The sequence below is a fragment of the Neofelis nebulosa genome, chromosome 6 (assembly GCF_028018385.1).
Source record: "Neofelis nebulosa isolate mNeoNeb1 chromosome 6, mNeoNeb1.pri, whole genome shotgun sequence".
Taxonomy (NCBI): domain Eukaryota; kingdom Metazoa; phylum Chordata; class Mammalia; order Carnivora; family Felidae; genus Neofelis; species Neofelis nebulosa.
The window spans coordinates 3,555,970-3,624,879 of NC_080787.1; the positions used below are offsets into that span (position 1 = coordinate 3,555,970).

At 48.1% G+C, this 68,910-nt stretch overlaps 1 protein-coding gene and 1 long non-coding RNA gene across 5 annotated transcripts; one reads left to right on the forward strand and one right to left on the reverse strand.

Annotated features, from left to right (window-relative positions):
• Positions 1–15,530: 15,530 nt before the first annotated feature.
• On the reverse strand, positions 15,531–33,600 carry LOC131513551 (uncharacterized). Of its 3 annotated transcripts, XR_009262644.1 has the most exons (6): positions 31,830–33,600; positions 31,744–31,779; positions 31,516–31,659; positions 30,047–30,449; positions 17,346–18,263; positions 15,531–15,683 (listed from the first exon to the last, which is right to left on the reverse strand). It is a non-coding gene; the product is annotated as an uncharacterized LOC131513551 (long non-coding RNA). The 3 variants fall into 3 exon arrangements; XR_009262642.1 differs by lacking the exons at positions 15,531–15,683; positions 17,346–18,263 and having other exon boundaries at positions 30,000–30,449; XR_009262643.1 differs by lacking the exons at positions 15,531–15,683; positions 17,346–18,263 and having other exon boundaries at positions 30,000–30,449; positions 31,516–31,662.
• A 179-nt stretch (positions 33,601–33,779) lies between these two features.
• LOC131513552 (tripartite motif-containing protein 26) lies at positions 33,780–60,389 on the forward strand. Of its 2 annotated transcripts, XR_009262645.1 has the most exons (9): positions 33,780–33,914; positions 44,163–44,630; positions 44,780–44,875; positions 46,462–46,692; positions 51,924–51,946; positions 52,347–52,462; positions 54,452–54,484; positions 54,846–59,307; positions 59,354–60,389. XR_009262645.1 is itself a non-coding variant. In XM_058732642.1 (8 exons), the coding sequence occupies exons 2-8, from the start codon at positions 44,193–44,195 to the stop codon at positions 55,526–55,528; spliced, it is 1,620 nt and encodes a 539-aa protein (XP_058588625.1). In that variant the 5' UTR covers positions 33,780–33,914; positions 44,163–44,192; the 3' UTR covers positions 55,529–60,389. The 2 variants fall into 2 exon arrangements, 1 of the variants encoding a protein (XP_058588625.1); XM_058732642.1 differs by having other exon boundaries at positions 54,846–60,389.
• Positions 60,390–68,910: the final 8,521 nt, after the last annotated feature.

Consider the following 68,910-nt stretch of genomic DNA (forward strand, 5'->3'; position numbering starts at 1 on the left):
AGGAAATGGCTGAGATCTAATGTTGGAGAAGGATGAGGGACCAGCAGTGACTGTGGTAGAGGAGTGAGGGTCAGACCCATGACCAGGATGCCAGGTGTCCACAGACAGCACCACGTGTAGGAGGACTCTGAGGAGCAGAGATTTCTTGATCAGACCCATGGACTACATAGTCATCCTGCAGTTTCCTCACTGAGCCATGGCCAGAGCAGAAGGACAGCAGCTGGAGGACACCCTGATCATGGCTGGAGTGGAGCAGTGGGCCTGGGGGATTGAGTCAGGGAAAGGGACAGGCAGAAGGCAGCAACAGGGAGTTTGAGAGACAAAGGAAAGAGAAGAGAAGGGACCCTTCTCTGCTGACTTCACCTACATTTCTGTGTGACCAAAATGAGACGCTTGTCTCCCAGGGAAGGGAAGAGGGCTGGCAAAAAGACAGAATGACATACTCAGCTCAAGTGCCCAGGGTATCTGCCTTGCTCTTGAGTACCTAAAACAGGAAGCACGTGCTTTCTGTCATGATTGGAACTGCAGCTCGTACCATTTAGTGAAAATCAATCCAATTATGCATCCCTCAGCATTAAAGTACTCCAACAAAATTAAGTGAACAGACTGAAAGATACAACACAGGATAAAGTCCAAAGGTAGAATGACTGCAATACTTTCGGGAATACAGTCTATCAGAAAAGGAGGTAGGTACCATAGTGCAGGCCTTCAGACACCTGGGCAATATCTGAAAATGTAAAAAAAAAAAAAAGTCCTTACTCCAAAAGCAACATTAACTCTAGACACAAAGGGATCATGATTTAAGGTTTAGAGAGAAAGCATGTGACTTCATGGTGCTGTATCCATGAGATCAATTCTCATCAAATTATACCCTTTAATTTGAGGCTCTTTGTTATATGTAAATTATACCTCATTAAAGAGAGTTTCAAAGCACAAAATACTAGAAGCAAATGTGGGAACGTTCATTTCAAATCCTGAAGTGCATGGGTGAGATGAGTCTGTCTGCCCATGTCTCAAAAATCCAAAATAATAAGACACTTAAAAAATTAATAGCAGACTAAGCAGACCCTGAGCTCACACTGTCCCATGTTTTCAACTGCATAACATCCACATCCAAGTCCATGAACCAGAGAACGATCCAAAGACTGGCAGAACAAACTCCACACCTAAAGAGAAGCTGCATCAGAAAGGTGGAGTCTGGCTGCCTGCAGAAGGGGCAGAAAAAGTGAGCCATCACACCAGGGAAGACTAATCTCCATAACACTGGGCATTAAAACCCAGGGGGGCTGAATTCCCTTGAGTTTAGATCCTGGGCTTTGGAGGTCATCTGACCCAGCACTGGGTGATCCAGGAGGATGAGTGATAGCCAGGTCCCTGCCTGTGTAGAGAGGCAATGTAAACATGGCATTTCACACAATGCTTAGGCCACAGGAGACACATGTATTCATGCTGATTCTTGATTCTTGACTCAGCTGGCCTGCCTGGGTCCCACTGACACCACTGACAGCAAGCACAGCCCACAACAGGCACGCATTCAGTGCAGACCTCCGCACTGAAAGGAAAAGTAACCCAGACACAACAGCAGGGAGTGAGCAATACCCATACGATATCCTCCTGAAGGTCCAGGTTCTATAAACGGAGATGTGCACTGCTGAGGACTCCAGGACCTCTTCTTCATAACGGCATTAATTTCAAGATCAGAAGGCACAGCTGACTTTCCTAACACAGAGAAATAGAGCCAGAGAGACAGACAAAATGGACACACAGAGATGTTTATCCACAGTGAAAGACCTAGTCAAAGCCACAGCCAGAGATCTAAGCCAAAGACATATAAGTAACATACCTGATACAGAATTTAAAGCAATGATCATAAGGATACTCACTGGGGTTGTGGAATGGGTAGAAGAGTGAGACCCCTGACAGAGGTAAGATATAACATAGTTACACACTGAGGACACAATAAAGGAGAAACATGCTTGTGGAATGAACAGAGGGATGGAAGAAGCAGCCGAACAAACTAGTGACCTCGAAGACTGAGTGATGGAAATTAATCACACTGAACCAAAGAGAGAGAACAGAATTCTGCAACGTGAGACGAGACTAAGGGAACTCAGTAACTACAGGAAAGATAATAGTATTCATACTGTAGGAGTCCCAGAAGGAAGAGAAAATGGGGAAGAAAATTTATTTGAGGAAACAATAGCTGAAAACTTCCCTAATTGGGGGAGGAAAACAAACATCCACATCCAGGAGACTAGAGAACTCCCATCAAAATCAGGCCAACACACAAACCTATTGTAAGGAAACTTACAAATTAGGGTGAGAGTAAAGAAAAACTCATAAAAGCAGCAAAACAGTCCTTAACTTAGAAGGGAAGACCCATGAGGCTAGCTACATATTTCTGAAAAGAAACTTGGCAAGCCAGAGTGACATCACATATTCAAAGTGCTGAATGGAAAAATCAGCAGCCAAGAATACTCTATTCACCAAGGCTATCTTTCAGGATGAAGGAGACACAGACTTTCACAAAGAAAAACTAAAGGAGTTTGTACCACTAAACCAGTCCTCCAAGAAATATTAACAGGGATTCTTTGAGTGGAAATGAGAGACCAACAGTGACAGTATAGAGGTAGAAGACAAGTTCAAGTAAAAAATGAACATTTCTGGAAAAAAATCAGTTAAAATACTCAGAGAAATGGATATGAAATATAATAACATCTGCCAAAAACCTAGGGAGGAGAAAGTAATGGGTTCAAAGGTAAATGACCATCAACTTAATACAAACTGCTAAATGCAGAAGAGGTTATATAAACACCTAACAGTAGCCATATCCTAAAACCAGTCATAAATAGGCTAAGAATAAAGAAATCAAAATATATCACTAAAGAAAATAAGCAATACATGAAACAAAGGCAAGAAAGGATCAGAGAAAATCATTAGAAACCACAACAAAACAGGCAATAAAATGGCAATACATATATACATAGCAATCAATTTTGAAGGGAAATGGAGTGAATGCTCCAGTCTATAGAGGTAGGGTCTAAGAATGGATGACAAAACAAAACAGATTCTGATGCCTACAAGTGACCCACTTTACACCTCAAGAATGATAGGATAGAGAAACATCACACAAATGAATGTCAAAAGAAAGCTGGGGTGGCAATATTTGTATCAGAAAAAATACACTCAAAAAAGTACATAACAAGAGACAGAGGAGGACAGTATAGAACAGTAAATGGTACAATCCCAAAAGAAGATATAACAACTGTAAATATATCCCACAATTAAATGGGATTTATTCCCAAGCTACAAAGGTGGTTCAATATTCGCAAATCAATCAATATGATACAATACATCAACAGGAGAAAGGATAAGAACCAGATGATCAGGAAATCCGGGTGGCTGATCCTTTAACAGTCTGAAATCAGCTCAGGTCATGACTTCATGATTCCTGAGTTCAAGTCCTGTGTCAGACTCTGTGCTGAAAGCTCAGATCCAAGAGCCTCCTTCGAATTCTATGTCTCCCTCTCTCTCTGCCCCTCCCTGCTCACGCTCTCTCTCAAAATTAGTAAACGTTAAAAGAAAAGCAGCATACAGTCATTTCAATACATGCAGAAAGGAACATTTGACAAAGTACAACATCCGTTCATGCATGTAACCCCCTAAAGTAGGTTTACAGGAAACATACATTAACATCATAAAGGTTATCTATGAAAACCCTGCAGTTATAATCAACCTTAATGGGGAAAATCTGAGAGCTTTTCCTGTAAGGTCAGGAAGAAGACAGGGATGTTTACTCATACCACTTTTAGTAAACAAATTACTGGAAGTCCTAGCCACAGCCAGCAGACAAACAAAATGAAACTATTTGCAGATTACATGACACTATATATAGAAAACCCTAAAGAGTCCACCCAATAACTGCTAGAACTGATAAATGAATTCAGCAATGTCACAGGATGCAAAATCATTGTACAGAAATCTGTTGCATTTGTAGACCATACAGAAGCAGTAGAAAGAGACATTAAGAAAACAGTCCCATTTACAGTCATACAACAAAAATAAGATGTCTATAAATCTAACCAAAGTGGTGAGCGACCTATACTCAGAAAAGTATAAAACAGTGATGAAAGAAATTCAAGATGACACAAAGAAATGGAAGGACATTCCATACTCACGGATCAGAAGTACAACTATAGTGAAAATGTCTATGCTTCCCAAAGCAATTGACAGAATTAGTGCAATTTCCATCAAATTACCGACAGCAGTTTTCACAGAACGACAACAGTCCTAAAATTTGTATGGAACCAAAAAAGACCCCAATCTTCAGAGTAAACAATCTTTATGTGAAGTGATAATTATGGATGGCACTATGCCTCTGGATCTTCTGCTCCAAAACACAATAACTCTGGCTTAAGCATTTGAACAAACGTTAGACATATCCCAACCAAGGATCACTCTACAAAATACATTCTACAAACGTACCCTCAAAACTTTGCACCTTATGAAAAATATGGAAAAATCTAAAAATTGTCATGGCCAAGTGGAGCCTAAGGAGACAGGATGACTGTAATGTGCCAGCTGGGATGAGTCTGGGCTAGGAGAGGTTAAAACTGAAGCAATCTGAATACAAATATAAACTTTACTTCATACTACCATATCTCTTTGATACATTGATTGTGATCATGTACCAACCATTATGACATCAATAGTGAGAAAACAGTCTGATGTATGTGGATACTCAGTATTATGCTCCCAATTTTTTTTTGGTAACTAGAAACCCATCATGAAAGAATAGATTATTACTAATCATGGTTTTTCTACACGTAAGATTACATAACCAGTTCCAGTATTAGTTACTAGTGATGTACATGTACCTATTCTTGTTCTTACTATTGTTTAATTTAAATAATAGCATTCATGGTACAGAAAACTGAATGCATGATAAACACTTCATAGAAACATCTAGTTTACATATTTTAAGATAATAACGTATGTATATACCACTCTATTATGTGGTATGTAAATGTTTTTCTGATCTTGAACGAGCATGTCATTGAATGGCTTTCCATAAAGGTGGTTATGCTAGATAATGAATGATACTCAGATTTTACAGGATGTACGTCACATCATGCCTGAACATTGTCAAAAATAAAAACATACACGCGGCCAGATGAAGCATTGTGACTGGCTCACTTATTGTAAAGAACCCTTGCTTTAATATTTTCACGTATATTTTTAGCAGGAATACAAGAGAATCAAATATTTCCAAATCGAAGAGATATTCAAAGACTGGAAGAATGATAGGGAGTTCAAAGGGTTTCAGAAGGATAAGATGTGACCATGAAGGGGGAGTCACAGGCAAGCAGCTTTCTCTGGTCCACACTGACATGTTTGCATGAGGATATGTGACTTGCCAAAGGGTAAGTCCCAGAAGTACAAGAGGGAAAGACAACGCTTTAGGGCGGGGTGACTTGGAAAGGGTGCTTCTGTGCCTAAGTGATGGGTCAGCAACCTGGCTAGGGGTCCCTGCGTCAAAGACCTCAAAAGGTCAGCAGTAACCTATACTCACAAAGATCTTAGTAACATAGATCAAAGTAACTTAGAGCCACAAAGATCTTAGAACCACAGAGTCGATCTTTACCTATGATTAGGAGATGGTCACAGTTTCACAGGATATGATCTTTGGGCCGGCAGTAGATGCCTAAAATATTATTTAGGGCTACACATTTAATGAAAAAAATGTATGTGTAAAAATTTGGGTTTGGAATGTTAAGAAAAATCACAGGCCCATCATGGAGTTACTTACGTTAAGGCCACATGTCACTAAACCTAATTTCATTCCTGCAGGAATGTAACCTTTAACCAGTCAGCAAAGAATTTCCTAGTCAGTGCTGGAAATTTAACTGATAGATCCCTGCCATTCCCCTCAGAGAGGCAGTCTTGCCTAAATAAGGCATTCCATGCCACTATTTTTTTTTTAAGTTTATTCAAGTTAGAGACAGGGAGCACATGCAAAAGAGGGGCAAGACAACAGGGAAAGAGAGAATCCCACAACCAAGAGGTCATGATCTGAGCCAGGATCAAGAGTCAGACACTTAACCAAGCCATCCAGGCACCCTGAGAATGTGGAGTTTCAAAGGTTAGCAGTCTTGGCTGGGATACAGCCATGAGGGCACTGGCCTACTCCTGAATAGAAAGTGCAAACAACCTGCAGGCAGATGGCATTGAAACAGTGATCTGTACAACACCTGTTGCACACACTGGGGGAGATTATACACTCATCGTGGAGAGCATCCCTGTGAAGCAGTGTTCACAATGAGGGGACAAAGAGCTAGGACAGAGGAGCTTCGTGGCGCCATTACCCTGCTCTGCACACCCCCCCAGCAAAAAAAACACAGAGCCATCTGCTGGAACCAAGGCAATCCCCACACTGGGTGCCTAAGCTGCTTACGACAACCCCAACTTCCTGTGTTCTGCCGAGACTGGCCTTCAAGGTCATTCAGTCTTGCTTCAGTCCCAATGGAGCTGGCCCCTTCCCAGAAGACCAGGGGAAGCCCATGACCATACCACCTCTCTTGACCAGACAGTTATGCAGGGCTTCACTTCTAGTGGCAATCATTTCAAGTCTCACTTAACAAGCAGATCGGAGCAGACCTAGATAAGTCTCACAACATTCTGGCCAAGGACCATACATTGCTCATACAACTGGCTTGAAGGATAGTGCAGCCAGAACACAAAACAGTGCATGCAACACACACCACAGACAATCCGTGATGTGCCAGGCCCTGGACACTGGATGATCTCCTCTTCATAAAGCCATTCATCCCAGAGGCAGGTAACATAATGAGCTTTGGTAACAGAGAAGGTAAATACTCAACCAAAATGCCAAGATAAGAGGAATGCATCCCAAATGAAAGAACAAGATAAGCTCATGGCCAGAGACATGGAAGGAACATTTCCAAACTCATTCTATGAGGCCGGCATGGCCTTGAGTCCAAACTGGACAAAGACCCCACCAGAAAGGAAAACTACAGACCAATTTCCCTGATGAACCTGGATGCGAAAATTCTCAACAAAAAGTAGCAAACCGGATCCAACAATACATAAAAAGGATTATTCAGGACAATGAGGTGGATTTTATTCCTGGAATGCACGATAGATTCAATATCTGCAAATCAACTGATGTGATACATCACATTGATAAAAGAAAGGATAACAACCACATGATCCTCTCAATAGATGCAGAATAAATGTTTGACAAAATGCAGCAGCATCCTTTTTTGGTGAAAAAAAAAAAACCTCATGAAAGGAGGGATAGAAGTATCATTCCTCAACATGAGAATATCCAGATATGAAAGTCCCACAGCTAATATCATCTTCAGTGGTGAAAAACTGAGCTTTCCCCTTAAGGTCAGGAACACGACGGGGATGTCCACTCTCAGCACTGTTATTCACCATACTGTTGGAAGTCTTAGCCTCAGCAATTAGACATCAAAAAGAATACAAGGTGTCCAAGTTGGCTAGGAGGAATCAATCTTTCCCTGCTCACAGACACGATACTCTCCGTGGAAAATCTGAACGACTCCACCAAAAAACTTCTAGGATTGATACAGGAATTCAGGAAAGTATCAGAATATAAAATCAATATGCAGAAGTTGATTGCATTTCTATAAACCAGTAATGAATCAACAGAGAAATCAAGGAATTGATGTCATTTACAACTGCACTGAAAACCATAAAATACCCAGGGATAAACCCAACCAAAGAGGGAAAAGATCAGTACAGTTAAAACAATAGAGGGTCTCCTGGGTGGCTCAGTCGGTTAAGTGCCGTCTTCGGTTCTGGGCATGATCCTGCATTTGTGGGATTGAGTCCCTTGACGGGCTCTGTGCTGACAGCTCAGAGTCTGGAGCCTGCCTCAGAGTCTGTGTCTCCCTCTCTCTCTCTGCCCTCCCCCCCCCCCCCGCTCATGCGCTCTCACTTGCTCGCTCACTCTCTCAAATATAAACATTAAAAAATTAAAAGAACAAACCATACAGCGTCTATAAAAGAAGTTGAAGAAGGCACAAAGAAATGAAAAAAAAAATCCCATGTACATGAATTAGAAGAACAAATATTGTTAAAATGTCAATACTATCCAAAGCAATCGACAAATTCAATGTAATTCCTATCAAAATAACACCAGCATTTTTCACAGAGCTAGAGACAACAATCCTAAAATTGTATGGAACCAGAAAAGATCCCAAAGAGCCAAAGTAATGTTGAAAAAGAAAAACAAAGATGGAGACATTACAACTCTGGACTTTATGGTGCATTAGAAAGCCGCAATCATCAAGACAGTATGGTAGGGCACAAGAACAGACACATAGATCAAAGGACCAGAATATGGAACCCAGAAATGGAGCCTCAAACATATGGCTGAATAATCTTTCACAAAGCAGGAAAGAATATCCAAAGGAAAAAGAAGAGTCTCTTCAGCAAATGGTACTGGGAAACCTGGACAGTGACAAGTATGAACCTGGACTATGTTCTTAAACTTCTCTCTCGCTCTCTCTCTCTCTCTCTCTCTCTCTCACACACACACACACACACACACACACACACACACACACACACACACCTAAAAATGGATGAAACATCTAAATGTAAGACAGGAAACCATCAAAATCCTAGAGGAGAAAACAGGCAACCTACCTCTTTGATCCTGACCGCAACAACTTCTTGCTTGTCATTTCTCCAGAAGCAAGGGCAATAAAACCAAAATAAACTATTGGGACCTCAAGATAAAAAGCTTCTGCACAGCAGAGGAAACAATCAGGAAAACTAAAAGGAAACTTAATGGAATGGGAGAAGATATTTACAGGTGACATATCAGATAAAGGGTTAGTATCCAAAATCAAGAACTTATCACACTCAACACCCAAAAACCAAATAATCCAGAGAAGAAATGGGCAAAAGACATGAAGAGACACTTTAACAGGACATCCAGATTGGTCACACGTGAAAAGATGCTCAACCTCATTCCTCATAAGTGAAATACACATCAAAACCACAATGAGATATCCCCTCACGCCGATCAGAATAGCTAAAATTAACATCTCAGGAAACGACAGATGTTGGCAAGGATGCAAAGGGAAAGCTTTTGCAATGCTGGTGGGAATGCAAAATGGTGTAGCCACTCTGGAAAATAGTATGGAGATTCGCTACAAAAACCAAAAATAGAACTGCACTAGGACCCAGCAATTGCACTACTAGGTTTTTACACAAAGGATACATTAATGCTGACTCCAAGCGGCACATGCACTCTAATGTTTATAGCAGCATTATCAACAATAGCTACATTAGGCAAAGAGGCCAAATGACCATTGACAGATGAATGGATAAAGAAGATGTATATTCATACAATGGAATATTACACGGTGATCAAAAGGAGTGAAATCTTGCTATTTTCAACAACGTTTAGTGAACTGGACTTTATTATGATAAGCAAAATATGTCAGAGAAAGACACACATCATATTAAATTCCACAGATGAGAGAATTCATAACACTGAAGAACGTAGTGAAAGGAAAGCAAAAATAAGATACAAACAGAGATGGAGTCAAACGATAAGACACCGTTAAATAGAGGGAAGAAGCTCAGGGTTCCTGGAGGGTTGCTGAATAGGGGTATGGGCTAAATGGGTGATGGGCATTAGAGACAGCACTTAGGATGAGTACTGGATATATTTTGTCATTGACGGATCACTAAATTCTAATCCTGAAACTGTATTCTACTATAAGGTAACTAACTTGGGCTTAAATTTTAAAAAAGAAAAAAAATATTAAAAATAAGTAAAGAAATATACTACCAGTCAAAAGTAAAGAATATATAAATCGGGCTCTTTTAGTGGAAATGAAAGACCAAAATTGTTACAGACAAGAAAGGATCAGAGAAAACATCAAGATACAATGGTAAAACAACTAGTAGGGCACTAAATATATACCTATCAATAATTACTCTAATGTAAATCGATAAATGCTCCAATCACAAGACATTGGATAGGGAGACAGAATGGACACAAAAAAAAAGAAAAGAAAAGAAACAAACAAACAAAAAAAAAAAAAAACCAAGGCCTATCTAGGTGCTGCCTACAAAGCCTTATTTGGACTTAAGTCACCTGCAGATTTAAATTGAGGGAATGAAAAAACATTTATCATGCCAATAATATCAAAAGAAACCCAGTACCAATACTTATATCGGGCAAAAAACTTTAAAATTGAGACTGTAGTTTGGTACCCTTTAGGTCAATACCTAGTAGTAAAATTGCATGCACCCAATATTTATAGCAGCTTTATCAACAGTAGTTAAATTATGGAGAAAGCCCAAGTATCCAACAAGTGATGAAGGTATAAAGAAGTTGTGGGGTCTGTGTATGTGTGTGTCTGTGTATTCATGTATACGCACGTGTGTGTGTGTGTGTGTATGTGTATATATTCATACATACATACATACATACATACATACATACGTATATACAATCAAATATGTCTCGGCTTCGAAAAGAATGAAATCCTGTCATTTGCAACGATGTGGATGGATCTAGAATGTGTTATGCTAAGTGAAATATGTCAATCAGAGAAAGACAAATATATCATTTCACTCATGTGTAACTGAAGAAACAAAACAGATGAAAACATGGGAAGGGGGCAGGAAAAGAGAAGAGTGGGAACAAACCACATGTGTCTCTTAATGATAGAGAAAAAAAAGTGAAGATTCATGGAGGGAGATGGGTCAGCTCTGGGCTAGATGGGGGACCTGTATTAAGAAGAGCACTTGCTGTGATGAGCACTGGGTGTTGTATGTAAGGGATGAATCACTGAATTCTACTCACGAATCCGAGAATGCACTGTATGTCAACTAAGACTTAAATTTAAAAAATAAATAAAGCTGTAACAAGAGATGAAGACGAACACTATCTCATACTAAAGGGGACAACCAAACAAGAAGATCCAATGATTGTAAATTTTGATGCCCCCAACATGCAACCACCAAGTATATAAAACATTTAACAACAATAAAAGAACTCATTTATAATAATATAAAGATATTAGAGGACTTTAACACATAACTCACATCGATGGACAGAACCTGTAAACAGAAAACCAACAAGGAAAAAATGGCTTTGAATGACACACTGGACCAGATGGGTTTAACAGATATATTCAGAACACTCCATACTAAAATGACAGAGTACACATTCTTTTCAAGTGCACATGGGGCATTCTCCATAATTGATCACATTCTAGGTCACAAATCAGGCCTCAACAGGTACCCAAAGACAGAGATCAGACCAAGCATTTTTTCTGACCACAAAGCTAAGAAACTTGAAGTTAACCACGTGTGCGCACACACACACACACACACACACACACACACACACACACACACTAAGGGGGAAAGGCCACAATTAAAGGGAGGTTAAATCACATGCTACCAAATGAATGGGTCAAACAGGAAATCAATGAGAAAATACACCGAAACTAATGAAAATGAAAATACACTGGTAAAAGTATTTGGAATGCGGCAGAATCAGTCTATGATGGAAGTATATAGCAGTACAAGCCTACCTTAAAGAGCAAGAAAAATCCCAAACAATCCTAACTTATAACTAAAGGAATGAGAAGAACAGCCGAAGGAAGGAAATAATAGAGATTAAGGCAGAAATAAGGAATATAGAAACCAAAAAGACACTAGAGCAAATCAATGAAACCAGGGGCTGGTTCCTTGAAAACAGTAATCAACATGAAAACCTCCTAGGCATACTTTTCACAAAGAAGAAGGAAAGGACTCAAATAAAATCACAGTCAACACCACAGGAGAAATAACAGTCAACACCACAAAAATACAGTTAGAAGATAATATTATGAAAATCTATATGCAACAAATTGGACACTCTGAGAAAAATGGAACAATTCCTAGAAACACACAAACTACCAAAACTGAAACGGAAAGATACATAAAATCTGAAAACAGAAAGAAATCAAATCAGTAATAAAAAATTTCCCCCCAACACAAGAGTTCAGGGCCAGATGGCTTCACTAATGAATTCTACCATCCATTTAAGGAAGAGATAATATACATTCTTCTCGAATTATTACAAAAAAATAAAAAAAGAAGGAAAACTTACAAATTCATCTTATGAGGCCATCATTACCTTGATACCAAAACCAGTTAAAGCCTCCACTAAAAATGAAAACTGCCGGGGCTCCTGTGTGGCTCGGTGGGTTTGGTGTCCAAATCTTTTTTTTTTTCAACTTTTTTTTTTTTTTTTTTTTTTTTTTATTTTTGGGACAGAGAGAGACAGAGCATGAACGGGGGAGGGGCAGAGAGAGAGGGAGACACAGAATCGGAAACAGGCTCCAGGCTCCGAGCCATCAGCCCAGAGCCTGACGCGGGGCTCGAACTCACAGACCGCGAGATCGTGACCTGGCTGAAGTCGGACGCTTAACCGACTGCGCCACCCAGGCGCCCCTTGGTGTCCAAATCTTAATTTTGGATTAGGACATTATCTTGCAGCGCATGGATTCGAGTCTCACGTTGGACCCTGTGCTGACAGTGTGGAGCATGGCCAGGATTCTCCCTCTCCCTGTCTCTCTGCCCCTCCCTCACTTTTATGTACCCTATGTCTCTAAGTAAATAAATACTTTAAATATGTTTTAAAAATTTTAAATAAAACTACAGACCAATATCCTGATGAATATGTATGCATAAATTCACATCAAGATACCTTCAAATTAAAGTCAATAATACATTAATAGAATCATTTACCATAATCAAGTGGGATATATTCCCGGACTGCAAGGGTGGTTCCACATTCACAGATCAATCAACATGATGCATCACAGTAATAGAAGAAAGGATAAGAACAATATGATGCTTTCAAGACATGCAGGAAAACGATTTGACAAAATGTCACACCCTAGCAAGTATATTGGTACTCAACCTACCTGCACATAATAAAGGTCATCTATGAAACACCCACAGCTCATCTCATCCTCAATGTGGAAAAAATTGAAAGTTTTTCTTCCAAGGTCAGGGACAAGACAGAGATGATCCCTCTCACCACTGTTATTCTACATAGTACTGGAAGTTTTAGCCACAGCAATCAGACAACAAAAAGAAAAAGAGGCATCCAAATTGGCAAGGAAGAAATAGAACTTTCACTATTTGGAAATGACATGATGCTCTCTATAGAAAACATGAAAGACTCCCCCCAAAATTGTTAGAATTGATACATGAATTCGACAAATCAAAATATACAGAAATCAATGTACATAAATCTATTGCATTTCTGTAGACAAATAATGAATTAACAGAAAGAGAAAGTAAGGGATCAATCCCATTGACAGGTGCACCAAATACCCCAAGATACCTAGAGTAAACCTAACCAAAGAGGTAAAAGATCTGTACTCTAAAGGCTGTGAAACACTGATGAAAGAAATGGAAAAGGACGCAAAGAAAAGGAAATACATTTCATGTTCACGGATAGGAAGAACAAAATACTGTTAAAAGGTCTACATTCCACAAAACAATCTACACATGTAAGGAAATCCCTATCACACAAACAAAACATTTGTCACAGAACTAGAACAAATAGTCCCAAAATATGTATGGAGTGACAAAGACCCCAAACAGCCAAAAGAAATTGAAGACCAAAACTAAAGCTGGAGACATCACGCTTCTACACTTTAGGTTATATTACAAAGCTGTACTGAACAGAACAGTATGGTACTGGCAGCCAACAACAACAACAAAAACACAGACGCAGAGACCAATAGAATGGAAACCCAGGCATGAACTCATACATATATGGTCAATTAATTCTCAACAAAGCAGGAAAGGATATCCAATGGGGAAAAAAAGATACTCTTGGGACACATGTGTGGCTCCACAGCGTGTGACTGTGGATTCAGGTCCAATCATGATCTCAGGGCAGTGCAGAGCATGCGTGGGATTCTCTCTCTCCATTTCTCTCTGCCCCTTTTCTGCATGTTCTCTCTCTCTCTCTCTCTCTCTCTCTCTCTCTCTCTCTCTCTCTCCTCCCTCTCTCTCTCTCTCTCTCTCTCTCTCTCTCAAAAATAAATACATAAACTTAAAAAAAGTCTCCTCAACATGTGGTTTTGGAAAAACTAGACAGCAACCTGAAAAACAAAACAAAAACACAAACGGACCACTTTCTTACAACATACACAAAAATAAATCCAACATGAATAAAGAACTATGTGTGAAACCTGAAACCATAAAAATCCCAGAGGATACCTAACACAGGCAGTATCTTATTTGACATTGGCTGTACAAACATCTTTGTAGATATATCTCCTGAGGTAAGGGAAACACAAGCAAAAATAATGGGACTTCATAAAAATAAAAAGCTTCTGTCACAAAGGAAAAATCAACAAAACTAAAACACCTACAGAATAATATTTGTAAACGACATCTGATAAAGGGTTACTGTCCAAAATATATAAAGTTATACAGCACCCCAAAAATAAGAAATCCAATTAAAAATGGGCAGATGACATAAATGGACATTTTCCCAAGGTGACATAAACATAGCCAAGAGACACATGAAAAGATGCTCAGCATTATTCATCTTCAGGGAAATACAATTCAAAAGTACAATGAGATAACACGTCACATCTGTGAGAATGACTAAAATCAATGAATGATGAAACAGCAGGTGTTGGCAAGGACGTGGGAAAAGAGAAACCCTCTTGCATTGTGGGAAGGAATGCAAACTGGTGCAGCCACTCTGGAAAACAACATGGAGATTCGTAAAAAAAAAAAAAAAAATGCAAATAGAACTATGTCACGATCCAGCAATTTCACTACGAGGTATTTACAGAAAGAATACAAAAATAATTCTTCAAAGGGATACATGCACCATGAGTTTACAGCAGCATTTTCTACAAAAGCCAAATTACGGAAACTGACCAAGCATCCATCAACTGATGAATGAACTGAGATGTAGTATATGGAATGTAATATTTATTCAGCCATAAAAACATGAAATCTTGTCATTTTCCATGAGGTGGATGGAGTGAGAGAATGTTATGCTGGGTGAAATAAGCCTGTCAGAGAAACACAAATACCAGATGATTTCACTAACACATGGAAATGAAACAAAACAAAGGGGGGGGGGGGGGGAGGAGACAGTGACAAACACTCTTAACTAGAAAACAAACTGAGGGGTTCCACAGTGAGGTGGGGGAATGGATGAAACAGCTGCTGGGGATTAAGAAGTGCACCTGGGATGAGCACCAGGTGACGCATGGATGTGTTGCTCTTTATTGTACACCTGAAGCTAATATTACACTGTAGGTTTACTAAGTGCAATTTAAAGTAATAGATAACATAAAGTTAAGACACCTATCTAACAGGTTTTCTGTAGTTTTCAATCACTTCATTAGGTTGGAAAAATAACCATAATTTTTTTTTAAAAAAAAGCATGTTTGATGTGGGGGACAGTTTGTGCCCTTACCTCGGTCTCTGGTTCCAGCAGGACTCGGAAAGTGGGTCCCAGCTCATTCTTCTACAAGGTCCTGAGACAAACATTTCGTGTATTCAAGTCCTAATGGAATGCAGCTCCCGTTCTTCTGAATTTCTGTCAGGGTTTCTTCCCGGAAACAAGCCTGAATCTGGAACAAACCATCGACTGTATCTATGAGGTGATGTCTTGGAACCCCGCAATCCACGAATCCTTTAGTAAAATACGACTTGTTCAAATACTGTCCAGGAAGTTGAGGAATGAAACACGGGAACAACCGAGAAAATGCAAGGGCCTGTGCTGTTTAGCAACCATCAAGCCCAGGGAAGCCACCCAGCGCCCCCTCCTCAGCAGTCAGTACAAGGTAGCTTCTCTCTGGCGACTCAGGAGATGCCAAGGTGCTGCAAAGCTCCCAAGGTCTCCCCTGGGGCCGGAGGCAGAAGCCGCTGGAAACACAGCTCTGCTCTCTGTCCTGAGACAGCGGTAGAGGCCCTGTGTCCTCTGGGAGCAACAGCAGCCCTTCCTGCTCTGAAGTGCCCTGGGTCAGAAAAGCCGATGGTGCGCCCTCTGCTGGCCATCACTGCCTAGGCAGAGGAGCCCGCCCCTCCGGGTCTCTGGTGCTTGAGCTCTCTCTGCTGGCTACCATGGGAATTCCTGCAATGTTGAAGGCCCTGGTCGCTCAGCTGAGGGACTGAAGGTGCTCTGGGCAACTCAGCCTGTTCTCCACAATGGGAAGGGTCTTAGTGACAGGACCTGGGACACAAAGAAATCTTTTCCTTCTCCTTTTTTTTGAGTGAAGAATGAAACCGAATTTATTAACATAATGACATCATTTGTAATGTTTTAAGCAATGTCCACAGAAAAATAGACGGCCAATTTACACATGCTGAGCAAGTAATTGTGTTTACCACCAGAGTATTTAGGTTAGATAAAGAATTGACACCTTTGAGAGAGAGACAACTGCTTCCAGCTATGGAACGAATGAGTCCTAGGGATACAAGAGACAGCCAATGGAACAGAGTCAATTCTGTAATAATATTGTTGCATGCTTTCACAGGATAGCTACACTTGTGCTGAAGTAAAACATAATTTATAGACATATGGAATGACTACAAAGTATGCCTAAAACTAATACAACAAATGTGTGAAGAATATTTCAATGAAAAGTTGACATCCTCTACGCTATCTTTAATTTATCTTTTTTTTGCCAATAAACTATCATTCCTGGGGCGCTTGGGTTGCTTAGTCAGTTAAGCGTCCGACTTCCCATCAGGTCATGATCTTGCAGCCCATGAGATTGAGCCCTGCGTCAGGTTCTGTCCTGACAGCTCAGAGCCTGGAGCTTGCCCCAGATTCGGTGTCTCCTGCTCTCTCCCCCATCCCTCCCTCAGGCTCTCTCCAAAAAAGAAAAACAGAAACATTATAAATTTTAAAAAAATCATTCCTAATTTAGAATCTGTGAAATTCCATTTATACTAGATTCTCTAACATCACCATCTTGATGTTGAGAGCTTATCTGAATAGTCACTAATATCTTTGATGACACATATGTGACAGGGTCAGAATGCAACTTACAGGGAGCTACACATCTGTTATGAATTTACTGTATGTATCCTTGGCTAATATTTCCAATGAAATGTGCTTTAGGGATGCACATTTCATACATCTGCATCCCTGAATGTGTGTAATGAACATCCATTCTGTGTTGCAGTTAACTTTAAAGTCATAACAATGAGTCTTATAGGACTGACAGCAAGATGTCAGTAGAGCTGCTTCCTTCCAGAGATTCTGAGGGGAGCATCCATTTCTTTACCTTTTTCAGAGTCCAAGGGCTACCTGTGTCCCTCAGCTTATGGCTCCTCCCATGCTCACACCACTCAAGTCTTCTCTTCCTCAGTCAAATTTCATTCTTCGTACAATGATGCTTGTGGTTGCATCCAGGGCCCACCTGGACAATCCAGGCCATTCTCCTCATCTTCAGATCATTGACTTAGTCACATCCACAAAGTCCTTTTTGTCATCAAAGAGAACAGTCATGGGTTCTGGGGATTAGGACATTGATACCTTTGAAGCCCATTATTCGACCTACCACACTCTACCCTCTGGCTCCCCAAAATTTATGTCCACTCCATATGCAAAATATATTCACCCCATCTTAACATTCCTAAAAGTCTCAAGCCCTTACATCATCAACTCAAGTTCAAAATCTCATCTCTATATCATCAGTTCCAAAGACCCAACTGTCATAATCTAAATCATGAAAGCTGGTATGAGTGGTCTCTGGATATGACCACCCTGGATCACAAGTCCACTCTGGGGAGCTTGGGAAGATGGCAGGGTAGGAGGACCCTGAGGTAACCCCATCCCACGTTTACAGCCAGGTATCATGCACACCCAAGTCAATAAATCAGAGCACAATGCAAACACTGAGAGAACAAAGTCCACAACTAAATTAGAGAAGAAGCTGCACCTGAAGGTTTTGGAAGGTTGGAGATGGAGGCAGATGGAGGGCCTTGTGCACACGAGGAGGGCAGAGAAACTGGTCCTTGCAGGAGGAAGCTCATATGGGGAAAACTAGTCCCCATAATGTTTGGCTTTAAAAACCAGACAGGCTGAGTTTTTAAAGCCAGTGGGACTTGGATCCTGGAGCTTTAAAAGTCAGCTGACTCATCACCAGGCAAGCCTGGAGGGTGAGTGATAGCTGGGTTATCGCCCTAGAAGAGACAGCAGCCTGCACAGAGAGACAATATGCAAAGAGCAGTTTACACAATGTCAGGGGCAAACAAGAGACATATCTGCTAGTACTGATTTCTCTAAAATCAAGGAAGCTGGCAGGTGCCATTTTCCTCTCCCTTCCCACCGCCCCCCCCCCCTGAATTAACACAGGACTACCTGGGGGAGGCAGGGATGCACAGACACTATTCACCTTTGTCCAGGGCTATGGGAAAATGTTGCTAAAGCAGTGCATGCAGCCCACCCAGCCCCAGAGCCACATTCAGTCATGCATCCCCAGGCACCATCAAGTGTAAGGCCCAGATGTCAGAAACACAGCTGAGTGGAGGGCCACTCTCAGCCACCACACTGTGCCCAGCTGCCTGCCCCCAGCCACCCTGGTGTGCAGCCTCCAGCCACCCAGCACTTCAGGGGATTCAGCATAGGATACGTGGCCCAATATAAGATCTCTAGTGAACACATCCCCTCAGGGCTGGCCTGCCTGGGTCCCGCTCACACCACAGACAGGAAGCACAGCCCACAATAGGCAGAAAGGAAAAGTGTGTTACTCTTGGGGTAACAGCGGGGCAGGAGCAACACCATGGGATAGAGACCAAGGCTCTCCAGGTCATGGTGAACAGAGACACTGCACTGCAGACACTCCAGGACCTCTTCCTCACTGAGTCACTACTTCCAAAAGCAGGAGACACAGCTTAGTGAGTTCATACACATGAACAGACAGAGAGAGGCAAACCACACAGGGTGAGGGAGAAATTTACCCCAAATGAAGGAAAGGAACAAGCCACAGCCAGAGATCTAGGCAAAACAGATCTAAGAAACCTGCTTGATAGAAAATGTAAAGCAATGATCATAAGGATACTCACTGGGCTTGAGAAAAGAGTGAAGAATATGAGTGAGTCCCTTAACACAGAGATAAGGACCAACATAGCAGAGATAAAGGGCTCAATAAACAAAATGAGAAACACACCTGATGGAATGAACAGCAGCAAAGAAGAAGAAAAGGAATGACTTAATGACCTAGGAGACAGAGTAATGAAAAGTAATCAAGCTGAGGAAAAGAGAGGAAAAAAATAATTATGCAAAACGTGAATAGATTTAGGGACCTCAGTGACTCAATCCAACATAATAACATTCATACCATAGGAGTCCCAGAAGAAGAAGAGAGAGAAGGGGGGATGGGCAGAATATTTATTTCAGGAAATAATAGCTAAAAACTTCTTTAATCTGGAGAAGGAAACAGACATCAGATCCAGGAGGCACATCGAATGTCCATCAAAACCAACAAAAGCAGACACACAGCAAAACATATTTTGCTTAAACTGGCAAAATATAGTGATAAAAAAGTCCTAAAAGCAGCAAGACAAAAGAAGTCCCTAACTTACAAAAGAAAACATCAGGTTAGCAGCAGATCTCTACACAGAAACTTGGCAGGCCAGAAGGGAATAGCAGGATGTATTCAACGTGCTGAATGGGAAAAAACTGTAACCAAGAATCTTTTGTCCAACAAGTCTGTCATTCAGAATGGGAGAGATCAAGAGTTTACCAAACAAAAACCACTAATTTAGTGACCACTAAACCAATATGCAAGAAATTTGAAGATGGACTCTTTGAGTGGAAAAACCAAAAGTCATAACACAACAGTAGGAAACACAAAAGCAGTAAAATGAATATTTCTATTTAAAAAATCAGCCAAGAAACTCACAAAATAAGAGAATGTAAAGTATGACACCACATACCTAAAACCTGGGGAGGAGAGGAATAAAGAATGGATTCGAACTTAAACAATCATCAATGTAATATAGACTGCTATATGCAGATGTTATATACAAACCTAATGGTAACTACAAATCAAAAACCACTAATAAACATGCAAAAAATGAAGAGAAAGAAATCCAAATACATCACTAAAGAAAGCAAAACATAAAAGAAAGAAAGAATCAGAGAAAAATTCAGAAGCAAAAACAAAAGTAATAATAAAATGGCAATAAATACATATCTATCAATAATTGCTTTGAATGTAAATGGACTAAACACTCCAATAAAAAAACAGAGGTGAAGTGTATTAAGGAGGACACGTGTTATGATAAGGGTATTAAGGAGGACACGGATGTTGTATTTAGGTGATGAATCACTAAATTGTACACGTAAAACTAATATTACATTGCATATTAACTAACTGGAATTTAAATTTAAATTTAAAAAAAGACATAGGTGACAGAGTGGATAAAAAATTAAGATCCATCTATATGCTGCCTACAACAGACTCAGTTTAGACCTAAAGACACCTGCAGACTGAAAGTGAGAAGATGGAGAAATACGTCATGCAAATTAAGTCAAAAGAAAGCTGGAGTAGCAATACTTATATCACACAAAATGAATTTTAAAACAAATACCAGAAATGGAAAAACATTCCATGCTCATGGATTGGAAGAATAAATATTGTTAAAATGTCAATACTACCCAAAACTATCTACACATTCAATGCAATCCCAATCAAAACTGTACTAGCATTCTTCTTGAAGCTAGAATAAGCAATCCTAAAATTTGTATGGAACCACAAAAGGCCCCGAGTAGCCAAAGTAATTTTGAAGAAGACCAAAGCAGGAGGCATCACAATCCCAGACTTTAGCCTCGACTACAAAGCTGTCATCATCAAGACAGCATGGTATTGGCACAAAAACAGACACATAGACCAATTGGAATAGAATAGAAACCCCAGAACTAGACCCACAAAAGTATGGCCAACTAATCTTTGACAAAGCAGGAAAGAATATCCAATGGAAAAAAGACAGTCTCTTTAACAAATGGTACTGGGAGAACTGGACAGCAACATGCAGAAGAATGAAGCTAGATCATTTTCTTACACCATTCACAAAAATAAACTCAAAATGGATAAAGGACCTGAATGTGAGACAGGAAACCATCAAAACCCTAGAGGAGAAAGCGGAAAAAACCTCTCTGACCTCAGCTGCAGCAATTTCTTACTTGACACATCTCCAAAGGCAAGGGAATTAAAAGCAAAAATGAACCATTGGGACCTCATGAAGATAAAAAGTTTCTGCACTGCAAAGGAAACAATCAACAAAACTAAAAGGCAACCAATGGAATGGGAAAAGATATTTGCAAATGACATATCAGACAAAGGGCTAGTATCCAAAATCTATAAAGAACTCACCAAACTCCACACCCAAAAACAAATAATCCAGTGAAGAAATGGGCAGAAAACATGAATACTTTTCCAAAGAAGACATTCAGATGGCCAACAGGCACATGAAACAATGCTCAATGTCACTCCTCATCAGGGAAATACTAATCAAATCTACACTGAGCTACCATCTCATGCCAGAGTGGCTAAAATGAACAAATCAGGAGAATATAGATGCTGGAGAGGATGTGGAGAAACGGGAACCCTCTTGCACTGTTGGTGGGAATGCAAACTGGTGCAGCCACTCTGGAAAACAGTGTGGAAGTCATCAAAAAATTAAAAATAGATCTACCCTATGACCCAGCAATAGCACTGCTAGGAATTTACCCAAGGGATACAGGAGTGTTGATGCATAGGGGCACCTGTACCCCAATGTTTATAGCAGCACTTTCAACAAAAGCCAAATTGTGGAAAGAGCCTAAATGTCCATCAACTGATGAATGGATAAAGAAATTGTGGTTTATATACACAATGGAATACTACATGGCAATGAGAAAGTATGAAATATGGCCTTTTGTAGCAACGTGAATGGAACTGGAGAGTGTTATGCTAAGTGAAATAAGTCACAGAGAAAAAGACAGATACCATATGTTTTCACTCTTATGTGGATCCTGAGAAACTTAACAGAAGACCACAGGGGAGGGGAAGGGGAAAAAAAGTTAGAGAGGGAGAGAGACAAACCATAAGAGACTCTTAAAAACTGAGAATAAACTGAGGGTTGATGAGGGGTGGGAGGGGGGGAAAGTGGGTGATGGGCATTGAGGAGGGCACCTGTTGGGATAAGCACTGGGTGTTGTATTGAAACCAATTTGACAATAAATTTCATATTAAAAAATAAAAATAAAACAAATACCATAAAAAGAGACAAAGAAGTATCCTTCCCAAGAAGGACACTATACAATCATAAAAGGATCTATCCATCAAGAAGATCTAACAATTGTAAATATTTATGCCCCCAACTTGGAAAAATCCATATATATATATATATATATATATATATATATATATATATATATATATATATAACAATATACAATATACAATGTACAATAATACTAGGAGACCTTAACACCCCACTGACAGCAGTGGGCAGATCATCTAAAAGGAAAATCAATAAGGAAACAATGGTTTTGAGTGACACATGGGACCAAATGGACTTAATAGATATATGCAGAACATTTCATCCTAAAGCAGCAAAATATACATTCTTCTCGAGTGCACATGGGACATTCTCCAGAATAGATCACATACTGGGACACAAAACAGCCCTCAACAAGTAAAAAAGATTGAGGTCATACCATGCATATTTTCTGACTACAGTGCTGTGAAACTTGAAATCAACCACAAGAAATAATCTGGAAAGACCACAAATATATGTAGGTTAAAGAACATCCTACTAAATAATGAATAGGTTAACCAGGAAATTAAGAAATTTAAAAATGCATGGATGTAAATTAAAATGAAAACACAAAAGCCCAAAACCTTTGGGATGCAGCAAAGGCCGTCTCAGAGGAAAGTACATTGCAATTCAGGCCTATCTTAAGCAGTAAGAAAGGTCCCAAATACACAACCTAACCTTACACCTAAAGTAGCTAGAAAAAGAAAAAACAACACCTAAAGTCAGCAGAAGGGGGATAATAAAGATTTGAGAAGAAATAAACAATATAGAAACAAAAACAACAGTAGAATAGGTCAATGAAACCAGGAGCTGTTTTTTTTTTTTTGAAAGAATTAATGCAATTGATACACCCCTAACCAGACTTATCAAAAAGAAAAGAGAAAGGACCCAAATAAGTAAAATCACAAGTGAGAGAGGAGAGATCACAACCAACACCACAGACATACAAACAATTATAAGAGAATATTATGAAAAACTATATGCCAACAAATTGGGCAAGCTGGAAGAAACGGATAAATTCATAGAAACATATAAACTACCAAAAGTGAAACAGGAAGAAACAGAAAACTTGAACAGACCAATAACCAGCAAAGAAATTTAATCAGTCATCAAGTATCTCCCAACAAAGTCCAGGACCACATAGCTTCACAGGGGAATTCGACCAAACACTTAAAGAAGAGTTAATACCTATTCTTCTCAAATTGTTCCATAATATAGAAAAAGAAGGAAAACTTCCAATTTCATTCTCTGAGGTCAGCATTATCCTGATACCAAAACCAGACAGAGTCTCCACTAAAAAAGATAACTATAAGCCAATATCCCTGATGAACATGGATGCAAAGATTCTCAATAAAATACTAACATACTGAATCCAACAGTACATTAAAAACATCATTCACCATGATCAAGTGGGATTTATCCCTGAGCTGCAAGAGTGATTCAATATTCACAATCAATCAACGTGATACACTACATTAATAAAAGAAAGTATAAGAACTACATGATCCTTTCAATAGATGCAGAAGAAGCATTTGACAAAGTACACCATCTATTCGTAATAAAAACCTTTGAGGATTGGAGGGAACATGCCTCAACATCATAAAAGCCATATACAAAAACCCCACAGCTAATATCATCCTCAATGGGGAAAAACTGAGAGCTTTCCCCCTAAGGTCAGGAACACAACAGGGATGTCCACTCTCACTACTGTTGTTCAACATAGTGTTGGAAGTCTAGCCTCAGCAATCAGACAACAAAAACAAATAAAAGGCATCCAAACCAGCAAGGAAGAAGTTAAACATTCACTATTTGCAGATGACATGATACTCTATGTAGAAAACCCAAAAGACTCCATCAAAAAATTGCTAGAATTGATACATGAATTCAGTAAAGTCACAGGATACAAAATCAACATACAGAAATCTGTTGCATTTTTATACACCAATAATGAAGCAGCAGAAAGAGAAATCAAGGAACCCATCCATTTACAATTGCACCAAAAACCATAATATACCTAGGAATAAACCTAACCAAAGATGTAAAGGACCTGTACTCTCAAAACTACAAAGCATTTATGAAAGAAATTGAAGAAAACAGAAAGAAATTAAAAAGCATTCCAGACTCATGGATTGGAAGAACAAATACTGTTAAAATATCTATACTACCCAAAGCAATCTACATATTCAATGCAATTCCTATCAAGATAAAACCAGCATTCTTCACAGAACTAAAACAAACAATCCTAAAATTTGTATGGAACCAGAAAAGACCTCGAATAGCCAAAGCAATCTTGAAAAAGAAAACCATAGCTGGAAGCATCACAATTCCAGACTTCAAGATGTATTACAAAGGTGTATTCATCAAGATAGTATGGTACTGGCACAAAAACAGGCACTTAGATCAAGAATATCCAATGGAATAAAGACAGTCTCTTCAGCAATTGGTGTTGGGAAAGCTGGACAGCAGAAGAATGAACCTGGACCACTTTCTTACACCATACACAAAAATAAACTCAAAATGGATGAAAGACCTAAACATAAGACAGGAAGCCATCAAAATCCTAGAAGAGAGAGCAAGCAAAAATCTCTTTGACCTTGGCCGCAGCAATTCTAACTAGACATGTCTCCAGAGACAAGGGAAACAAAAGCGAAAATGAACTATCGAGATAAAAACTTCTGCACAGAGAAGGAAACAATCAGCAAAACTAAAAGACAAATGACAGATGGGAGAAGATATTTGCACATGACATATCAGATAAAAGGTTAGTATCCAAAATTTATAAAGAACTTATTAAACTTAATAACCAAAAAAAAAACAAACCAACAAATAATCCAGTTAAGAAATGGGCAAAAGACTTTAACAGACACTTTTCCAAAGAAGACATTCAGATGGCAATCAGACACATAAAAAGATGCTCAACATCACTCATCATCAGGGAAATAAAAATCAAAACCACAATGAGATACCACCACACCTGTCAGAATGGCTAAAATTCACAACTCAGGAAACAACGGATGTTGGTGAAGATGCAGAGAAAGGGGAACCTCTTGCACTGTTGGGAATGCAAACTGGTGCGGCTGCTCTGGAAAACAGTATGGAGTTTTGTCGGAAAACTAAAAATAGAACTACCCCACAACCCAGCAGTTGCACTACTAGATATTTGTCCAAGGGATGCAAATATCCTGCTTCGAAGGGGCACATGCACCCCAATGTTTATAGCAGCACTACCAACAATAGTCATGTTATGAATAGAGCCCAAATGTCCATTGACTAATGAATCAACTGAAGAAGGTATGTGTGTATGTGTGTGTGCGCACACACACACACACACACACACACACTGGAATCATATATACTCAGCCATAAAAAAGAATGAAATCTTGCCATTTGCAGTGACATGGATGGAGCTAGAGTGTATTATGCTAAGTGAAATAAGTCAGGCATAGAAAGACAAATACCATGTGATTTTACTATGTGGAATTTAAGAAACCAAATTGATGAACATAGGGGAAGGGTGGGGAAGGAGAGGGAAAGATACCATAAGAGATTCTTAAAGATGGAAAACAAACTGAGGGACGATGGAGGGAGGTGGGTGGGGGATGGGCTAGATGGATGATGGACATTAAGGAGGGCACTTACTGGGAGGAGCACCAGGTGTTATATGTAAGTGATGAACCCCTGGGCTCTACTCTTGAAACTAATACTATACTATAAGTTAACTAACTAGAATTTAAAGAAAAACTTAAACAAAGAAACTGATTTGTGAACCCAAAGGTGAAAAGGGAATTCTCCTTTTCATTCAATTAGAGTGGATGAGATACTATACAACCCAGCCCCCACGCCATCTGGCCAGGGAAAGCAGACTGAGAAGCTCACACAAGCAGAGGACAACTTTATTCCTGCAGATCCTCATATCATTGCTGTGGGTGCTGCCTTTCTGACACTTGGGATGCAACCTTGGACGTTCCTAACACCTGCTTTTCTACAGACTACTCATCAGGGTTAGCGCTCCTTTAGCTACTAGTCATGCAATGTCCTCTTGCCCTACTTCCTCAGGGTTTCAAAGTAGTCTGTAATATGCCAAGAGTGGATTAAATAAACCTCAGCACAATGTGAGCTACTGGTACGATCATGAAGTAGCCCCCGTGAAGAACCCACTAAGATCACATTGCATACCTGTTTAAAGCTGGGTAGTCCTTGAGGGAGGATAATATCCAGGGCCCTGTGTCCTTCTTAGGAACCATGCAGATAGAGCCCACAGAGATGTTGCACAATGTAGACAGGCTAGACAGTTAGTCTTATAGCCTCCAATCAGAAAGAAAAAGTGCCCCCACCCTCCTGATTAACCTGACTAACCTCTTTGGATATTAGAGGTAAAACATCCCATGAATCTGCACCAAATTCCTAGCAAGCAACATTTGAACAGGACCCTGGTGACAAAAAGCTTTGGAGGTGCCCAAGCTGCTGTAAAACAAGGCTGCCATTGGGGTCCCTGTATCCTTCAGGAGATTTAAAAAAAAATTTTTTTTTAATGTTTATTTATTCTTGAGAGAGAGACAGAGAGAGACAGAGCGTGAGTGGGGGAGGGTCAGAGAGAGAAGGAGACACAGAATCTGAAGTAGGCTCCAGGCTCTGAGCTGTTAGCACAGAGCCTGACGCGGGGCTCAAACTCACAAACTGTGAGATCGTGACCTGAGCTGAAGTCGGACGCCTAACCGACTGAGTCACCCAGGTGCCCCCACTTCAGGAGATTTTATTAAAATTTGTCTTAAAAAATTTTAGTAGCAAGGTAGTCACATGATTCTACAAACAGTAAAAAGTTTTACAGATACTTCTGCCCTAATGTTATATATGTATCCCTGGGGGAAAGAAATTCACAAGTTGCAAAACGTCCCCAGAAATAATAGGGTTTATAGTGGAAAATAGTGTTTTGGCAGCCAACTCAAAATCTACACACCTCTGTGACCACAATACCAACAAAATGATAACAATTCCCAGCACAGTTTGGGAAAGACGTGTTAAACTCCTAATAGATAAAGATTATAACATGAAATAAAGGGCTTTACTGATATAAAAGGCAAAACTAAAGATCTCTTGAGAGTATGAGGGAAGAAGGAAGCTGCTGGTTCATGGAGACAGGCAGAGGGACATCACCACTTGTGTTTCAGGACAGGGGCATCTGGGTGGTTCAATGGGTTAAGTGACTCTTGCCTCAGCTCAGGTGTTATCTTAGGGTGATGAGGTGGGCTCTGAGCCAGGCTCTGTCCCCAGTGTGAGGCCTCCTTTTAAAACACAGCTCTTTGGGGGACCTGGGTGGCTCCGTCGGTTGAGCGGCCGACTTCGGCTCAGGTCACGATCTCGCGGTCTGTGAGTTCAAGCCCCGCGTCGGGCTCTGTGCTGACTGCTCAGAGCCTGGAGCCTGTTTCGGATTCTGTGTCTCCCTCTCTCTCTGACCCTCCCCCGTTCATGCTCTGTCTCTGTCTCAAAAATAAATAAAACGTTAAAAAATTTAAAAAAAAAAACAGCTCTGGGATAAGCAGTTGAGGTTTTGCCAGTGATGGTAGGCTCTGGCTCACCACCTTGTGCTTGTTTCTGTTTGGCTTAAAAAAGACATCTGGGTTCATTTTGCTGTCCTGCTACCTTCTTTCCTTAAGAAGCAGCTTAGAGAGCTCCAAACACAACCTTACCCCAGAAGTGCAGTCTGCCCAGCAGCGGTCACTTCTTCCAGTGGACACACGTCCTGTGCACATTTCCCGTGGAAGACAGCAGGCAGAGCTCCTGGGGGGCAGCCTAATGAAGACTTCCTGCTGCACTTTTGAGGGCCCGCACAGAGTGAGTTGTGGCTGCTCTCATGCAGGAAGGGTCTGCAGCAGCATATTAATACTCTCATTCCCAAAAAAGGTGCATGATGATTAGGGGGGGGGGGGACGTAGTAAGCATTTCAAAATGGAGGATGTATCAGGGCTCCTGGGTGGCTCAGTCGGCTAAGCGTCTGACTTCAGCTCGGGTCATGATCTCACACTTCATGAGTTGGAGCCCCACGTCAGGCTCTGTGCTGACAGCTCAGAGCCTGGAGCCTGCTTCAGATTCTGTCTCCTTTCTCCCTGCCCCTCCTCTGCTCATGCTCTGTGCCTGTCTCTCTCTCTCTCAAAACTAAATAAACATTTAAAAACTTTTAAACAGGGACTGTGTCCAAAAAGAGTGAGGAGGATGGAGGAGGGGTGAACAGCATCACACACAGCCCTGTTCTTCCGTGGCCGGCTCTGTTCAGCTGTGTTTGGTACTTTGCTGAGCTGGGACGCTTGCGTGTGGCACAGTGCGGCTTCCATACTCTGCTGACACTTCCCTACTTATTCATTTGCTGTAAGGAACACTCACTGCCTCAGTAGGGACAGGAAAGTGTCCTGCCCCTGCTCCTGTCCACCATTTGTGCAGTTCACTTCTCGTCCTCAGACACATAGCATCTTTCTTTAGTTTCTTGCGTATCTTCTAGTTTATGAGAATATCAATAGAGTCTTTGTTCCATCCTCTTTTTTAATACAAAGGTAGCCTATCATACACTGTTCCTCATCTTGCTGCTTTCACTTAGGAATGTACTTGGAGATCTTACCAAAAGTACACAGAGAACTGCGCTGAGATTAGTTTTTCATTGAATAGGATTCCATTGTGTGAATACATGAATGGGGGAGAGGTCCAAAACTGATGGACACATGGGTACATGTGCCAGGATACATGTGGGATAATGTTTATAGCAGTGTTGACCATAATAGCAAAAAGATGGGGACAGACCAAATTCCAGGAACAGTAGAATGAAGAAGAAAAAATGCAAATTGTTCATATCTGAAATACTACACAGCAATGAAAATTAAGGCATCAAACCTAAATGCATCAAGATGGTGAATCTCAAAAACAAAGACAAGTCACAGAAGAACACGTGCAGGGGGATTTCCAGGTACAGAAACTTCAAAAACAGGCAAAACCAGACAAGGTACTATTTAGAGTTACAAACATGTATAAAAAAGAAGCATAAAGAAAAACCAAGGAATGATGATCACACAAGTGCAGATTGATCCTTATGTCTGGGGGAGACCACGAGTGAAATACTGCTTAGGGACACACAGTGAAAGGTATTGGGAATGTCTGATTTCTTAAATGAGAGATGAATGCCAGAGCCTACTTTATTACCTTACCATTAACGCTTTAAAACATATAACGTATTGGGCGCCTGGGTGGCGCAGTCGGTTAAGCGTCCGACTTCAGCCAGGTCACGATCTCGCGGTCCGTGAGTTCGAGCCCCGCGTCAGGCTCTGGGCTGATGGCTCAGAGCCTGGAGCCTGTTTCCGATTCTGTGTCTCCCTCTCTCTCTGCCCCTCCCCCGTTCATGCTCTGTCTCTCTCTGTCCCAAAAATAAATAAAAAACGTTGAAAAAAAATTTAAAAAAATAAAAAATAAAAAAAAATAAAACATATAACGTATTATATATACTCTTGAACACATGGTATATTTCACAGTTTTTAACAGACTGAGAGGAAAGGAAATGCAGAGAGCAGGTACAGACAAGATTTTCAAGTTATAAGGAACAGACATGAGAGAAGGGCTGGCTGAGGAAAAATGATTGAAAAACTTGGATATCAAGGAATGTTTCTCTTAACAGGAGATATTATATGTTTATGCTCACGAGTTAGTGAAAAGGTAGAAAATGCTGGAGCAGGAGATGGGATATTTGTGGATGCAGAATCTCAGAAAACAGAGGGGATGGGATCCAGCCTTGTCTGTGGTGGTGTCTCCCAAGATGGCTCCAGGCTTGTCTGTGTGGTGTTTCCCAGGATGGCACAATAGTCACAGAGGTTCTGCTGCAGGAGAAGTTGCTGGAACTTCCCAGAAATCCACCGTCTTGGGCGCAGGAGAAAGCCATTCACACCAGGAACACACCAATATAAAGCCACCCAAGCGGGGTGCCAAGAAGCTGCTGGTGGCTGTGTCTTGCTGACCATCATGCATTGCAGACACTGGATGTTAGGGAAGTTTCTGGTGCTTTGGGAGGTGCCAGCTGCAGGAGCCTGGCATGGAGCACACCAGAACTAGGAAGCAAAAATCATTTTCTTCCTTCAAACACAGAATAAATAAACTGGTTTCTCCAACAAATTAATAGTGTGAAACTAAAGGATTATTATAGATAAAAAGAACATTAAAAGACATAATAATAAAATGCCATATATTGTCAAAGGATAATTTTCAAAAAGTTAAAAACAATGGTCCTATACAAATATAAACTGAGCATGTATCAAAGTTCTATTGACATGGGGACCAGTAAAAAAAGAACTATTCCAAAGACATTTCAAAAATCAGAGCACACGTGCACATTGAGTGCACGTATTTTATACTCTACTGAACAATATTCATTGGCATTGCTTCTGACCAAGAATCACTTGCATCTACGTCACTTTCCATAAGCTAACATCTGCCCATAGAGAGTCCTCCAAAAATCCTACCATGGTAAGTCCAACAGGGCTGTGCTAGAGAATTAGATCGTTGCTTTGTGGGCCTGTTGGAAAATGCTCCAGTGTTGCTCAGAAAGCATACACAGTCTTCATTTTGCCCATTTCCAAGTTTGGGATTTTTTTCCTTAATAGTGTGGCCCTTATTTGCATCGGGATTGAGACAACTTAATTGTAAAAAGACATCTTTGAGAAAATCAGGAAGTTTGAATATAGTCTGGGTGCTAAAAGCTATTATTGAAAATATTGATTACATGAATACTTTTACTTGGTGAGATGGTGGCATTTTGGTGATGTAAGCAAATGGAATCCCCGTGGTTAAAAGAGCTAACTTTTAACTTTTTCTAAGCTTTTTTAGATAGCTTTTTCTAGCTTTTTAAGATAGTCATTTATTCTGGTCCTGATGCAAAGGCATCCTTCGTATGAAAGATTCAGACAAATGCTTTGCATCTTTACCAATGGAAACCTCATATTTTCAAGGACTTTTGTTTGGAGGCCTCTTTGCAAGCACTCTAATATTCTTAAAGCCTTGAGATTTCCAGATGCCACATTTTAACTCAATATATTTATACTGTGCAAAGTCAGTTTTAGAGGGGACCCCCTAGTTCTTCCTGAGGTTAAACCTGGGTTGCTCCAGGAACATACTTACAACATCCTGTTGCTTAAGATTCTCATTTCAGGGGCACATGGGTGGCTCTTTCAGTTAAACTTCCGACTCTTGATTTCAGCTCAGGTCATAATCTCAGGGTCTTGAGTTCAAGCCCTGAACTGGGCTCTGTGCTGGGTATAAAGCCTACTTAAAAAAAAAAAAAAAAAAAAAGATTCTCATTTCAAATGGAAGTAATTATACTACACCCTTTGGCCTCCCAACACTCACCGTTCCAGAAGTTTTATATGTACTATCTTATTTAATCTTCACAGCATCTCTGTGAAGTGGGTATAATATGTATTATCTTACTTAACCCTCACAGCAGCTCTGTGAATTACCATCTCTATTTTGCAGAGAAAGAGCCTGTGGCACACAGAGTTTGAGCAACTCTCCAAAGTCACACCAAAAGTAGCTGAGAGTAGGATTCAAGCGCATGTAGAGCCAAACAGACTTGACTCCAAAGTCAGACATCTAATCAGCCGCATTTACTGCACTGGACTCCATCTGGTGTGAGCACCTGACCAGAGAACCGAAGAAGGAATTTTGGCTGTGTTCCGAGAAAGGCGGGAGGCCAGTAAGTCTGAACATGCAGCAGCCAGAGAGGATAGTACTACCCTATGCTGCTACAAATCCATCTCTAACCACAAAACAAGGCCTGGAGTCAGCATTTCCACTGCTGTAACTCAGACCTGAGAAGGTATGGTGTGCTGAAGTGCATGACCAATACTGCAGCCAGGCCGGTTGACACAGCTTCAGAAAGCTTCCAGAAACGCCCAAGCAGAGATCATTCATTCAACATACATTTGCTGAGTGGCAGGCAGGTGCCCGGAAGGAGGCAGGGAACGTGTCCACTCTCATGGGACGCACAAGTGGGGCGGGCAGAGACACCGACAGGAGAGTAAGAGGCTTTCCAATGCTGACACGTGCATGAAGACAGTGACAGAATGAAGGCCGGTCTAAGACGCCAACTGAGCCGCTAACAAGAAGAGGGCAGCTGTGTGAGGGGCAGGGGCAGAGTGTTTCAGGCCAGAGGGGTTGAAGCGCAGGGACGGAGACAGAAGTGGCTCAGAGAGATAAGTACGGTCTTCCTGCGTCTCTAAGTGGGCAGGGAAGGTATCATATAATTTGAAGCACGGCAGGGGACCTCTATGGCTACAGAACGGCCTCTGAGTGGGGCAAGGGTCAGGGACAGAGAGAGGACACACCAGGAGCACGGAAACACTTAAGGAGCATTTTACGCACGCTTTCTTCCACAACACCCACCACAAGACCAGGTGGCAGCAGTGTCCAGGCTGTGCTGAGACCACACCCAGAGCCCAGGCCGGCCCGCGTCCTGTTCAGAGGGTGAGGCCAACACCCCTCCACCCCAGAGAGGGGCTTCCAGTGGCACCGCGGCAGAAAGGGAGAGAAGACTGCCTGGCGTGGGGGTGGGGGCGCACACGGAGGTGGAGAAACAAGGCCGCGTAGGTCTGAATGGCCCACCGCGAGAGGGCCAGGGGCGGGCAGGTGCTAAGGTTTAGGACCCCGCCAGCCACCCTCTTACCCCTACCCTGACCTTCCGGCGCCCTTAGGGGCGGAGACACGTTGGCGGCTGGCGCGGAGCCTGGGCGCACGCGCCGGAGCCGCCACGGACCCTCCCCACCGGGGTCTCAGGGACTCGAGTGTCCCGCATCCAGCCCCGAGGAGGAAGACAGCCGCCCTGAGCGGGGCCCGGGCACCGGAGCTCTGGGAAACTCGGTGTTCCCTTCTGTCCAGTGGGAACAGTAACGCCGTCCTGTTCAAGGGTATTCTGTGTACGGCCCCTCACTCGTCGCAGGCGCTTCGAAAACAGCAGTTAATTTTTGTAAACAGCGCCCATTAAGTCTGTGCTTGCTAAGGGCCTTCCGGGTTCTGGAGGCGAATTTAGGCCACGTTGGGGGCGAGGAGGCCTAGTTGAGGCCGAGCGCCTGGTGCGCGCCACCCCGCCGCAGAGCCCCCTCCGACGCGGACCCAGCGCTGGGGGAGGCAAGGGATCCAGTCGGAATCCTGCAAACCAGCCGCCAGGTTTCGGAACCCGGTCCCGCCATCCCGCCGCCGGAAGCGCGCCCCGCGTACCTGGGCTCCGCCCGCGCGCAGGCTTTCCCCTCCCCCCGCCGGGCTGGGCCCCCGATGCCCCGCCCCCTGAAGAGACCCGCGGATTTGCCCAGTGATCAGTGACGTAGCAGAGCTGCGGGCTCCCATTGGGAGGCGGAGTTTGGCAGCAGCCAATCCGGGCGCTGATCCGAGAAATCTCGGAGCCGCGCCCGGCGGATCCCGGAGACCGCGCGGCGGGGACGCGCGCGGATCGCGATCCGGAACCGTCCGCCGAGCTAGAGCAGCGCCCCCGGCCCGGAGCTCGCGGCGTGGAGATCGGCGGTGGGGTGAGTCGGCGGGGAGGGGGGGTGCGGTGCGCCTGGGTGCGGGGCCACTGCCCTCCCGGGCCCTCTTGGCGCCGGCAAGTGGCCCGGGGCCCGCGTCGAGACTGCTTCCGTCTGCTCGTCCGCCAGGCGGGGGAGGGTTTGGTCGGAATGAACCAGGTTAGGCTCCGGGCTTGGAGCTGCACGTTCACTCCATCCTGCAGCCGGTTCGCGCTGCCCGGTTGACTTCATGCCTCGTTCGCCTCAGAGAACAGGATGTGTCAGTTCATCCTGGAGGAGCAAGTGGGGGGGGGGGGGGGGCAGGCACTTCCAGATTCCCGGTGCGCCCCGGGTTGATTGTGACACCGCACGCTCTGCGTGTGCGCCCCGGCTTGTGACACCGCAAGCTCCCCGTGTGCGCCCCGGATTGTGACACCGCACGCTCCGCCTGTGCACCCCTGTTTGTGACTTCCCACGGGTCCTAACCCTTTCCCCCCGTCTATTAACATCTTACATGTGGCACATTTGCTACTGCTGATGAACCGATATTGATACCTTATTGGCCAGAGTCCATAGTTACTCCGAGTGACTGAGTTTTCACCTAAGCACTTGTTCTGTGTCATGATCCCATCCAGGTCACAAGGTGACATTTGGTCAGCATGGCTCCCTAAAACCCCCTTGGCTGTGGCAGTTTCTCAGACTTGTTTGTGATGATGTTGACAGTTTCACTGCCTGCCGGTGATCTGTGTTCTGGGCGCCCCTCCACTGGAATCCCTGTGATGTGTTTCTCCTAAGACCGGCTGCAGGTGATTGGGTGGAGGACCCCAGAGGAAGGCCGCCCACAGTGTCAACACGATGTATGACGTGCTGTTGATTGTGACCCGTTGGCATCGTGTAGCCAGGCCCCTCAGGTGTAAAGTCACTCTACTACATTTCATACTGAACTCTCTGGAAATGAGCAACTGTGTGCAGCCCACTTCCAAGGAGGGGGGCGTGCTCCTCCTCCCTGAGGACAAGTATCTACATATATTACTTGGAATTCTGCAGGGGAGTTTAGTCTCTCGTGTTCCTTATTTATTAACTCAGTCACTTATTTGTATCAGCATGGACTCGTGGATATTTGTTTTATACTTTGGGTTATAATCCAATACTGCTTTATTTTGATGCCCAAATTGTTGCAGCTTTGGCTTTTGGGTACCCTGTCAAGTTGGCTCCTGTGTCCTTGCTAGCATGTGTTTATAGAGCTTCTTGCTGTTGAAAGCACTTTATGTGGCTTCACTTGAACTTCACACAGTGCAGTGAACTTGACAAGACATTATTATTCTCCTCATTAAGAGGTAAGGAAACTGAGGCCCAGGAGCAGTGAATGACTTCTTAGATGTCACTTCCCTGCAAGGGAGCGACAGACTGGTCTCAGACAAGGGCTGACCACCCCAGAAAACCCTGCAAACCGCAGAAGGAAGTCCGTAGTCCAAGCTGAGGTTTCTTGGGGTGACTTCAGCCTTAGGCCCCAGGATCAGAACAGAAAAGATGGAGAATGGGAAGATAATGGTTTTGGAAAATAAAGGCTTAATTTGAGTGGCATCCAGGAGGAAGTACCACCTGCCAGATCGGTAGACATGAAAGGTTGAACTTGTCCCCAAGCCGGTGTGTGTGGAGGGAGGCGAGGGGCAATCTGGGAAGTGTTTGTGGTCAGAGCGTCTCATCTGAGGGGGAGGGAGGGGTGGGCAAGTGTGGGGGGAGCGTGAAGAGGGTGGTGCTCGAGAGACAGTCGACAGACCTCCTGCCTTGTGCCCAGTGCTGGAGCTGAGAGGGTCAGCGAGGAGTGGTCCTTGGGCAGAGCCATTAAGCTCTGAGCACAGGGAAGGTCTCACGAGGGGCTGGCCTGTGTCAAGTCCTCAGGGATGAGCAGGAGCAGGGACAAGGACCAGGGGTGGGGAGCAGGGGCCCTGAGAACACAGCTGTGTTCCTGGCTCAGGGCAGGGGGGCCAGCTTGCAGGAGGCTTTGTTTGCCGTGCAGTGCGGGAGAGTCCCAGGTCGAGAGCTGTGTTAGGATGGCCCTGGTGGCCCTTTGCAGGACATCTGCTACGTTCCACCAAATCGTCAGTGCTGTCAGTTTAGGTATGTTCCACGCAGAACACACATCCTGCCAGCTGAATCAGGATGTGCTGCTGATCACACTTGAGAGACTGAAATGTGATGCCACGGGCATCTGAAATTTGACGGAAAGTTGTAAATCACTCACCAGTTGCTCAGATCCCTCCGCCGTCTTGGAAGTGAACGGTCAGGATATCTCCATCTCACTAACCCGTCACTGGCTCTTTCCTGCCTGATAGCCGAATTGTGGAAAACCAGCACCGGGGACGCCTAGCCTCCGTCTTTCATCCGTGCTTATTCTGCGTTGCTTGCTCCTGTTAACGGCCATGACTCTGTGTGGCACATCAAATATGCTGCTGTGCTCGGCCAACGTCTGTTTCAGTTTGCCCTTTGAGCGTCCTGGATGTTCCCCCCGCTTCCCCCCACCATGTCTTCCTGAGATACCGAGCTGTGTAGAGGTCAAGAATGTAGCCGCAAGCTCTACATCTGAGTGACTGCAGCTGGGTGAAAATCCGGGTTTGCGTGCTGATCCAGGAGTCCTCACTGTCGGCTTTGGTTAGAAGGACAGCCCGGGGTGAAAGAAGGTTTTGATGGTGTTTCCTCACACCATCCAGGAGCCGTGGGAAAGGGCCGTGGTGGGCCAGAGCAGGCTGGAGACCTGGCTGTCCTGGCAGGTTGTATTCCACCTGTGGGGCCAGAGAGGGAACTGCTGCCCAGTGTCTGCCCTTCTCTAGATGAATAGGCTGTTTTTTTGGTTGTTCTTTTTTTTTTTTCACAAATGCTTTGTATAGTTCAGCCTAGTAACCTTCAGCAACTTCCTGTGCTGTATCAGTCAGGATTCCTTTTTTTTTTTTTTTTTTTTCAAATGACACACAAGTCCAATCTGGCTGGGCATAAAGGGCATTTATTGGCTCATGTGATGGCAGAACTCAAGGGTCAATCTAGCTTCAGGCACAGCCTGATACAGGGTTTTACAGGATGTCATCAGGAACCAGTTTCTCGTACCTCCTCTCTGGGTTGGCTTCACTCTCAAACAGACTTAGCAAAATTGCTCATGTAGCTCCAAACCATATGACCTCACCTCTTGCACGTTCTCGAGAAACCACAGAATCTTTTCCCCATCTAAACTAGGTCTCCTTGTGACTATCAGTCCTTGAGTCATGTTCTCACCTCTGAAACAGGCACCGTGGCCAAGGAGGCATCACATGCACTCTCTCGCTCCACCCTTGAGCTGAGGGAGAGCTCTGCCCTAAGCACATAATCCCCAGAAGGGAACTGGGAAGAGTTAGCAAAGGAAGGAAGAATGGAAGCTAGGGGGACCGCTCGCCCAAAGACCAAGCTCTTGCAGCACTTACCGCCGGGACCAGGGAGCGCCGTTCCGTCGTCTACTCTTGTCTGCTATGGTGGGACTCCTCAGCCAGTGCTCGGCCTCTCTCATGCTGCTTCCCTTGCGCTCCGTCTTGCTTCCTCCCTCTGCCTTCGCGTCACTCGCATATATGCACACATCACACACATATGCACACATCACGCATGTATATGCACGCATCCTGTTTCCCATCCTCCACACTGGCAACAGTTTAGAAGCTGATAGTACCCGGTGTTGACAGGGCCGTGGGGCAGCATGGATGCCTGTAGCCTGCTGGTGGCAGCATACAGTGGTACAGTCAGTGTGGAAACAGTGTGGCTTGATCTGCTTAAGGATGCGTTTGCTTGCTTGTGTGTACCAGGACACGGGTGCAGAAACGTTCACAGAACCGTGTTTGTAACTGTCCCGAGCAGGAAACGGTCCAGGTGGCCATCAGAAGCAGACTACATGCATACCTGTTTTCTTTGCAGATACTGCATTATCACAAACAGAAAGTTTGAGGTAAGCCCACATCAGGCAAGGCTCTTAGTGCCACTTCCCATCGGCCTTTTCTTGCTTTGTATGTTGGCGTCACATTTTGGCAATCCTCATAGTATTTCCAACCTTTGCATTATGATTACAGTTGTTATGGTGATCTGTGACCAGCGGGGACACTTACCCTGAAAGCTCAGACAACAGTTGGAATTGTTTACATACGGTATTTTTAATTAGGGAACGTACGTTGCTTCTTAGACATAACGTGACTGCACGCCTCATAAACGACAGTATAGTGTAAACACACTTTTTTTTTTAATAGGAAATTTATTGTCAAATTGGTTTCCATACAACACTCAGTGCTTCTCCCAACAGGTGCCCTCCTCAATGCCCATCACCCAGCCTCCTCTCCCTCCCACCCCCATCAACCCTCAGTTTGTTCTCAGTTTTTAAGAGTCTCTTATGGTTTGACTCTCTCCCTCTCTAACTTTTTTTTTCCCTTCCCCTCCCCCCTGGTCTTCTGTTAAGTTTCTCAGGATCCACGTAAGAGTGAAAACGTATGGTGTCTGTCTTTCTCTGTATGACTTATTAAACACAACTTTTTCATGCACCGGAGAACAAAACGGTTGCTTTGACTTGCTTTATTGTGATCTTCACTTTACTGTGGGAGTGTATGACCGAACCCCCAAATCTCCAAGGTGTGCCTGTTCGTCAGAGGTAGAATTATAGTGTCAAAAAGCAATGGACATGAATGACATCAGCTCACAATCACATAAATGCACCTTACAAACATGCTGTTGATACCCACCCCTGCAAGAAGAGGTAGCATCTGTAGGATGAGAGGGCAGTGATTTGTCACCTGTGTCACATATGCCACGGCATCTGTCTCCCCAGACATGGCTCTCCCTCCTCCCTCAGTGTCTGCATCCCTGCAGCCAGACCCAGGCACCATGACAGGAGGGTGCTGGTGATGTGGTCTTGCTGGTCTTGCTGTGGAGAATGTGGAGAAGTCACCCCTCTCTCCCTCTGCTACTTCGCCGTCTGGGCGGAGGGGAAAGGACAGGTGGCTGCGATTGCTTGCCCTTGTACAGACATGTAGGAAGCATCTGTGCACATCAGATGTCCTGTGCCCGTGCTTCTTCACCTCCTGGCTAGGAGGTGCTGGCCCTGGGCTGGATTCTGGGCATAAGGCAGACAGTCTCTGTCCAGATGTAATGAGGCTCATTAGCCAGGACTCAGCACTGCAAAGAAGTGCAGGGCACAGCGTGGGACGCTCTCAGGCTTTGTAAGGGAAAGAGCCTGTGGTCTCAGTCTGTCTGATCGGGAAAGAATGGCCAGAGGAGGTGGCATTCAGCTAAGCGGGAAAGGAATAGTGTTCAATGCAGAGAGAGTAGCATTTTCTAAGGGCTCAGGGAGGAGGGAGCATAGCATTTTGGGAGACATGGAGAGGGTTTTGAGTTGGCTATGGGGTCGGGTTAGGGTGGGGGGTGGCAGGAAATGAGACTGCAGACAAGGGCTGGGCCTAGGTTCCTTGGCCTCAGGGAGGACTGGAAGGGGTTTTGACTTGATCCCTGGGGCACCAGAAGAAAGCCACCGAAGGGTGCTAACTGGGCTGGTCGCGTGGGCACACCTGCATCTGAACATGCGGTGGAATGTGCGTGCCGGACGGGAGGCCGGCCTGGGGGACCAGAACACAGGCAGCGGAGGCAGGAGGTGCTGGGAAACCCTGGAGGGCTGTGTATCAATCAGCTCCAGTCTCAGCTTCCGAAGGGTCACGCACGTGCATCACTTGGTCGGAGCTCTGGGAGGGCAGGGACTTTGCCACGTTTGTCCTGTGCCGTATCCTCGGTGCCTGGCACGTAGCCGGTGTCTGGGACTTGGGGGAAGCGTGACAGCCTGCTACCTACAGCCTGCAGTGGCACGTCACAGCCGGTCCCATCCACCACCATGGCTGCCACAGCCCCTGAGCCCTGGGGTTTCCACTGCTCACAGCGCAACTCAGCCCAGCCCCACTGCGCGTCAGAGCACCACAGACGCCGGTCCTGTGGGACAGTAGCCCACGTGTGACCTCAGGAGTGCACTGGCCGCACAACCTGTGTCCCCCAACACTGTGGCCCACCTGCCAGCCACAGCCAGGGCTACAGGACCTGAGGGTTCCATCGTCAGCCAAGATGCAGCCACTTCTCCGCAGCCAGATCCAGATCACTTGGGTTTTGCCCCAAATTCTGTCGTCTCCAGATTTATAAGGCATCACAGGTGTTTACTTCTAGGAGAATTTGCTTATTTCGGATGAAGAAATGGGGCTTAGCCTGGGGCCCCAGGAGCCCTTAAATGGGATTCCCATGGGGAATGGAGCCATCAGCTAAGTGCTTTGTGATTACAAGCAAGAAGGGGCTCCTGTTTACACCCCACGCATGGGCTTGGCAAGCAGCCTGGAGGCCACTGGCAGCTCTGGGCCGTGAAGCCCACAGCTGGGACTTGGTGCCTTCCAGGTCCCTTTCAGTGGCATCCGGGAGCCCAAGGCAGTGGGAGGCAGGGAGGACAGTGTGGGGCAGCTGAACTACAGACAGCTGAAGGGGAAGTTAGGACCTGCGGGGGCGGAAGACGGTTTCCATGAAGAAACAAGGGGCAGTTGGGCCAGGGCAGGGGCAGAGCGAGGGGTGTGCCTGCCACCCCAGAGCAGTGGTGCGTGGCCGCTGGTACCAGGCAGGCCACAAAATGATCTCAAGTGTCAGAATTCTCACTGAGGGTAATGGGGACTGGGTGGATGGTATGGCCTGGAAGGGTTTCCAGCTCTTTCTGTGGTTCCTTCTGCCCCAGAGCAGGACCATTGCCCCTCCATACTGTGGAATCCAATGACATAGAATGTTCCAGAGGCATTGCACAAGACAAAGGGCAGAGTCTCGCTGGCGTGAGCAGGTCCAGCCTGCCAAGGCTCCTGCACTGGAGCCCTCTCCGAATCTGAGCTGCTGTGCTTTTGGTCAGTGCACACACTGGGCAGCTCACAAAGCACTTCCATGTGGATGGCCTCACCTGAGCTCCTGGCATTTCCCAGGGAGCCAGCCAAGGAGGAGGATCCAGTCGAGCCGCCGTAGCCCTGTGCCCCTGGGTACACTGCTTGACCTCACTGAACCTCAGTTTCCCAGAAGAGTGTCCCAAGAAGCTGGTCACCTGGCTCTGGGGCCCCAGACGTGACCCTCGGTTGTTGGACTGACCAGTTTACACATCCAGTCGTGTGTGCAACCAGCAGCGTGAGCTGTGTGTTTGGGATGGAATCCGTGTAACCGGGTGTGGGACAGTGCATGGAGACACCGAGCCTCGATTGCCTGCTCAGGCCAGGCTCACAGACATGGGGTTCACACAATTCACGTCACCTTTGGTTTGTCCGGGCCCACCGCCTGTGTGCCCACACTGAGCATCCACAAGGGGGCAGCGGCCTTGGTCATTCCAGACCCTTGTACACATCCCTTTAAAAGTGATAGAAAACCAGAACGCCCTCCTCAGGAAATGATTCTAACTTTGTATGATGTTTTGTTGAACCATTTAAAAGTGATAGTCCTTAGCCCCAAATACGGCAGGATGAATCACCTAAACGTGTGTTCCCCTTCATCACCTCAGTAAACACTGTTAAAAATTAATGATGATTTTTTATGATCCAGAACCCAGGCTTTTTTTAATGTTTATTTATTTTGAGAGAGAGAGAGAGAGAGAGAGAGCACAAATGGGGAAGGGACAGAGAGAAAAGGAGAGAGAGAGAATTCCAAGCAGGCTCCATGCTGTCAGCTCAGAGCCTGACCCAGGGCTCAAACCCATGAACCATGAGATCATGCCCTGAGCCGACTTCAAGAGTCAGTCACTTAACCGGCTGAGCCACCCAGGTGCCCCTAGTACTGTGTTTTGTCAGAGTTCCTCTAGTTGTCCCAAAACTATTTTTGTAGCTTTAAAAAAAAAAAAACAAAAACAAAATGGGTGCCTGGGAGGCTCAGTCAGTTAAGCATCTGACTGCATGCAGCCCAAGTCATGATCTCACGGTCCGTGGGTTTGAGACTTCGCCTCAGGTCACGATCTCATGGTTTGTGGGTTCGAGCCTCACATCGGGCTCTGTGCTGACAGCTCAGAGCCTGGAGCTTGCTTCTGCTACTGTGTCTCCCTTTCTCTCTGCCCCCCCTCACCCCCACATTCACACTCTGTCTCTCTCTGTCTCTCAAAAATAAACAAATGTTAAAAAAAAAAATTATTTTTTAACAAACAAACAGGATCCAGTCACGGTATTTGCATTTGGCTGTTATTTCTCTTCAGTCTACGTCAAGAAGAGTTTTTTGTTTTTTGTTTTTTTCCCCATGACATTGACTGATTTAAAGGCTGGGCCAGTTGTCCTGTGGAAGGTCCTATATTCTGAATTTATCTGATTGTTTCTTAATACTGTGGTTTAGTCTGAATTTATCGGATTGTTTCCTCATCCTGTGGTTTAGCTCATTTCTCTGTCCCTCATCTTTTCTGTATGTTGGAAGCTAGGTCTACAGGCTTCATCAGATCCTTTCAGGTCAAACATTTTTGGCAGGATTCCTTCACAGGGGATGCCGAGTGTTCCATATGGTGCCGTACTGGGAAGCCAGTGCCAGTCTGTACCTCTCTGAGCGATGCTGGGTTTGGTCACTGCTTGGGGTGATCACCAGATACTCCCCTCATCAGGGCACATTGGGAGGTCATCCACAGGGAGGGCCTTCAGCACCATGGGACTTACCGTGTTCCCTAATACCTTTCTTGCCTGTAGCATCCACTGATAATGCGCGTTGCAATGTGGTGGTCTTCTGTTACCCCCGGACAGCCTCATGCATCTGCTACATGTGTGGGCATTTTCATGCAGTGTCGGCATGGGGCCTGGCTGTGACCATGGTCAGGTGCGCAGGAGGGGCTGTCACCAAGCTCCCTGCGGTCTGCTGTTCTCAAAGCAAGCTGCAACCGTACATCCCAGCCCCAAGGACAGCACGTTCCGTCCCCAGCAGCAGTAACAGTAACGGTGCCCCTTGCCAGAGCCCGGCACCAACCAGCTTCCTCTTGGTGAGGGACCAGCAGTTCCCAGGGTCTGTCGCAGCCTCGCTGACACCCCAGACACAGCCGTCTGTTCTTTCCCGTGAGCTCTGTGTGTGCGTGGCGTCCCTCGAGGCCACAGCCTCTGAATCCATGCTGCTGTTGGTCATCAGCATTAGGAGCATCCCTTACGTCCACACGGTACTCACAGCCTATGAGGCACTCTTGTAATTGTCACATCGCATCTTGGGGACAAGACCTTATTCCCGTGTCATTTCTCTGGGGTTCATCTCCAACTCGTCCCATCTCGTCACCACAGGGCAGGGCCTCCCCGTCACCGGGCTGTGACACTCTCCCCGCACACAGCCACTAGTGGTAGTGACTTACCTGTGTCTGCAGGTGCCTGCTCCAGCCTTGCGGTGACCCATGTGCCCTGTGGGCCGGCTGTCTTCCCCAACCTGTCCTGGTCCCTGCCCCTCAGGGACTGTAACTGAAGCACGTGCCACTGTGGCTGCTGCGTCCCCACCTCCTCTCCTGCTCTGTTCGTGCTTCGAACTGTCACCGGGTTTGGGAACCAAGGGTTCTGACTTCTGTGCCCACCTCTGTGTCCTGTGCCCTCACTAATGCTTTGTCTCCGCCCATGTAGAAACTTCTAGGTAAGCATCAGTGTCCCCATTTTATGGATGAACAGACCGAGGCTCAGAGTACTTGAGAGGCGTCTCTGTTGTCACACAGAATCAGGGGCAGGGGGCCACTGTTCATCAGCTATGCCGAGGCTCCTTCCCCAGAGGGGAGGTGGGCCTGGCCATATGGGTAGACAGGACCAGTGTCGTCTCCAGCCACCCGGGGACTCCTCCCACATCAGTGTCTTGCATGAGCACCCCCAGGAATGGTTGTGCAGCAGGTGCACAGCTGAGGGAGCACCGTACACACAGGAGACACCACAGGCCTCTGTGTGTTACAACACACTTCCACCACATAGTTAACACGCGTCTTACTCTGTCGCACTCGGTATGTCAGAGCACTTTCCCAACACTAAGGGATGGAGAGGGTCTTAGGCCAGAGCACTGCCCCAGCAGCATGGCCTGGGCTGCTGGTGCTGTGCTCCCCAGCCCACCAGAGTGCCCTCTCTGGGCCTCCCTTTCCTCATGTGCACGATGTGGGGCTGGCCTGGAGGGTGGGTGAGGTCCTCTCGCCCGCATGCTGTGGGCTCTGGTAAGCCTCTGCTGACTGTCCCCGGCAGTGCGGGCTGCCACTCTGCGCCCCAGCCCCGCCCGCTCTTGACACCGTGTCTGTTCCCCAAGGCAAAGAAGCCCCTGTGAGCCGAGGACGCCATGGCCACATCGGCCCCACTGCGCAGCCTGGAGGAGGAGGTGACCTGCTCCATCTGCCTGGACTACCTGCGGGACCCCGTGACCATTGACTGTGGCCACGTGTTCTGCCGCGTCTGCACCAGCGACGTGCGCCCGGCCCCGGGCGGCCGGCCCGTCTGCCCACTCTGCAAGAAGCCCTTCAGGAAGGAGAGTATCCGGCCCGTGTGGCAGCTGGCCAGCCTGGTGGAGAACATCGAGCGGCTGCAGGTGGACAAGGAGAGGCAGCCCGGAGAGGGGGCCCGGGAGCAGGCGGACGGCAGGCTGTGCGAGCGGCACCGCGAGAAGCTGCACTATTACTGCCAGGACGACGGCAAGCTTCTGTGCGTCATGTGCCGCGAGTCTCGGGAGCACCGGCCCCACTCGGCCGTCCTCGTGGAGAAGGCTGCCCAGCCCCACAGGGTGAGCCCTCCACGCCCCACCCCCACACGCCCCGCAGCCCCACCTCCCTCCCCAACCCGGAGCACCCACCTGTCCCCACACGCCCCGCAGCCCCACCTCCCTCCCCAACCCGGAGCACCCACCTGTCCCCACCGCCCATCTCCCCACAGGAGAAGATCCTGAACCACCTGAGCACCCTCAGGAGAGACAGAGACAAGATTCAGGGCTTTCAGGCAAAGGGAGAAGCCGACATCCTCACCGCCCTGGTAAGTGAGGCTGTCAGCACAAAGCCTGAGGCAGCTGGCTGTGCGGAGGGGGAGCTGGGAGGCTGTGCAGGGGAGGCTGTGCTGGGAGGCTGAGCAGGGGAGGCCCTGCCAGGAGTCTGACCAGGGGAGGCTCTGCCGGGAGGCTGACCAGGGGAGGCTGTGCCGGGAGGCTGAGCAGGGGAGGCTCTGCCGGGAGACTGAGCAGGGGAGGCTCTGCTGGGAGGCTGACCAGGGGAGGCTGTGCTGGGGGGCTGAGCAGGGGAGGCTCTGCCGGGAGACTGAGCAGGGGAGGCTGTGCTGGGAGGCTGAGTAGGGGTGGCTGAGCAGCGTCAGCCAAGCAGGAGAAGCTCTGCCAGGAGGCTATGCTGGGAGGCTGACAGGGGAGACCAAGCAGGAGAGGCTGAGCAGGGGAGGCTCTGCCAGGAGGCTGAGCAGGGGACGCTGAGCAGGGAAGGCCCTGTTCAGAGGCTAAGCAGGAGAGGCTGAGCAGTGGAGGCCAAGCAGGAGAGGCTGTGCTGGGAGGCTGAGCAGGGAAGACCCTGCTGGGAGGCTGAGCAGTAGAGGCCAAGCAGGGGAGGCCCTGGCGGGAGGCTGACCAGGGAAAGCTGTGCTGGAAGGCTGAGCAGGGGAGGCTGAGCAGTGGAAGCCAAGCAGGAGAGGCTCTGCTGGGAGGCTGAGTAGTGGAGACCCTGCCTGGGAGGCTGAGCAGTGGAGGCCAAGTAGGAGAGGCTGAGCAGGGGAGGCCCTGTTCAAAGGCTAAGCAGGGGAGGGTGAGCAGTGGAAACCCTGCCGGGAGGGTGGCTTTGGGCTGGCGTCCTCATCTGCTGCAGGAGTGGCCCTGTGTCAGCTAAGGTTCCTTCTGTGTGACTCACCATAGTTGTGGGTCCCATCTGGCAGCTGCCGCTGTTTTGCTAGGGATGGCCAGAGTGTAAGGGACCAACGAGGTCCTGGCTGAGTCCTTCCTGTCAGAGGGGGAGGGAGATGAGATTCTGACGGTGGAGGGGAGCCGGAGGATTTGGGAAGAGGGAGGAGGCCAGGGACGGCCTGAGCGGCTCTGAGAACACTGTGGATGCTGAGTCCTGTCCCAGGACCGCTGCCCACAGTCAGAATGCAGAAGCAGCACAGCACGTGCATGATTAGGAACGGGTCAGGAGGACATGTTCCAGGTTCCTGGGGGAGCGTCAGTGTCAGGGAGCTGTGTGCTGCAGGGATATGGAGGCCCCACAGTGAATGATGAGATCCTGGGGGAGAAGAGTGAGGCAGGAGCTGGCCCAAGTCCAAGGAGCCCCTGTGCCCTCACTGTGCATGGACATCAGTCAACAGGGGTTCTAACTCTGGCCAGACTCCAGCCTGCACTAAGCAGGGAGATGTGGAGGCAGGAAAGGACATAGTCCCTGAACACAGATATTCCATGGTTTCACTGAGGGAATAGGATACAGTCCAATGAGGCAGAGCTCGGGGACATATTTTGTACGTCAGACATAAGCTGCGGGGAGGGCCCTGGATGGGGGCAGGAGCAGAGCCTGCGGGGATTCTCTACCCCACAGCAGAGGAGTCATGCCCTTCTCCCCTTCTTGTGCCCGCAGAAGAAGCTCCAGGACCAGAGGCAGGACATAGTGGCTGAGTTTGAGCAGAGCCACCAGTTCCTGAGGGAGCGGGAGCGGCACTTGCTGGACCAGCTGGCGAAACTGGAGCAGGAGCTCACGGAGGGTAGAGAGAAGTACAAGACCAAGGGTGTCTCAGAGCTGGCCCGGCTAGCGCTGCTCATCTCTGAGCTGGAGGGCAAGGCCCAGCAGCCAGCAGCAGAGCTCATGCAGGTGAGCAACCTCCCCAGGGTAGGGGCGGGAGGCCAGGGCGCTGGGTCTCTGCCCCACCGCTCACCTGCGGGACCTGGGGACACTCACCACTGGGTCTCTGCCCCACCGCTCACCTGGGGGACCTGGGGACACTCACCACTGGGTCTCTGCCCCACCGCTCACCTGGGGGACCTGGGGACACTCACCACTGGGTCTCTGCCCCACCGCTCACCTGGGGGACCTGGGGACACTCACCACTGGGTCTCTGCCCCACCGCTCACCTGCGGGACCTGGGGACACTCACCCACTAGGTCTCTGCCCCACCTCTCACCTGGGGGACCTGGGACACTCACCACTGGGTCTCTGCCCCACTGCTCACCTCCAGGACCGGGGCACTCACCACTAGGTCTCTGCCCCACCGCTCACCTGGGGGACCTGGGGACACTCACCCACTAGGTCTCTGCCCCACCTCTCACCTGGGGGACCTGGGACACTCACCACTGGGTCTCTGCCCCACCGCTCACCTGGGGGACCTGGGGACACTCACCACTGGGTCTCTGCCCCACCGCTCACCTGGGGGACCTGGGGACACTCACCCACTAGGTCTCTGCCCCACCTCTCACCTGGGGGACCTGGGACACTCACCACTGGGTCTCTGCCCCACCGCTCACCTGGGGGACCTGGGGACACTCACCCACTAGGTCTCTGCCCCACCTCTCACCTGGGGGACCTGGGACACTCACCACTGGGTCTCTGCCCCACCGCTCACCTGGGGGACCTGGGGACACTCACCACTGTGTCTCGGTCCCACCGCTCACCTGCGGGTCCTGGGGACACTCACCCACTAGGTCTCTGCCCCACCTCTCACCTGGGGGACCTGGGACACTCACCACTAGGTCTCTGCCCCACTGCTCACCTGTGGGACCTGGGACACTCACCCACTAGGTCTCTGCCCCACCGCTCACCTGGGGGACCTGGGACACTCACCACTGGGTCTCTGCCCCACCGCTCACCTGGGGGACCTGGGGACACTCACCACTGGGTCTCTGCCCCACCGCTCACCTGGGGGACCTGGGGACACTCACCACTGGGTCTCTGCCCCACCGCTCACCTGGGGGACCTGGGGACACTCACCACTGGGTCTCTGCCCCACCGCTCACCTGGGGGACCTGGGGACACTCACCCACTAGGTCTCTGCCCCACCTCTCACCTGGGGGACCTGGGACACTCACCACTGGGTCTCTGCCCCACCGCTCACCTGGGGGACCTGGGGACACTCACCCACTAGGTCTCTGCCCCACCTCTCACCTGGGGGACCTGGGACACTCACCACTGGGTCTCTGCCCCACCGCTCACCTGGGGGACCTGGGGACACTCACCACTGGGTCTCTGCCCCACCGCTCACCTGGGGGACCTGGGGACACTCACCCACTAGGTCTCTGCCCCACCTCTCACCTGGGGGACCTGGGACACTCACCACTGGGTCTCTGCCCCACCGCTCACCTGGGGGACCTGGGGACACTCACCCACTAGGTCTCTGCCCCACCTCTCACCTGGGGGACCTGGGACACTCACCACTGGGTCTCTGCCCCACCGCTCACCTGGGGGACCTGGGGACACTCACCACTGTGTCTCGGTCCCACCGCTCACCTGCGGGTCCTGGGGACACTCACCCACTAGGTCTCTGCCCCACCTCTCACCTGGGGGACCTGGGACACTCACCACTAGGTCTCTGCCCCACTGCTCACCTGTGGGACCTGGGGAACGCACCCACTAGGTCTCTGCCCCACCTCTCACCTGGGGGACCTGGGACACTCACCACTGGGTCTCTGCCCCACTGCTCACCTCCAGGACCGGGGCACTCACCACTAGGTCTCTGCCCCACCGCTCACCTGGGGGACCTGGGGACACTCACCACTGGGTCTCTGCCCCACCGCTCACCTGGGGGACCTGGGGACACTCACCACTGGGTCTCTGCCCCACCGCTCACCTGGGGGACCTGGGGACACTCACCACTGGGTCTCTGCCCCACCGCTCACCTGGGGGACCTGGGGACACTCACCACTGGGTCTCTGCCCCACCGCTCACCTGCGGGACCTGGGGACACTCACCCACTAGGTCTCTGCCCCACCTCTCACCTGGGGGACCTGGGACACTCACCACTGGGTCTCTGCCCCACTGCTCACCTCCAGGACCGGGGCACTCACCACTAGGTCTCTGCCCCACCGCTCACCTGGGGGACCTGGGGACACTCACCACTGGGTCTCTGCCCCACCGCTCACCTGGGGGACCTGGGGACACTCACCACTGGGTCTCTGCCCCACCGCTCACCTGGGGGACCTGGGGACACTCACCACTGGGTCTCTGCCCCACCGCTCACCTGGGGGACCTGGGGACACTCACCACTGTGTCTCGGTCCCACCGCTCACCTGCGGGTCCTGGGGACACTCACCCACTAGGTCTCTGCCCCACCTCTCACCTGGGGGACCTGGGACACTCACCACTGGGTCTCTGCCCCACTGCTCACCTCCAGGACCGGGGCACTCACCACTAGGTCTCTGCCCCACCGCTCACCTGGGGGACCTGGGGACACTCACCACTGGGTCTCTGTCCCACCGCTCACCTGCAGGTCCTGGGGACACGCACCCACTAGGTCTCTGCCCCACCGCTCACCTAGGGGACCTGGGACACTCACCACTGGGTCTCTGCCCCACCGCTCACCTACGGGACCTGGGACACTCACCACTAGGTCTCTGCCCCACCACTCACCTGCGGGTCCTGGGGCACTCACCACTGGGTCTCTGTCCCAACGCTCACCTGGGGGACCTGGGGACACTCACCACTAGGTCTCTGCCCCACCACTCACCTGCGGGTCCTGGGGCACTCACCACTGGGTCTCTGCCCCACCGCTCACCTGGGGGACCTGGGACACTCACCACTGGGTCTCTGCTCTACCGCTCACCTGGGGGACCTGGGGACACTCACCACTAGGTCTCTGCCCCACCGCTCACCTGCGGGTCCTGGGGACACGCACCCACTAGGTCTCTGCCCCACCTCTCACCTGCGGGACCTGGGACACTCACCACTGGGTCTCTGCCCCACTGCTCACCTCCAGGACCTGGGGCACTCACCACTAGGTCTCTGCCCCACCGCTCACCTGGGGGACCTGGGGACACTCACCACTGGGTCTCTGTCCCAACGCTCACCTGGGGGACCTGGGGACACTCACCACTAGGTCTCTGCCCCACTGCTCACCTGGGATACCTGGGACACTCACTGATTCTCAGGCCTGGGTTTTCTCTCCCGAAACGTGAGCAGGATAACCCCACTGCCCCCACTTATTCCAGCAGTCAGGTGAGTGTAAGATGACATGACTGGCGTATGCTGTCACTTCAAAAAGCAAATTTTCTACCAAAAAAAGTGTAAGAATTTTAGAAAGTGCTGTGGAAGTGGAAGGGAAGGTCATTGCTCTTTCCATGTCTGCTCCTGTCCTCAATTCTACCGTTCACAAGTCCGCCTGCTAGCCAGTCCAGTGGGGGCTGATTCTTGTGGTTTGGAGCAGACGTAGCTTGGGTGGGGGGGCTGAGTACAAGCTGAATGGCAGCTCCTCTCAGGGACCTGAAGGACTAGAGGAGATGGGCAGCTGGGGAAGGAGACTGATGGGCGAGGTTTTTTCCTGCAACTATAGTTACCCCCAGAGGAAAAGTCAGAGAGCAGGCAGGGAGCCTCTGGAGCACTTCCTGGAGGAGGCAGCTTGGATGCTGTCAGGGGGAGAGTCCTGACCTGAAACAACTCTGTGTCTCCCTGCTCCTGAACCTGTCTAAGGAGTGCCCCCTCCCTGATCAGGGCTCACAGCCTCTCTGAGGTGTCCCGCCTCCCTGATCAGGGCTCAGTGCCTCTCTGAGGAGTGCTCCCTCCCTGATCAGGGCTCACAGCCTCTCTGAGGTGTCCTGCCTCCCTAATCAGGGCTCAGAGCCTCTGGAAGAGTCCCACCCGTTGACCCTGGTTCAGCGGCCTCTGGAGGGGTGTGCTTGATCTTCCTCCCCCTCCCCGAGTCAGGAGGAGGCCTGGGATGGTCTCACTTGCTGGTGTGCAGTTGGGCCTGTGTGTCTTTGGTAGAGCCCCCAGGGTCTCCTCCAGGAAAATGCTGTTTGTTCCGGGCCAGCATCCTCAGGGAGAGACAGCAAGGCAGGCTCTCCAGGTGTATGAAGAGATGGCCTTGGCCGGCCTCTGTGCTGCTGGGGATTCCGCCCCATGAATCTGGACCCGTGGCCCTGTGCCCATATGCTGGCACACCTCTTGGCCACGCGGGTGCATTCGTGGCCTCTCTGAGCTGGCCGTGGTGTACGTGTCGGGGGGGGGGGGGGCAGATTAGAAGGATTTACTGGACACTCACAGCTAGTCTCTGGACAAGCACTTCAAGGACGGGGCCTGGCCTCCCCTGCCTGCCATCAGTGTCCTGTCTGTGTCCCCGTCTGTGTCCCCGTCGCCCCCTCTGCCCCAGTCTGCAGGACTGGGGCATTAGGGCAGCTGCAGTGTCAAACCCAATACTCTGGCTCAGAGAGAACACTTTCCCTTCTTCCAGGAACCGGGCGGCCAACCGTGAGGTTATCCTGGAGGCTGGGTGCCTCTACCTGCTGGTTCCACCTGCTTCAAGGGGTGTGGGTCTCAGCTAGGACAGCACCCCAAAATTTCCTCTCTGCTTCCTTTCACATCCCATTGGCTGCACTCGGTCATGTGACCAGGCCTGACCACAAAGTCATCTGGGAAGTGTAGTCTTCTGCTGGGTGGCAGTCTGCCCACTGTGATCCCAGGGCTTCTGCTCTTCAAAGGAAATAGGGGGAGGGGGTGCCTGGGTGGCTCAGTCGGTTAAACGTCCAACTTCAGCTCAGGTCATGATCTCGAGGTCCATGAGTTCAAGCCCCACATCGGGCTCTGTGCTGACTGCTCAGAGCCTGGAGCCTGCTTCGGATTCTGTGTCTCCCTCTCTCTCTGCCCCTCCCCTGCTCATGCTCTCTCTCAAAAATAAATAAACATTTTTTAAAAACTAAAAAAAAAAAAAAAAAAAAATAATGGAAGAAGGGGAGGAGGCACCACACACATCATGAGCCACAACCTCTTGACCAGCCATGCCACTGGGTGCCAGAGCCATGGGGAAGGGACTGTGCATGGGTGCCCTGGCTCCTAACAGACCTGTGACCTGTGAGTGGGGTCTGATCGTATCCCACTGATGCTGTGCTTTCTCCTTCCAGGACAGCAGGGACTTCTTGAACAGGTAAGAGAGCGCCCTGTGTCCTCCCTGCCCTTCTACTAACCTGACCTGTTTGAATTGATGGTGTCCGTGTCCTGTGGCTCTTCCCACCACCTTCCCTGCTGGGGAGCAAGAGCACATCCTTGAGAAGTGCAGGCTTGCGGGTTCTGCGTGACCCCAGCTGTGCTGGGTGGAGACAGGACAGGTGACCAGGGGCCCAGTGCACAGCAGCACGGATGTCCAGTCTGTAGGTGGTCTCAAGTCCTGGTTCAGCTGCAGGCAGTTCCCTCTGCCTCTAACCCCCTGGTTTTCTGTCATTTGAGTGGGGATGGTCATACCTGTCCTTCCCGCTTCATAATTGTTGTGAGAATTGAAAGAAATGCAGGGGGACCTAAGTAACAGCGTCCCTGTGTCATTTCCCTAGGTATCCGCGGAAGAAGTTCTGGATTGGGAAACCCATTGCTCGAGTGGTAAAAAAAAAGACAGGAGAATTCTCAGAAAAAGTGCTGTCTCTGCAGCGAGGACTAAGAGAGTTCCAAGGTGAGGGCCAGGGTGGGGCACTAGGGTGGGAGTCAGGCCGGGAGGCATTGGGGTCGGGGATCAGAAGCCAGGCAGGGAGGGCACTGGCGTGGGGGGTCAGGAGCTGGGAGTCGTGGATCGAGTCGGGAGCCGGGCAGGGAGGGCACTGGGGTGAGAGTCGGGAGCCGGGCAGGGAGGGCGCTGGGGTGAGAGTCGGGAGCCGGGCAGGGAGGGTGCTGGGGTGAGAGTTGGGAGCCAGGCAGGGAGGCTGCTGGGGTGAGAGTCGGGAGCCAGGCAGGGAAGGCACAGGGGTGGGGATCAGGAGCTGGGCAGATAGGGCACTGGGGTGGGGAGTCAGGAGCTGGGAGTCACAGATCGAGTCGGGAGCCGGGCAGGGAGGGCACTGGGGTGAGAGTCAGGAGCTGGGCAGAAAGGGCATAGGGGTGGGGATCAGGAGCTGGGCAGGGAGGACACGGGGGTGGGGGGTCAGGAGCTGGGAGTCACGGATCGATTGGGGAGCCAGGCAGGGAGGGCACAGGGGTGGGGATCAGGAGCTGGGCAGGGAGGACACGGGGGTGGGGGGTCAGGAGCTGGGAGTCACGGATCGATTGGGGAGCCAGGCAGGGAGGGCACAGGGGTGGGGATCAGGAGCTGGGCAGGTAGGACACTGGGGTGGGGAGTCAGGAGCTGGGAGTCGCGGATCGAGTCGGGAGCCGGGCAGGGAGGGCACGGGGGTGAGAGTCAGGAGCCGGGCAGGGAGGGCACAGGGGTGGGGATCAGGAGCTGGGCAGGGAGGGCACAGGGGTGGGGATCAGGAGCTGGGCAGGGAGGGCATTGGGGTGGGGGGTCAGGAGCTGGGAGTTGCGGATCAAGTTGGGAGCCGGACAGGGAGGGCACTGGGGTGAGAGTCAGGAGCCGGGCAGGGAGGGTGCTGGGGTGAGAGTCGGGAGCCGGGCAGAAAGGGCATAGGGGTGGGTATCAGGAGCCGGGCAGGGAGGGCACTGGGGTGGGGATCAGGAGCTGGGCAGGGAGGGCACAGGGGTGGGGATCAGGAGCTGGGCAGGGAGGGCATTGGGGTGGGGGGTCAGGAGCTGGGAGTTGCGGATCAAGTTGGGAGCCAGACAGGGAGGGCACTGGGGTGAGAGTCAGGAGCCGGGCAGGGAGGGTGCTGGGGTGAGAGTCGGGAGCCGGGCAGAAAGGGCATAGGGGTGGGTATCAGGAGCCGGGCAGGGAGGGCACTGGGGTGGGGGGCAGGAGCTGGGAGTTGCAGATCGAGTCGGGAGCCAGGCAGGGAGGGCACGGGGGTGGGGGGTCAGGAGCTGGGAGTCGCGGATCGAGTCGGGAGCCAGGCAGGGAGGGCACTGGGGTGAGAGTCAGGAGCCGGGCAGGGAGGGTGCTGGGGTGAGAGTCGGGAGCCGGGCAGGGAGGGCACTGGGGTGAGAGTCGGGAGCCAGGAGGGAGGGCACTGGGGTGAGAGTCGGGAGCTGGGCAGGGAGGGCACTGGGGTGGGGGGTCAGGAGCTGGGAGTTGCAGATCGAGTCGGGAGCCGGGCAGGGAGGGCACGGGGGTGGGGGGTCAGGAGCTGGGAGTCGCGGATCGAGTCGGGAGCCGGGCAGGGAGGGCACTGGGGTGAGAGTCAGGAGCCGGGCAGGGAGGGTGCTGGGGTGAGAGTCGGGAGCCGGGCAGAAAGGGCATAGGGGTGGGTATCAGGAGCCAGGCAGGGAGGGCACGGGGGTGGGGATCAGGAGCTGGGCAGGGAGGGTACTGGGGTGGGGGGTCAGGAGCTGGGAGTCGCGGATCGAGTCCGGAGCCAGGGCTCTGTTTGGAGGAGTGGAACCAGCTCCTTGCTGTCACCTTGTTCAGCCCTACTCCTGGGTCTGCTGGTTCTTTTCTCTTTTCTTCTTGGGTCTCAGTGATGGGGGCCTGTCAGGAAATGATTCCTGTCCTAGTAGGACACAGGCCCATACGTGTGTGGGGCTCGATGGTCACTGCTGTGTTTTTCCTCCCCAGGGAAGCTGCTTAGAGACTTGGAATACAAGACGGGTAAGTGTCCAAAGAGCTATCCCAGTTCACCTCCTATAGAGAAAAAGAACGCCCTCCCCCCAGAGAGGCACCCTGGTCCCTGCTGTCCCTGGCCCCTCCCTCTTGCAGCGAGATTTCCCAGCTGCTGGTCTGAGCCCCCGCGCTGTGTCTGTAATCAGCCACAGAGGCCTGTACTTGATCGTCTGACCCTCCTCTGCAAGACATACAACTGGCCAGAGGCCGTGTGTGCCCCAGGCCCTGCTGTCAGGTCGTGTCCTGCATGCCCCTAAGCTGGGATTGGTCCCCCTGGGCTTATTCAGTGGGCAGCCCTGGAGACCTGCCTCCCACCTACCGGTGACTCCTGGTTCTGCTCTCCCCGCAGTGAGTGTCACCTTGGACCCGCAGTCGGCCAGCGGGTACCTGCAGCTGTCAGAGGACTGGAAGTGTGTGACGTACAGCGGCCTGTACCAGAGCACTTACCTGCACCCACATCAGTTTGACTGTGAGCCGGGTGTGCTGGGAAGTAAGGGCTTCACCTGGGGCAAGGTGTACTGGGAGGTGGAGGTGGACAGGGAGGGCTGGTCCGAGGAGGAGGAGGAGGGGGAGGAGGAGGAGGAGGGGGAGGAGGAGGAGGAGGAGGAGGAGGCCGGCTACGGGGACGGGTACGAAGACTGGGAGACAGATGAGGACGAGGAGTCTTTGGGGGAGGAGGAGGAGGAGGAGGAGGAGGAGGGGGAGGAGGTCCTGGAAAGCTGCATGGTGGGGGTGGCCAGAGACTCTGTGAAGAGGAAGGGAGACGTGTCCCTGCGGCCAGAGGACGGGGTATGGGCCCTGCGCCTCTCGTCTGCGGGCATCTGGGCCAATACTGACCCCGAGGCTGAGCTCTTCCCTGCGCTGCGGCCACGGAGGGTGGGCATCGCCCTGGACTACGAGGGGGGCACCGTGACCTTCACCAACGCCGAGTCACAAGAGCTCATCTACACGTTCACGGCCACCTTCACCCGGCGCCTGGTGCCCTTCCTGTGGCTCAAGTGGCCTGGGACACGCCTCCTGCTGAGACCCTGAGCCCCGTGCCTCCCCCAGCCCATGACCCCCAACGCCCCCCTCCCCTGGGAGCCCTGGACTGTGCTGGGAACGGGGTGTCTGGCCATCGCACCTGGAGCAGGTGGGCCCCCGCCCCCCATGGCCGGGGCCCGTGGAGGCTCGCTCAGTGCTGCTGCTGTGCCATACAGCTGTAGTCGGGCTCTTCCCCCAGCCCCCGGGGCTCCCCATGCACACTTCCAACCCGAGGGCCACGGGGCCCCTCTTCTGCCCACTGCCTTTGACCCAGCTCTGCACTCTCCATGCTGAGTTAGAGGAGAAGCAGTGTTTTGCTGCCCCGTCCAGCATCCCACGCTGACTCTTCCTAGGAAAAAGCAGGTGACTGTGAGGCCCAATCCACATGCGTCCCGCTTGCCCAGACCCTCTCTGCTGCCTGCGTTCCCCAGCACTTGAGACAGCCGCACTGCCCCCCAGCTCAAGAGTCTCAAGCACCCACACGCACGCAAGTGGACAGGGCAAAAGCCCGCCACGGTTTCCGGGCTGCGTAATAAGCCTCCTGGAGTGCCGCGGAGTCGGGGATCAGCATGGGCTCCATGCTTCTCCAGGAGAGAGCTGAGCGTCTGATGTGTGTGCATTGAAGAAGGCGGGACCCCCTGGAGGACCTGTGGACTTGGGGGAAGGATCTGCGTACATGTGGCTTTGGTTCACCACTTGTGACCAGTGATCAATATAACCCGTGGGTGTGGCCACAGGAGGCAGATTGTCCAGGGCGTCCAGAATATCCTCCTCTTGACCAGTCCTCTAAAAGCACCAGGGCAAATATCTGCTGAAGCCACACCTGGAATCCGGTCCCCTCCCTGGAAGCCTGGACAAGTCTGCTGCAGGCTACGAAGCAGGAAGCCTGTGTCGCGCCTGACTCCACACACACAGTCTGTTCTCCTGGGAGAAGGGCGGTGGTGGGCACAGGAGAGGTCACCGGGTCCTCGGGTCAGGAGAAGGTTAGAGCCTGGCCTCGTACGCCCAGGCCCAGCCCTGTCCCAGCCGGTGTCCAGGGCCCTCTCGTGGCCAACCCCACAGCCTGCCAGCAGCCTGCCCCAGAGACCACGTGTCCCCAGCCACTGGCCTCCACACTGTCTGGGACTTGCCCCGTGCATGTGTCTCGTGCTGCCGGGTCACACATCCACCTGATCCTGCCTCTAGGTTTGTAAGTTCCTGGAGGGTGGAGACCGTGTCTTCTCCTCTGCACTCCCTGTGGCACCGCCTGCAGTGTGGGCACATAGTAGGTGCTTAATAAAAACTTGATGAATGAGCAGCCTGGGTTTACACATATTTTATTATAACTCAGATACCCCCAGACCTTCTTAGTCTGGCTACAGAGAGGTTCCACGGACAGTGGCCCCAGGCTTTGCTCCCCCACCCCTTCTGGGACGTGTACCTGCAGCTCTGCCCACCATTTGCTCACACACTCTGCACGTAACACTGTCCTCTGTACACACACTCTTTGTTCACAGGCTGTTTGCACACACGCTGTTGTCTGCACATACATTCTTTGCACATACGCTGTTTGCTCACACACTGTCTGCACACACTGCTCACACATTGTTTGCAGACACTGTTTACTCACACGCTGTCTGCACACACTTTGCTCTCATGCTGTTTGCACACACACTGCTTGCTCACACACTGTTGCACACGCGCTGTCATTTCTGCTCCCCCAGACAAAAGCCCCCTTACCTCCCTTCCCACGGGGCCAGCCCTTGGTTGAGCCCCAGCATCCGCAGAGTGCATGATGGGGCCGTGAGAAGGTGACATTGGTGGCACTCCCAGAATCTTTCCTCAGAAAATAAGCAGTGCCCAAAGGAAATACAGCAGAGACTCTGTCCTGCTGTGTGACACATTCAGCTCTCTGGTTCTGGCCTCTTTCTGATTTTTTTAAACTGCCATATTAAAGGTGGAAACGGAAGAGTGGGATAAAGCCCCTTCAAGATCTCGTTTATGACTCATTTAGGTTCTCCCTTTTTATTTTAATTGTTCTTTTTACTCTTCTTTCCAAATACAGATATGCAAAATGTGTCAATTATAGACATACAATGTGCGGTATCAATTATAATAAGGTCAGTTAATCTGCATTTGAGTCCTGAGAGACAATAATCACCAGCATATTCTTGAAATTCTTGAAAATTTATTTTGTTGATTGATGTGAATTGTTCCCTGAAATTATACTCTACTAATCTTTTATTTATGGAAAATTTTCATAATTCTCAAAATGCCTTTTCTCCTTTCTTGGAAAGAATTTTTATATAATGAGGTTTCTGAAATGTTTTAAGGTGATCATTGTATAATTAAAAGCTCATAGTTATTAAATAGGGAACATTTCCATTTGAACAAAATATGAATGCTTTCAGGTCATTGTTGCTTTACCGAGTCTCACAAGGGTCATACTTCCAGGATAATCTGTAGACGAGCAAGTGTCAACATAAAACGGCCTTGCAAAGTCATAAACAAAACTGCATACTGGGTGACACCATCTTAGAACAGCAAGTTACCAGTAGGGTACTTACTCAGCAAGTTCTCTTGAACCTTTCTATTTTGTAAGTAGTTTTTATACGTGAGCTGCAACTACACATATGGTCCAATCTACCTTCCGTGTTCCCACAAAGGAGAAAGAACACTGCCTGCCCTCCCACCCCCCACGGCGGGAGGGGGTCGAGCTCTGGGCTCCCATCCCCACCCACCCTGAGCTCAGGCAGCTGAGTCCGGTGTCTGTGAAAGCAGTTCACACCTGGACCACTGGCAAACGTGGCTGCTTTTCCTTCCTGTGCGGCTTCGTCTTCCCTGCTGTAATTGCCTCTTTCTCCCCTTTTGCTTCATCTCCTACATCCTTGTTACTAACTGAACCCCAAAGACTTGGCTGGGCGTCAGGGTCCCTCAGGGTGCCCACTTCCCAGGTTCTCTTCTCAGTGCTGTTTCTGCCGCCTCCTGACCTTCAGTCTGGGATGGCTGCCCCTCACCTGTGCTCCTCACCTGTGCCCAGCCTCCTGGCTCTCCCTTCTCTGCCATATTGGAACCCTGGCTTTGGTTTCGTTTTCTTATCCTATTTTTTCCCTCTTCTTCATTTACTTCCTTCTGATGAAACATCACCCCCTAGCTTCCTGAGAAATGGGGCATGTAAGTCGAGTTTTTGAATTTGTAAACATTGGGATGTATGTGTCCAACCTTCCCCCACCATGGTGCTAATTAACTCAGTGGGCCCTGTCATTCTAGAAATTCATAAGCTTTCGGTTCTGGGAAACATTACTGAATTATTTCTTGATGGTTTTTCTCTCCTTCATTTTCTCTGTTCTCTCAAGTCTATTCTTTGCCGCCTTCGTATAGCTCCTGAATTCATTTACTGAGTGCCTGTAAGAAGCCAGGATGTGTCTAGGTTACAATAGCAATAAAGTAAACAAAGTCCTTGCATGGAGTTGATATTCTAGTGGAGGGTAATGGGCAGTGAGTGAGAATAGAAAATACAACAGCAGTTAGCACCCTGCAGAGACCTAAGATAGGATGATGTGTAGTAAGCCAGATGGTCAGCGCCTCTCTCAGAAGGTGGCATTAAAGCTGAAATCCAAATTCTGAGAAGGAATTCTAGGATGGCACCAGCCAGAGTCACAAGGCAGGGACAAGCTGGGCACAGAAAGATGGGGTGTCTGGAGTGTGATATTGGAGAGCAGGGAGAGGTCAGCAGAGGCGACTCATGTCGGACCATGTGAGCCTGAAGTCAGCACTGGGGAGGGGCTGTGCTGACCCCTGGGGTGAGTGTGACATCAGCACGGGGGAAGGCCGTGCTGGCCCCTGGGGTGAGAGTGAAGGTCAGCACTGGGGAGGGCCATGCTGACCCTAGGGTGAGCTGACCCCTGGGTGAGAGTGAACTCAGCATGGGGGAGGGCCGTGCTGGCCCCTGGGGTGCCCCAGCACCTGCCAGAGGGCCAGGCAGAGGAAGGACGCAGTAGCCAGCCAGGTGAGAAGGAGCCCAGCGAAGCAGCAGGTGGAACTGGAGAGGTTAGATGCTTCGGATTAATAAATAAACCTTTCAGGCATTTATACTTTTAGAAAACATGATTATTCAGTTATTACCTGAGCAGTTATTGTCTGGCAAGAAAATCATGTAATAAAGCAGGCACTGTACAGACTAAAAGTCTCACCAGATTCTACAGACTCAGTCGTAACAGCTGGAGCTGAGGAACCCTGGAAGAAAGCCTTGTTACGGCTAACATTGGCAAGATCAGCTCTATGACAGCAGAGCACAGAGCGCGTGGTCGTTGTTAGAGGCTTCCCTGCAGCCCCACACCCTGAATGGTGATGTTGCCGTGGACACCCATGGCCAGACCCCCCTCAGAACAAGCAGGAGAGGTCCCCAAGCCCTAGCACGAGGATTCCACAGGTTAGGAGCAGGGGAACAGGGCAGAAAGAGAAGGTCAAAACTTAGACATGGAAAAAAGTTTGAAACAAATCGGGGGGGGGGGGGGCAGGCATGCAATGTTTTGCTCTGACAGTGATACTCATGTCTGGCTTTGGTACCTAGGTCCTCGTCACTCTTTTCCTAATGTTCCACGAATGTTCAAAAAGACTGTTTCCTGTTACGTCTACGGTTCCACATGTGATCATTAGATGAACTTTATTTTGTTATTCCAATACACTGTATCTTTATTCCGAAAATCTTATTTTTTGCCTCAAATATTCTATATATCTTTACAATTTTTTTTGCCTTTGAGTATCAGTGACTGAAAGAAATATGTTTTAAAATCTGCTATTAAGTTCTTTTTGTAACTGACCATGAATTGTTAGATGTGTTAGAGCTTAGAATTGTTAGTTTCCAGATAAATTGTTCCTTTTACCAGAATGCAGTGTCCCTGTTTCTTGCACCAAATAACACTTCTTGCATTGAAGTATGTTTTCTCTGATAGTAATACAGTTACATCAACTTTCCCATCACTATCATTGCCCAGTATATTATTTTTAATCTTTTTTGTACTTTTTTTTTTTTTTTTTTATCTTTGTTGGGTTGGTTAAGTTTTCTTTATTCCATTGTTTCTCCTCTCCTGGTTTGGAAGTTACATATTTTCTTTCTCTTTCTCTATAGAATTTTACATGCATACTTGAATTAACAAAAAATAAAGCATATCAATGTCCCTCTGTCCTTCCAGCAACAGAAGACCTTGGAAAGTTTTAACTGGGAACACACCTTCATCTACATGATTCACAGCTTTGTCCCACATCTGTGTTGTTTCAAGTCTCACACTGTGACAACAGTGCTGCTAAGTGGGCACCTGACTTTCGCTCAGGTCATGATCTTGCAAGTTTGTGAGTTCGAGCCCTGCGTTGGGTGAGCTGGAGCCCCATTTCTGGCAAAACAGGAGCCCTGTGTGAGCCCCACTTTCTCTCCCCCCCCCCCTTGTGAGACTCTCTGTCTCCCTCTCTCTCTTTCTCTGTCTACCCCTCGCTCACTTACACCCTGTCTTTCTCTCTCAAGACAAAAACAAAAAAAAAGGGCGCCTTGGTGGCTCACTCGGTTAAGTGTCTGACTTCGGCTCAGGTCATGATCTTGCAGTTCGTGGGTTCAAGCCCCGCGTTCCACTCTGTGCTGACAGCTCAGAGCCTGGAGCCTGCTTCAGATTCTGTGTCTCCCTCTCTCTGTCCCTCCCCTGCTCAGGCTCTGTCTCTCTCTCTCTCAAAAATAAAAATAAAATAAAAAACCACTGCCGCTAAGTATATTTCTGCATCCCTCCTGATGTATATGCAAGGGTTTATCTGGATATACACATAAGTGGAATTTGGGCCATAATGTGGTATGTTTTCTTTACCAGGTGTATGTTGGCTTTACCAAGGTGATGCCAAAGTGGTTTTGAAAGTGGTTGCATTAGTTCACACTCACGCTGGTATCTGAACTTCCTCACTGCTCTTCGTGTTTGGTAGCATCAGCCCTGGAAGCCTGTGCCCAGCGGCAGGTGTAACAATCTCACTGTGTTGTCGTTTGCGCTTCCTGGGTGGCTAAAGATGGTGGCTTTGGGTTTCCTCTCTGGGTTCTGCCTGCTCACGTCTTTTGTATGTTTCTCTGCAGTTCTCTTGCATCTTGACATGCAGTTTTTATTACTCTGGATTCTAGTCTTTTGTCAGTTACATGTATATAGTCAGTGTCTTTTCCTAGTTTATGACTGACCTCTTCACTCTCATCTGCTGTCATGATCAGAAGTTCTTAACTGTAATGCTGGGGAATTGATAGATCTGTACGTTTGTGGTGAGTGCTTTATTCACTTATTTACTTACTGGTCTTACGAGATCTTCCCTTACCCCCAGGTCCTGGGGATATTCTCCTGTCTTACCTTGTAAACGTTTTACAGCATTTCCCTCACACTTTGATGTGTAACTTACCTGAAAACAGTCGTGTGCACTCTTTGTTTTGAATGCCTCCAAGTAGTCCCTGTTACCGCTGGTCTATAGAATTAATGCTTCTTTATGTTTGCTCATGTTTACCGGTTCTGAGCTGCCAGACAACATTGGCAGCAGCAGCAGCAGCATCGCCGAGTCTTACCCTGAGCCAGGCAGTGTGCCCAGCACCATCACGTGTGGTGAGATAGTAAGACACATATATATAGGTCTCTGCCCCCAGTTCCTGGCGCAGAGCTCCTAAAACCCTCGCAATTTCCTAAGTGCAAAGAGCATTAGGAGCACCTCTTGTTCTGATGAGGGGACTCTGGGTGGGTTTCTGGGTGGGGGCTGGTCACCAGAAAGGCCAAACCATGATTAGAAGCTTGGAATCCTCGACCCATCCCATACTCTCCAGAAAGGGAAGAAGGACTGGAAATGCAGTTAATAATTCATCCTACCCGCATGAGGGAGTCTCCATAAAACCCAGTAGTAGTACAGGGTTGAGGAAGCTTCCAGGCTGGTGAATACACCCACACCTGGAGGGTGCTGCACCCCAAGTCCATGGGGACAGAAGCTCCCATGCTCAGGACCCCATGCATTCCCTGTGTCTGTTCATCTGGCTGTTCATATGAACCCTTTATCATGTCCCTAAATAAACTAGCAAACAAATCAGTGTTTATCCGAGTTCTGTGAGCCACTCTAGCAAATTAATGGGACCCAAGGAGTGGTCAGTCAGAAGCACAGGTGATAATCTCAGCATCTGAAGTGGGGGTGGAGGGACAGTCTTGCAGGACTGAGCCCTCCCCTAACCTGTGGGATCTGATGCTGTCTCCAGGTGGAGAGGATCAGAATTGAGTTAAAATATAGGACACCCAGTTGGTGTCGCAGAGAATTGTTTGATGCAGGGAGAAGTCTCCCCACACCTGGTGGCCAGAAGTGAGTTGTTACATGTGAGTAGGACGGAGACTCAAGGTAGGGAAAAGCTGCATGCTTCTCTCCATAGAAGGAAAAATCTGCATTTCTCATTGCACATGTATCGTCTCATTCCCTCCTTATTACAACCCTAACGTAGGCATTTGTTCCTAGTTTTCAGACAAGGAGAGTAGAAGTTTAGGGAGATTAAGTAAACCTCCCTAAGCTCACACCAGTAAAACGTGAGTCAGGATTTGAACCAGGGTCTCCCTGTTTCTAGAGCCCATGGTTTCCACTGAGCACAAAGGTATGAGGTCATTGCTTCGCCAGGGGACCTGGGTGAAAGTGCATGAACTTGGTCCCCAGTCCTAGGAGAAGCAAGGTGGCACTTTAGGGGGTAGAGGCCCACTCCTCAGGCCCTAAAGTGCACAGCTCCATGATAGGCATTAAGACTCACAGATGGGAGGGATCCTCTAGTTTTTAGGCCCTGGGCAGATGGGAGGATCCATCCCTGAGGTTGAATCATCAAGCCTGGAGCAGGGCCCTCACATCCCCAGGCAGGCACCCTGGTTTGTGTGCATACTCACCGTCACTTCTGCATGCTTCTCGGGGGCACCTAGCCACTCTCAGGAATCTATACAAAGAGACTTCTGTGAGCAGATGACACTGGTGGCAATGGCTTTATTGTCATGAGGATAATTAGCTCTGTGTCCTCCTTCTGAAGGGGGCGGGAAGGAGAGAATATACAAAGATAATACTCACTGGCAAAGGCCACATAGTCCAAACCAAAGGTAATGTACACAGCAATTCTCACTATAATGGTTTTGCTCTTCTGTAGGTTTGAGTACATTTTTAATTCTCTGTTATGACTCTCAGTCCGTGAAGCTGCACCGCTCTTTGAATTCAGGATATAACCAGACCCAGAGACACAGGAAAGTTGGGCATGGCCACCCCTGGCCCCATTCTCTCCTTGCTCCATGGGGCTGTGAGCTCTGCTACCCAGTTCTCTCCGTCTGGAGTGTTGCCTGGACTAATTTAGGCCAGATTTTTTATTTTGACCACAGACTTTTCAGTTACATGTGAGAAAAAGAATGGATAAGTGGAGATCTCCCCGCTCCTAAATACGTCCTTTTTGGTGCACATTTAAAGGTTCACACCAGTTTGACCCTGACTCTGAAGACCACTCACTGAGCCTCCTGGCAGGGTCTCATCCTAGAAGAATTTGTCCCAAGTCCAAACACCAGCATTAAATGCTTACTAAATGCCAAACACGGTACCAAGCCCGTTACATGTTGTGATAATGCGATTCAGTCATACAACCAAGATATAGTTCTCATATATATTTGGTCTTTGTCTACAGTTCCTGGCTCACAGCTCCCCAAACCTTGCAATTTCCTGAGCCATCTTTTGTTACAATGGTGGCTCTCTTATGCTCAGTTTCTGAAATCTCTTCAGAGTCGTAAAGGAGAAATGGGTGTCCTGTGGTTGATAACAGGCCCCCTTCCTCCACAAGTGGGCTCCTGTTAATGAGGGACTTTTGGGAAGCATGTAAGGAAGAGAGCTGGTTGCCAGAGGGAAGAACCATGAATCAGGAAGCAACCTCATTTCTGGGGAGCGGAGGGGAGGGGCTGGAAGCTGACTCCAGTCCCTGATGGCCGGTGATCTAATCAGTTATGCTCCCACGTGCTACCATACTGGTCCCCAAGCTTCACAAAGACAGAAGTCCCTTTGTTTGAGACCTGACTTATACAGCTCTTCATCTGGCTGTTGATTCAGATCTTTTAATATCCTTTGCAATAGATCAATAATCTAGTGAGTGAACAGGTTTCCTGAGTTCTATGAGCCACTCTAGAAAATTAATTGAGCCCAAGGAGAGGGTCATAGGAACTTCTTTTTTTTTTTTCTAATGTTTATTTTTGAGAGAGAGAGAGAGAGAGAGAGAGAGAAAGAGAGCCTTCGGGGGAAGGGCAGTGAAAGGGAGACACAGAATCTGAAGCAGGCTCCAGGCTCCAAGCTGTCAGCACAGAGCCCGACGCAGGGCTCGAACTCACATACTGCGAGACCATGACCTGAGCTGAAGTCGGAAGCCTAACCAACCGAGCCACCAGGTACCCTGGGGACTTCTGATTTACAGCCAGTGAGTCAGAAGCATAGGTGTCAACCGGGGTTTGTGATTGGCGTCTGCAGTGGAGGACAGTCTATCAGCACTGACTTACCCTGTGCAATCTGGGTAGATAGTGTCAGAATTGGGCTGAATTGGGGGACACCCAGCTGGGGTCAAGATAATTGGAGCTGGTGTCAGGAAAACCCATGTACCTACTTTGGGATTGGGTTCCAGTATCATATTACACGTATCAATCCATGTAAACCACACAATAATCCTATAGAATAGGGATTTTGATCTCTTCTTCACATGAGGAGACTAAGATTCAGAAAAATTAAGTAACTTGCTTCTGGCTGAGCTAGGATTTGAACTCATAATAACCAAGCCAAAGGGCTATGAACCATACCAGGTCCTGCCGGCCACATGATCAGCCCTGAGGTCATTTTCAAGGGTCACCGGACACTCACAGGCTAGTGACTTGCAATCTGGCATAAAAGTCAGTACAGAGACGACCAAAGCCTCTCAGGAGTTCGGGATTTGAAGTTCAGGTCTGCCAGTGACAGCTGTGATCTAAAGCCCTAACTAGAGTAGAGTCCTCCTTATACCTGTGAATCAGAACTTGCACTTGAACAAGTCAACACTAAAGTGTTTAGTTTAAACACTAAAGTTTGCAAAGCAGGGCAGGGGAGGGGCGGATAGATGGTGGCAGCTCAGCCCAGAGGGTCCTGCACAGGTTAAAGAATGTGTATGTGATTGTGAAACACTTCAACAACGGGCTACACTGTTATCACGTAGAGTTCACCTCTGACAGGCAATGATAGTCTAACATCAGAAGATCTGACGTGGGATGACCACATCCATGGACAGACAGAAAAATCACAACACTTATCTCAAAACGTGAAAAGAGGTATTTGATAAAGCTTAAACCCCAGGTATTATTTGAAAAACTCTAAGAAAACCAGGAATAGAAAACCACTCTTTAACTTGATGAAGGCTCTCTACCAAGAAATCCACAGTCAGTATACTTAACGGAGAAAGCTTAGAGAACTTATTCTCATGTTAAAAAGGGACCAAGGGTGGACTCTGTTAACACCGCTCAGCAGCATGTTGCAGGTCCCCTGCCCACACAGCAGGGTGCAAAATGGCAGTAAGAGTTACACAGATTAGAAGGAAAGAGTCAAAATTTATTTTCAGATGATAAAATAGTAACGATTTTCTATGTAAGTGACCCTATGAATTAACAAACTACTAGAATTCATAAGAATGTGGCAAAATTACTAAAAAGATTATCAAAATCAATATTGTTCCTTCATATCAGCAATAACCAAGACAAATTATAATTTTTTAAAGGAAAGTTTTATAATAGCAATGTGAGCCTTGTAAATATCATAGCTTCCCCAAAAGGTACAAGTTTTAGGAAGAGCAAGTTTTGGTTTTCCTTATGAAGTATTTCAGATCTGCAGAAAAGTGTTCTAAGTAACCTAAGGAATAGTCACCACTCAACTCCATCAAACTCTTATCCCTTGATGAACATGATCTAGTTCCCCCCCCCCGCCCCCCAGAAAATAAAACATTACACATACAGCTGAGAGGCCCTGTGTGCACAGTCCTTTTCCAATCACAAACCGCCTGCCTTCCTGACCAGAAAGACCCACTGGCTGGGTTTGGTGTGTGCCCAGGTGTGCTTTTGAAGTGTATCCATACAGATTCGTGTAGCTATGATTCATTCATTTTCACTGTTGTATGGTACTGTATTATATGAATAGACCACAGCTGATTATCTGTTCTGCAATTTAAACTGTGCTGTATAAGAGACTCTTAAAAACTGAGAACAAACTGAGGGTTGATGGGGGGTGGGAGGGAGGGGAGGGTGGGTGATGGGTATTGAGGAGGGCACCTTTTGGAATGAGCACTGGGTGTTGTATGGAAACCAATTTGACGATAAATTTCATATATTTTAAAAAATAAAATAAATAAATAAATAAATAAATAAATAAATAAATAAACTGTGCTGTGACAAACCATCATGAGGTGTTTCATTGCACATTTGTGTGAACGTTTCTCTCGAGGGAAAGTTTCCGGGTCAAAGGACAGGCATGTTACTAGATGTTGCCAAACTGTTCTCTGGAGAAAATCTCAAAATCCCATTAAAGACACAAAACAAGATCCAAACAGCTGGAGGGAGAGAACACGTTTATGGATAGGATGACAATGTCCATTTTCTCCAAATTAATTTCCCTCAATCCTCCAATTCAATAAAATTTCAATCAATGCCAATGTAAGTTCTGTTAAAAGAGCACCAGCATTTTTTTAAAGAATCTGACAAATTGATTCTAAGTTCATATGGAAGCATAAATGTCTACAGATAACTGAGATATATCTGAAAAAAGAAGCTAAAGGGGGTAGAGCCGTCCTATTAGACGCTAACTTGCACTACAAGGTTGTCGCAATAAAAAACAGCATGAACTGGCCCAGGAGAAGACAAATAGATTGAGACAACAGAGTAGAAAACTCAGAAACAGCTCTTTCATTCATGGGAAGCTGGTGTAGCAGAAGTGGCCCTACTGGTCAGTAGGACTAAGATGGATTATTTAAGTAAATGGAGTTGGAAGAACTGGCTTACTCTATGGAGAAAGGCGGCGTCCTCCTAACTCCAGATAAACTAAAGATTTCATGTGCACAGTAAGTTATAAAACTAGTGGAAATATATATAAACACACACATGATCTTGTGGTGGTGAAAAAGATCTCAAAAACATAAATCACAAAGTGAAAATTTATTAAATTTATCATGAAAGTTCAGGATTTCTATCTAATTAGTAACACCACCAGCAAAGTTAATAAATGAGTGGTATTTTCAAGCCTAAGATGAGCAAGAGATTAACATCTAGAATATGTAAGAGATTCTTGGAAGTCAATGAAAGGAAGAGGGGAACCTGAAAGACAGGGAAACAGCATAGAAAAGTCCAGAAGAAATGCACACTTTACAGGAAGAAAAACACAAACATTTTAAAAATACGTTATCAGTTTACAGTCATCAGATTTGCAGAAATGAGCAAGTTTGATGGCACCCATTTGTGTGGGGGGCTGGGAAGCAGGAACCTCTGTGCCCCTCCAGCAGAAGTATAAGTGGGTACAGCAATCTTGGGGAGCAATCTGGTGGTACTTAAGGAAATTAAGTGTGCAAACGCCAGCCATCCCCTCCTGGGGTATATCTTAGGTTCACAAGGGAAAAGCATGAGGCTGTTCATCATCAATGTTGCTCATTGTCACAGGCAGACGGAGGTAACCCAGACATTCTCTGCCAAAAGAAAGCAAAGTAAACGTGGTTGACGTGTTCTACAGAATACTATTCAGCGATTAGAAGCCATAAACTAGATGTATATACAGCAACATGACTAGATCTTAAAACCGTGGTACTAGGTTTAAAGAAGGAAGAAACAGTCCTGTACTACTTGTGTGTGCAAGGACCCCTCTGTATACGATGGTATGTGAGAACATTCGAGAGCCACTGCCCACGGGGTGAAGAGAATGGGAATGGGACTTGGAGACAGGGGAGAAAGTATAAATAAAACAAGAAGACCCTGCACCGTTTTGCACCTGGAACCATGGAGTATGACTGAGTCAGCTGTCTGCACTGGGGTCCAAGGAAAAGGAAAGAACGGAGATGCGTGGGGAAAACGGCATGAGGAAAGCCAGCAAGCCTGCGGAGCACGACCAGGGCACAGAGGCAGTGCTCTGGCCTGGGTGTCTGTCACATCCCGCCTGCTGTAATTACTGTTCTTGGGCTTTGGAAAGACTCCACCTGGGCCGCCCTGGTCCTCAGGGGCACGTCCCGGTGTGTGACAGCTCCTCACGTAAACCAGCAGCCACACACTTGTTTTGTGGAGTCTCTGTTTGCCTCCTGCCCGGTAGTGAACAGTGCTCAGCCTCTCACATTCCAGATTCCCGGAGCCCAGCAAGGCTTCCAGAAGCATCGA

Bases quoted from the DNA above. Each gene is read 5' to 3' on its own strand.
- LOC131513552 (XM_058732642.1), top strand. From the start codon at position 44,193: ATGGCCACATCGGCCCCACTGCGCAGCCTGGAGGAGGAGGTGACCTGC. The intron at 52,463-54,451 runs GTGAGGGCCAGG...TTTCCTCCCCAG, and splicing joins AGGACTAAGAGAGTTCCAAG to GGAAGCTGCTTAGAGACTTG. The intron at 54,485-54,845 runs GTAAGTGTCCAA...CTCTCCCCGCAG, and splicing joins AGACTTGGAATACAAGACGG to TGAGTGTCACCTTGGACCCG.